The following is a 72,089-nucleotide window of genomic DNA, read 5'->3' as shown; positions in this document are numbered from 1 at the left end:
TATATATATATATATATATATATATAAACGACCCGACGTATAGGAATTCCATTCGCTCTACAGTATAACTGACTTGGGTCCGAACTGTAATCAATTAACCCGATATAGAACCAAATTTGACCTGATTCGAATCCAAAACCGACCTAATATGGTATTAACCCGATACAGACATGTAACTAAATCGATCCGAATCAAAGTGTTATATTACATAAAAAATTCGAACTTGTGGATATCTGAACCCAATAAAACCCGACGCAAAATGGGATTGTTAATCATATTTAGAGCCCTAGAATTCACTAATGTTTATTAGGAGTAATGTTGGTTATTGAGCCGGTGGATTACAAATAACTAATGGGATATTATCAATGGTACCCCTTTATTATAGCAATTTATCAATGGTACCCACGTTAATTCCAATGGTACCCCCCAACTATATGCTAATTACAACCGCGACACTATTGTACTTTTTTCCGTTAAATGCCCGTTAAATCTTGAATTTGACCTAAACATGGTTAGTTTCTTCTTCTTCCCTTTTCCCTTTCCTCTTCCTGCTCTCGTTCTATGGCTGCTTCATCTCAAGCCCGATAATGATCAACCCGAATATGCAGAAAAGAGCGAACAAACTTATTCCCAACAAACAAAAACGATGACCGCAAATTTAGTATTAATTTTGAGCACATCAGAATCTACTATTGAGTCCTCCATATTTGATCCAGAACATTATTCTTTTGCGAAAGGTTGTTAAATGTTGATTACTAACCTATAAATCCGTGCATTTCTTTCATCATCTGTGTAATTTTTGGTGAAAAGCGTAAAAATGTGTTGGATTTCAAAGATTGGATTTTTCTAGTAATGCCCATTACTGGGTTCATCTCAAAGAACCCCAATACCATATTATTTACTATTTCAAGTAAGTTGGTGAATTACTCTTTCTGTTCATCTTGGTGGGTATTTTCAATTCATCCAAGAAAATGGGTTCTTACCAATTGGTAAGAAAAATATTTTTAGAGAAGAAGATTTAATTTTAGTGTTTAAAGTTTATGGTAAAGAATTTTTTACATGAGAAAGCCATTGACTTGTTTAATCGAACGGATGATGAATTCAATTGTAAACCGACTATTCGATTGTTTAACTTGATTTTGAATGTTATTGTTCAAGTGGGTCAGTTTGAGAAGGCCTTGAACTTTTATGAAAGTGCTGTTGAATGTTGGAATATGATGCCTAATGTTCTTACTTTCAATTTGATGAACTGGATTTCGTTGTCGAGCAACAAATTGAGTGGAGTTATACCATCTTGGATTGGTAAATTGACTAATCTTACCATTCTCAAGCTCTCGAACAACTCGTTTTATGGTGAAATCTCACCTGAGATGAAGCAGCCATGGAAGGAGAGCAGGAAGAGGAGAGGGAAAAGGGAAGAAGAAGAAACTAACCATGGTTAGGTCAAATTCAAGATTTAACAGGCATTTAATGGAAAAAAGTACAATAGTTTCACGGTTGTAATTAGCATATAGTTCGGAAGTACCATTGGAATTAACGTGGGTACCATTGATAAATTGCTATAATACAGGGGTACCATTGATAATATCCCATAATTAATTAAGGAGCTTGTGCTTACTATTTTCATAATTGAAGCATATAGGAAACATATGCCATTTCCTAAAGGAAAAGGTGGAAAGTTGTGTTTTGGAGGTCAACAATTTACACCCAGTAGTAGTATTAGTGGGGCCCATAAATGTCAGATCTTCACATTAGATTCAGGAAAAATTGTCTTTTCTTCATACAGATCGAGCTATGAACCATATTTTGGTTGGTGCAAAGTATTACTCATTTTCTCAAAAAGAATTCTACATGAAGTATATATACTCATAGAAATTCAAATCTAAGTAATCAATAGAGGTGTTCTTTCGGGTAATCGGGTCGGTTTTCGTTCGGGTTATCGGGTCGGTTTTGGACGGGAGTCATTCGATTCAGTTTTATTTCGGATCGGTTATATTTCGGATATGTGTTGCGACGGGGCATACTCGGGTTGGCTCGGTTAGTCACGGTTCGGTTGAAGATCGGTTATTCGAGCTATCGAGTTAGCATCAGTTCGGTGTCGATTGAAGTTCGTGTCGAGTTTCAATCAGCCTCGGGTTGTCATCGATTAATAATTGGTTCGGTTAAACCGGATGCAAATCGGGTTCGGGTATTTTTCAAGTAGAATTCGGCTATGAATTGCGAATTACTAATTACGATTGATCGAGTCAGTATCAAATTGAGTTGTTAGTCATTTTTTAATTGATGATAAAGTTACTTTACTTAAAGCAAAATAGTGAAAATGCAAATCATTTAGTGATCATCATAACATTGTTACTTTTACTTGTTTGACCGGAAATTAAAAATATAAAGTTCTATCAATTTTCATATAATTCGATTAAAAGTAGTTAAATAAACATTGACCATTGATTGTTAACTCTAAAAATATGAAACCATGTATTTATAAAATTTATTTTATTAAACTATTTATGACTTTATTAGAATAACTAATACGATGATTGAATATGAGTTAATCATACTTCTATGTAAAAATTGGTTCAGATTTATAGTAGTTCGATCAAAACTTCGTTTGGGTTAAGTCGGTTTTAGCCGGATTGAGTTCGATTTTGAACGTGACTCGGGTCGATCACTATTAAGTTTGGGTAATCTCGGTTAATAGTTACGTGTCGGTTAGAAAATCGATTACAGCTCGGGTTCAGTTTTCTCATTTTCAGGTTGTCAACCGGTTGGGGTATAACTTTGGGTCCGGTAACATCAGTTCGATAAACCTAAAAAAAGAACACATTTTCGGGTCGATTTGCTTTCGGTTTCGAATTGGATTTTCGAGTCGGCTCACTTTTGAACAGCTCTAATAATCAACAACCTCTAGTCGTCTCGTCTACTCAATCCACTGAAATAGTGTTTGCAAGTTTGTTTTTAATCTTTTGTTTCATCCTGCTTATGGCCAGCCTTGATTTTCAGTTTGGGACCAAATAATAAAAAATTATAGGAGTTTGGAATGAAGTATACAAGAACAACAATGCGAGAACATTAATCTTAAAACACTATTAATCATCATCATCATCATTATCCTACCCAGTATATCCCGCTCATAGAAAACTAAGGCCACGGTCTGGGGAGAGAAAGATGGCGGCAACTAATACCCATAAAAAAAAAGCGCGGCCAAAGGAGTCCCCCGGCTCGAGGAAGATAAAGAGACGTAATAACACGTGAAAAATAACTTAAAGGCCTATAGAAAGAAGGACCACTACAAAAGAAAACAAAGAACTAATAGAAATGAAACGATAAAAGCAAGAGGTTAAAGACACTAAAAGGTAAACTAAGAGGACATCAGTAATCTAAGACATGGATATGGCGTCTCCAACTGCTCCTATCCCTAGTCAGGTTCGCAGAGAGGTTTAACTCATGCAAGTCAACTCTTATTTGCTCATCCCAAGTTCTCCTAGGTCTTCCTCAACTCCTCTTACCCTTTACCCTAATGCTTTCTACCCTCCTTACAGGGGCGTTGAAAATCTTTCTCTACACATGACCAAACCACCTCAATCTATTTTCGCACATTTTTTCAGATATAGGGGCTACCCCTATTTTATCCTAAACTTTTGGTTCTTAATTCGATCCATAAATGTGTGCCCACACATCCACCTCAACATACACATTTCTGTAACTTCCATCTTATGTTCGAAAATCTTCTTTACAGACCAATATTTGGTCCCATATAGCAGAGCAGGTCTGATTGCCGCCCGGTAGAATTTTCCTTGTAACTTGCTTGGGAATTTTCGATCACATAGCACTGTGGTGGCTGCTCGCCACTTAAGCCAACCCGCATGTATACGATGATTTACATCCCCGTCAATATCCCCATCCCTTTGAATGATCAATAGCCACTTGTACTTTGTTGTACTCTTAACAAATATTTCATCTATGAACACCTCTGGTTCACCTAGCGGTTGTGTCCCACTAAAGTCACAGCGCAAATACTTGAATTTTGTATGGCTAATGCGCAAACCTTTACTTTCTAGAGCTTCCCTCCACTCATCCAATTTGTTACTAACCTCCTACCAGCACTATGTCGTCCGCGAATATCATGCACCACTGTACCGTCTCCCAAATAGATTTAGAAATCTCTTCCATTATGACAGTAAAAATAAAAGGGCTTAAAGCCGATCCCTGATGCAATCTCACTTTAACCGGAAAGGGCTATGTTATTCCCACTGGTGTTTGAATGCTAGTCGAAACTTTTTCATACATATCCCGTATAGCCTCAATGTACACTGAAGAAATACCTCTAGCCTTGAGGCTATCCCAAATGACATGTCGTGATATATCATACGCTTTCTCCAAGTCAAAAAAAGACTATTAATCAATTAATTTAATTAATGAGCTATACACTGGGGAAAAGAGTATAGTCGGATAATTGTTACATATCAAAAAGTTATAATCAGATGATTGATACCATAAAAAAAATATATAGTTAGATGACTTACAAAGTTTAAGATTTTTTTTTTAATAAAAATTTTATAATATAACTTGTAAAGCTAAGAAGTTGTCGAAAGTGAGAGTATCAAGGTTCACAAATATTTATAAAAAAAATAGTTTTAAAACATTATTACAAGCATAAAAATTTGAAACATACCTCAAGTCTAAACTCCAATACCTTGACCATTGAATTTCACTTAATTTATCAATATTTAGTTTATCTATATATTAAATATTGTGAATTAGTAAGGGATCACGTTGAAAATATAATGAACTATGTGTTTGGATGAGGGGATCGGGCTTTCTCTAGCCCACCTTGGAGCATTGGAGCTACACTCTTGCTTACGCTTATATGTGGAACTGATGAATTATACTTAATTGTAATTATCAAGTAAAAATATTTTACTATTTTATTGCTTTTTAAGAATTTTAATGCTTTTTTAAAATAATTGTATATTATAACAGTGAAAAACAAATATGTACAAAACTTTTCTAATTTTAAACCCTAAACTATGAGGGACAAAAGTCAAAAAAATCTATAAAACTCGATAATAACTAATAGTCGAATAGCACGTGATAAAACCGTGAGAGTTGGAAATTGGCGTCCTAGTTTGATCGCTGGGAGATCACCACCCAGGAGAGAACAAACACAAATCGGGGGGTTGCATTTATTTATCATCAAATAGTAATACTTTTTATGCTGTACATTTATTAATTTATCTATTTATACTTTTTTAATTCTTTTTTCACGTGGTTATCTCATATAGCCCATATATGACTAGACTTCACGCTTCAGCACTAACAATTTACAAGTAACATAATTCCAATAAAAATAATTCACTTAAATATCATCATTCTTTACATAATATCGCTTTTTCTTTAAAAAAATTATGAAATGCTCCTTTGTCTCATCTTCCAGTAGAGCTCTTATTGTTTCGGTATGAAACTTAAATGTGCAAAATACTTTTATGATACCCGAAGATGAAGCGTTATAAAAGTCTATTGATCTGGATGTATGATATGATCCTACCACATGAGTTATTGCAATTCTTGACCCACAACACGTTAGCCTTGTCCGAGGGTGATGCCCCTCTGACGCTCAAGTCAGATTCGGAGAAAGAAATCAATGTATGATACAGTAACGAATGCGAGATTAACGTCTTTGTGGAGTGAATTCAGATTGAAGGAGTAACTGTTTGTATGTGGATTGGATGTATGATAACTGTAAATTTGGGTAAAATTTCGGTAGGTAATGTGTAAGCTTAGGGGTAAATGAATTATATGGGAGATATTTATAGTGGTTTATCTAGCGTTGTTCAAATGTGATCCGACCCGAAATCGAAAGTTTATCCGACCCGAAAATGCGTATCTTTTTCAAATTTATCGAACCGACATCACCTGAACCGGAGTTGCACCTGAACCGCTTGACAACCGAAAATGGGAAACCATACCCGAACTGCGACCGATTTTTATAACCGACATTTAACCGTTGAGTGAGATTAATCGAACCTAATAGTGATCGAATCGAGTCATATCTGACCCGTATCATGCTCGAAACAAAACTCAACCTGGCTATAACCAAGTTAACCCCAACCAATTTTTAATCGAACTACTGTAAACCTGAACCAATATCTAACATAGAAGTATGATCAACTCATATTCAATCATGTTATTAGTTACTCTAATAAAGCAATAGATATTTTCATAAATTAAATTTTAAAAATACATTGTTTTTTATATTTAGAGTTAATAATCAATTATTAATGCTAATAAACTATTTTTAATCAAATTGGATGAAAAATGATAGAACTTTAATTTTAATTTACAGTCAAACAAGTAAAAGTAACAAAGTAATAATTGCTAATTAATTTGCATTTTAACTTCCCTTAAGTAAAGAGAATATTGTCATGAATTAAAAAATGACTAGCAAATTAATGTGACATTGACTCGATCGATAGTAATTAGTAACTCGTAGCCGAATTTTACTTTAAAAAAAAACCCAAATTCGATCTGTACCCGATAAAAACCGAACCAATTGTTAACCGATAACAACCCGAGACCGATTGACACTCGACTCGAACTTCAATCGACACCAAACTGATGCAAACCCGATAGCTCGAATAACTTATCTTCAACCGAACCGTGACTAACCGACCCGACCCGAATGTGACCTACCGTAACACGCATCCGATCAATAACCGATCCAAAATTCAATCGAACCAAATGACACCCGTCCGAAACCGACCCGATTACCCGAATGAACACCTCTAGGTTTATCAAGGATCATGGTGGTGAAGAGTGGGATGACCAACAAATAGGGTTTATGAATGGAGTTACTTGATGGACAAGTAGGAAGGAAAAGTAATCTAACCCTCTTGACTATAAGTCAAGGTCAGCAGGAAATGAAAGTCAATAAGATATTTAAGTAATTTTACAATAATAATTATATAAAAAATAAATAAATAAATATTACCGAAATATTTAGCCTCATGCATGAAAGATGGTGTAAGAGAGGCGTCTAGTTGAATCAATACAATTTTCTTTATGCGGAAATAACACTCATTTAGAACTAAGTTAAGTAAGAAGCATCGATCTTGGAAGAGCTCACTCAGATGCTCATGGAGATCAACGCACCCACAATTTGGTGGATCTTCTAATGAAATATTAAAATTCGTTTCGTAAGCTTCGAATCGAGTATTCATATGTCGAATTCAAAGTTGTAACGATAAAGTTATTACATTTCCAAGATTGCTACGATCAAACAAAATGAAGCAGCACCACGTACAACAAAATTTTGCCACCAAGTCTCAACACGACGCCTCCTGAACGCGTGCATACAGAGCATTAGACCAACTGAGATAGTTGTTTCCTTGTGTAGCACTATGACGCACTCCGGTTTGATTGAATTTTCCAGGCCAAATTTCACAAACACTGACTCTATGACACGGAAATCCTTTATAACTTTAGAAAATTTATTGACATATGTTAATGTCATAATTGGGTCCGACTTTGTCATGATGCAGGTTTTTTTTCAATTTTTTTTCCTTTTTAATTTTTTTTAATTTTTTTTCTTTTTTTAGTTTTTTTCTTTTTTTAATTTTTTTCTTTAAATCTCGGATTTTTTCGTATCATATGCCACGAATTACAATAGAAATTATATGCCAAGGAGTACAATATATTGAACCCCCATACCCCTTAGACGACTTTGGAAAATAAATTATTTAGACCCCAAAAATGGATTTCGAATGACTTATAAATCGGACAGTTGATGACGCGACTTGAAATACTTGGTCAAATTAGCCCCACTTTTATTCTTGGGATAAAAAGGGGTTTGAATCCTCTCTTATTCTGAACCTTGGACATTACGGAATGTATCATAAACTTAGAATGTTTTTCTCCATTTTTCACTGAGGAATCCAAAAGGGAGTCCGACTTTTTGATGTCACGGAATTACCATGTATGTTACAGAAATTTCATGGTACTTATAATAATTTTCTTCTAACTTGATGAACCTTACGCGACTTCATAGAAGACCCGGACAATTATCCCATGACGCAGATGGAATGCAATTGGTTCGCAGCTTCAATAATACGGACAATTAGGACTAAATTTGGTAAGCTCCAACATGGAGTCCACATCTTCAATGTGACAGACTTCGCATGCCGCGGCATTCATATGTCTCGGATGTTACATCCCTACTTAAACAAATTAAGCTTTACTCTAATCATTAGCTTAGAGATAAGGTTTGACTTATTGATGAGGGAGACAAACTAAGATTCGAATTTTCTTTCATACCTAGAATGTTTTGCAAAATTATTGGAACCACTTGGAAGTCCGACACGGACATCTCCCACAATGATCATATGGCTCATGGCTAATATGAATTTTATGACAACACCAAGACAAGGGAATTTGGTTACTCAATGACATAGATCGCCTCATCGCATCCGAATCCTCCATGTCACGGCCACCAATTAACAGATAACTCGGCTCTTGTAAAATACTTAACTATATTTTTTGATATTCAAATTGGCCAACCCCATTTAAGGGTCCGACTTTTCGATGTCCCGTTTAAGAGATGACACGGCAAACCTAATACTTAGAATAATTTTTGAGATTTTCAAATTAAATCTTCAAAGAAGGGTCAAAATTTTCAATAGTGCGGACATGATGGTAACTCGGATGTTGCTCCATACTAAGAAAATATTTCATATATTTCATCTTCAATGCCAAAAATAGGGTTCGACTTTTGTAGGGCTTCAAATAGGATACACCATGACCAGAAAATAATCAACACTAAGAAAAAATTAGCCCTAAATTACATTCTAAGCTGAAAAAGAAGGTGCGACTTATATACATAAAACGGACAAACGATGTCATGGAAATTCGAAATCACTTAGAATTTTTTCCATCCCTATCACAGTAGACATTAAAAATGGGGCCTGACTTATCAATGCGGTAGACAAACTAAGATGTGGAGTTTCTTCTATACTTAGAAAAATGTAATCAACTTTGATTTGAACCCCCCTGAAGAGGGTTCGACTTTCATATGACCCGAACTTGATTTATTATGACACGAAATGCACACATCTCGACTTGAACATTTACTTAGAATAGTTACTCAATTTTTAATTTTGAACTACATAAGAGGGTCAGATTTTTTGATATAGCAGAATACCTATGTCTCACAAATCATCAAGTACTTAGAATAATTAATTTTAAATTGATCTAGACCCTATAAACTGGGTCCGACTTTTAGATGACCCAAATACAATGGGTGATGACTGAACATGTTATGAGTTTATTTTTTCCCATAACATTAGACCCACACATGAAGAATGATTGAAGAGGTCATTTAACATAGCAAGAGTATCAATCTTTGTGCGGGAAACAAACATACCTCTGTAGGCCCATACTTGGTGGTAACCCCATGAATTATAAATATTTTTCCTTTAAGCTACTTTTGATGATTCGGCCTTGGAGCCACACATGATGATCCAACATTTGAGCTTGAATGATGACTTGGCCTAGCAGTTAATCACTTAGGACTTCTTAATAAGGAATCATACTTGGTGAATCCTTCGAAAGAGTTAATAAATGTTTGGAGGGAACATAGGTTCGCTTTGCCCAATTGTCAATCACCAGGGACTTCTGATAAGGATTCCAATTTTCTTTGAAAATCGAATTTAGCAAGATTTGCAACCTAGAATGCAAAGTATCATGATGATATAGAAATCAAATCAAACCTCAATTGAAAATGGAAGTATCATGATGATACGGAAATCTGAGCAAACTTTAACGAAAAATGGAACTGAATGAAGCATAAACAATTCAAAAATTATAATGATCCCTGATAGCTGATGATTGAATGAACACGCGAAACTAGGTACTTCTAGTAATGATTTTGATGGTCCTGATGATCTTGATGATTACTTGTATGACCTCTTCTACGAGCATTGCAACTTCTTCACTTTTGAATCTTCCGAGATACTCTAGGAGCCCTGCCATGCTTTAATATTAATAAGGCATTGACAAGCTACTTTCTGATCTTTCTTCAGGATTCCCAGCTTTCCATCATCCTACTCAAATTATAGCAAGAGTTAATGTGGAGAGAATTTCCCCTTTAACTTGTTTATGAGAGAAAGTCCCATGATAGCATTATAGGAAAAATTAAGGTCGACCACGGTAAAGCAAATGGACATTGTTTTGCAACTACCCTTTCCCCAACACATACAGGTAGTATGATTGTTCCATGGGGTAAAACTCAATTGCCTCCAAAGCCAATGAGGTGTTTGTCACTAGTAAGTAGATGTTTTTCCTCAAACTTCATTTGTTTAAGAAAATCTATGTTATTGAGATCAGCTGTGCTTCCAGTATCAATGAGACCTCGCCTAACTTTCATTTGGCCTTTTTTGATTGTGACTACCAACTTACAGTATTAGGTAGTTGTAAGGGCCGGGAGATAGTGGCTTCAAACTTCATCATAGGGCCTCCTAAAGTTGATTTTGGTGGCCCCTTGAGCAAAGTATGGACACTATCTTTCGCAGCCCTGATAGTGGAGTATTCTTTAGAGAAACTTCCTACTATCATATTGATAACTCCATGGGTATCATTAGAAATATCTTTTTTTTTCATCTTTTCTGGGAGATTTATGCCTCAAACGGTATGGTCTTCTCTCATTGTTTACGAGAACCATACTCATTCCGATTCAGAACCTTCCTAGTTTGCCTTATTCAGTAAGTTGGTGTAGGATACGTTTGAGTTCCCTACATTGTGACAAAGTACGGGCACTTTCCTTGTGATAATCGCACCACAAGTTGTAGTTACGACGATCATAAAGAGTTGTAGTAGGCGGTATGGGGAGCTCATCTCTGATAACAAAGAAGATGTATCTTCTGTTTCTATTGAATCGGGGATCATTACCTTTATCCCGTAAGTTCCTCGTCTAGGGTTCTTCTTTCGTGATATAAACATGTCTTGATTTAGGAGGACTCATCTCGGAAAGAGGACCTTGATGACAAGGAGGATATTCTCGTTCTCTTCTTGATTAATACTCATAGTCTTTATGGGCTTTTGATGAACTTTTGCCCTTGATCCCGCTTATCATGCTTCCGTATCTTTGAATCATGTACTTGACATATATCAGAGGTAGTTACATAGCTTTGGCATTGTCTTATCGCCTCTGCATACATCTTCACTTGACTCTCAACTAGCTGGAACTTCAATTTGGGAGACCACATTCGTTTATCAACGCGTTTAGGGAGACTGACTCTTCCAAGTCTAGCACTTACTGAAATAGCCCTTAAATTAGCCACTTAATTAATATTAATTATTAAGTTAAATTGGGTATTAAATTTTAAGTATGTTATTTTTTTGGGACTCAGAACAATATTTTGTTATTTAAATATCAGCGTATTTAATTTGGGATTGAAGTAAGTAATACAAAGAACACTAAACGTAATTAAAAATAGATGAAAATAATGCATGAGTCTTTTAGAGTATGTTTAAATCTATTTACTAACCCACTAATAGCAGATTTCTAGCACATCGTTAAACACTAAGAACCAAGGCTATGCAAACAATACTTATAATCACCCTAATACTACTACAACGAGTGTAATGGTAAGTCGGGGGTCGAACCACAAGGACAAGGGATCCTAGACTCTAAGCTCGGTATAGGATAATTATATGGAAGGTTGGAAGGTGGGTGAACTATACTAATGATAAGAATAAAGAACGAAACTAAGCAATGAAAGAAAAGCGGGGGCTAGACTAGGTCCACTCTAAGATGGTCTATTAGAAATGGAGATAAGCTAGGTCAAGGTAGTTCGAACGATAATCAATAGAGACACTCTAGATATCGAGAGGAAGTTGGTGACCCTATAAGCCACATGAAGAACCTATAATCGCCCTATGTCTCTCTAGGAGTGGCAGGACAAGATTCGAAGCGAATATCTATCAACAATCATCATAAACCTCAACCCTAATCCTAAACATTGAACACAAGACCAAAGCTAGGGTTTCTCTATTCTAAAACCCCTAAAAAAAACTACTCAAACATACTAGAACCAAAAGTAATAAACATGGGAAACATTAAATCTATTCTAGAAAACATTAGAAGACTTGAAAGACAATAAAACAATAAATATACACTAAGAAAGCATTAAAGAAAGCATTAAAAGAAAGAAAGAAAGACATTAAAGCATTTAAGAAATAAACTTACATAAATGGAGAAGCTTGAATGTGACAAAGCATAAATGAAGAACACTAAATCTAATCTAGGGTTTAAAACTAAGAAAACAAATAAATGTTTGATGTTCTAAAGTGAGGCATAAGAGCTCTCATAATAGGCATCCCCCCCCTAGAATCCAGGGTTTTACAGAAATGAGGGGTATGTATAAGCTAATGAACAAAAGGGGTAAAATGCCCTAAAAGCCCTCGGAGTTTGGTTTGCGAAGAAAAGAAATCGCCGCAGTCTGGGGCCTCTATTCGGCCGAATAGGACCATGGTTTTCTCGAATGGTACCTCATTCGACCGGAATGGAGGTACATTCGAGCTTTCCTGTGCGTTTCAGCATCAAACTTGAGCATCACAAGACCATTCGCCTGAATCCTATGAGCATTCGCCCGAATCAACTCCATTCGTCCGAATGGTTCTTCAATTCGCCCAAAACAGTGACTTTCTAAGCCAAATCTATCATGTAGCAACTCCATTCGCCCATGCAGAACCCCATTCGACCGAATGGGAGGTCGAATAGCTTGAATTCCATCCCAAACCATGTCTTTGAAGGACCGGAAGGTCCTTGAACTTTGCAAGGTTCTTGGTTGTGACTTAGAGTTCTTGGAGAGGCGTCGATTCTAATCTTCGATCAAAGTGTGTAAAATCTCCGAAAATACCTGAAATTACCTCCAAACACCATGGAGACAAGAGCAAGGTAAATTCATGCGCAAAGTGTGTAAAAAGCAATCTACAACGCGAGACTCGACACTAGAATGAGGAGATAAATATGCTTTAAAAACGAGCACATCACCCACCTCTTCATAAACCTCAATACTCATCATCAGGAATCATCATCCTTTACTTCCTCTGCAGAAAACTAAAATTTCCCCTATTTTATAGAGATAGCATCACCATCTTATGGAATCACGATTTCTACTCCAAAACACACCAAAATTCAGAATTCAACTCCAATTGCTTTGATTATCAAAAGCCCTAAGTTATTAGAAGCAAATTGATTAAGTATCATCAAGTTCCAATCATAACTAACGTTAGGGTTCATATCAATTCAAGTGTTAAATTTGGGTTAATTGAAGAAACGAGAACTATGATTCATCTATCAAGATCAAATTGGGAATTTTGTGACTCAAATCAAAGTTCAAGATTGAAAGTTGGAAGGTTCTTCAATGGTGATTAAAGATTGTGTTGAAGTTAGCTAGTTCAGCCATGTCTTTTGAAGCTTACATGTGTGTTCTTCAATGGTGATTGAGGTAACCCACAAACTATTATATTTATGTATAAATTGAATGTTTTAAAGTAGTTTAGTATTTGTGGATTCAATTTGGGTCTTTGATTCAAATTTAAGTATCAACTTGAATTTAAGATGAGTATATGGATTCAATTAGTAATAGGGTTGTTGTTAGTGTAGATTAGTATTACTTATTTGGGTTATTTGGTTTCTAATATAAAATTTAGTATTTTGGATATTGAAAATTCAGTTTAGAAACTAAGCATTCTGTTTTGGCCATTTTCGGGGCAGTTCTGATTGTTTTTGAGTTCTTGTGTCTACAAAAGATTTGTTGACCTCCGAGCCGCGGTCGGGTGGGCACTTGAATCGCCCCAAAATGAGTTCATATGAGAGAGTTATGCCCAAAACACTAACAGTGTGTCCTGAATATCTGAAAATAGCATTTTGGATTTACTTTTTCATAATTAAAGTTGGGGTTCAAATTGTGTACTACTTTTATCAAGTGTTTAGGGTTATTATTTATTATTCGATTGGTATTATTCAGTTATGGGTCCTTATTTGATTAATATGGGTTCTTGGTTCAAGTATAAAATTTGGCAACATAAATATCAATTGGGTTTTTTGATTAGTTGATATTATTTAGGTATGATATAAGTTGCGTATTTGGGATTTAAGATTGGGGGAAAATTTGTTAAACTCCATCGATAGTAACTCAAGCTTTTACATGTTGATGGTTGATGATGAATTGATTGGTATTTTAATTATTGATTGTTATTCATGGCATAGAAAGGTAATCCACAAACACTACTATCTTTTAAATTTAATTTAAGTATTCAAAGTTTAAGTTATGGTTTATAAGGTGTGGTATTACTGCTATTGATATTTGAGCAAAATCGTATAATTTTTAGTGTTCCAAAATTTTGGATTTTGACTTTATTTGACCTTGCTTCTAGTTCTTGATCAAAATTGTGTTTTCATATATTCACTAATTTATATATATGAGCTTTTCAATATTGTACTATGAAAATGAGTTATGATTATTAATTTTAAAGAAAAATCAAGTGATTTATTGATTCGTTTTATGTTAAAATGTTCGAAAAAATGTTCGTTTTGGGGAATTGGCAATGGATATTTATATCCGGATTACTGTGAAATCCAATAGCTTGATAATAGGGAATGGTTCTTCGGATCGGTCTTGAGCTTTCGATCCCGTTTTGTACTTGCAAGAACCGTATTTTCGGTGATGGCGATCACCCATGTTCTCAAGATTTAGATCAAGCCTACTTCCTGACGGTACATACATTCAGACGTTTTTAAGTGTTGTTATATCATTGTTTTAATATGAGATTTGAATAAATACGTTTGCTATATATAGTTTTGTTTGTTTCGCAAATGAAATCATATGTTTCATTTGTCGTATTGTTTCGCTATTGACTTGTAAAGTAATAGTCCTATTTCGATTTTCGCTATAAACTTGTAAAGTTATAGCCGTGTTTTGATTCACTATGAACCAAAGGTTCTTTATCGTATTTATGTCGATACCAAACGGTTTTTTTAAAAGAGTTTAGGTTTTGATAAATTAATGTTCTATAAGGAGATACCAAATGAGCAAAAGATTAAGTTGGAGATGTTTGTTAATGACTTGTATATAAATGTAATAGTTTGTTGGATTACTCAACAATTCAATTGTTGACAGTCTTTGATAGGGCCTATCCCTTACGAGAGATAGATCCATTTATAGGTTAGCTAAGCTGTGGAGACATGCCTACATGTATTATGTGTTACGTGCGAGACGAGGACTTCTTTTTTAAATACATTTTGTAAATTAGATATTTGAAAATTAAATTGTAATAATTTCATAATGTTTTTGTAAATAGTATTTACTTAATTATGTAAAAAGTTTTAAACACTCTGATATTGATTTGCTTCGGCTATTGAGCCACAGGTCGAATTCAGCCCAGACTTCTATAAGTCTTCTACTGTGATTTGTAGACAGTATTATTATATCGTTTATGCTGGTTTGGGCTGTTTCACTTACAGAACAACCTCATAAAAATTTTTAAGGTAAGTGGAGATGGACTCCGTTCCTGTTGTGTGATACTCAACAAATGGAAGTTGGACTTCTCTTGTCTTTTCGATGCCACAAAATGTCTTTTGAACTTAGCTTCCAATTTGGCAAAGGTGTGAATGCTCCCGACTAAAGGCGAAGTGTACTAAATTAAAGCAATACCAGTAAGTGTAGTAGGTAAGAACTTACACAATAAGGCGGGATTTATAGAGTAAAACAACATCAAGTTCTAGTAAACTATAATATGTTTTTTCGGGCATTTCGTTCCTTCAAAGGCTATCATATTACTAACTTTGATCTTTGCAGATTGGATGCAGCTAGTATCTCGGCGGATAGCGGGAAAGTAAGCAACATAGGGGCCTCGCTTGGGCTTCCTCGCCTAATGTTAGTTTGTGGAGTTTTAATGGGGCTTACTAGACGGTTAGACCTGGTAAGCCGCGTCATCTTCCTCTCGTCCCGCTTTGTGTCCATGAATGATTTGACACTTTCTGATTGTTTCATTTTTTTGTCCTCTATATGTTTTTTTGCATCCTGAGTCTCGGACTTGGACTCACCATGTTCCTCCCATTTACTTTTGCCTTGGCCTTTTCGAAGTTTCGATCTTTCTCTTCTCCTCTAGTTCCTTTTGCTGGAACGGGAGATCTTATTTTCACCATCATTAGAGTTATGATGAGTAGAGACATCTTTACTAGGCTCTATCCTTTCCTTGAGATTCTTGATTTGGGTCGCCGTGTCGACCAATACCTACTGTTGAGGGACAGGGTTATTAGCACTTACAATGGCGAGGATTTTTTCAGTGAAGGTATTAGTGAGATGTTGTGCCAATATATCCAGCTCTTGGCCGAGTGTATCTGTATTTGTACTAGGCACGGTAGCGGTTTGTGTGGGATTCTTTTTGGGAGTTATGGACTTTTTGTTCGATTTAAATATTTATAACACTGTCCCTACAGACGGTGCCAAACTATTTCAGTATAAAAGTTGAATGTACAAAAGACTCTTATATAATTAAAGATAAAGCGTTATAAAAGTTAATTGTCAATGATCAGGATGTATGATATGATCCTACCACGTTAGTCACTACAATTCCTACACCACAACACGTTAGCCTTTCCCGGGGGGTGATCTCCCGGAAAGCCCCTCCGATAACGCTTAAGTCAAATGCGGAGAATGAAATCAATATATGATTCTATAACGAATGCGAGATTAACGTATTTGTGGAGTGAATTCAGATTGAAGGAGTAACTATTTGTATGTGGTTTGGAAGTATAATGAGTGTAAATTAGGGTAAAGTTTCGGTAGGTAATGTGTAGGCTTAGAGGTAAATGAATTCTGCAGGAGATATTTATTGTGGTTGATCAAGGATCATGGGTTAGTTTTATAGGGAGATCATGGGTGGTATAGAGCATAGTGGTGAAGAGTGGGATGACCAACAGTTAGGGTTTATGAAAGAAGTTACTTGATGGACAAGTAGAAAGAAAAAGTCATCTAAGCCCCTCAACTATAAATCAAGGTCAAACGGAAGTCAAGGTTAGCGGGAAATGAACTTCAACGCGATATTTAAGTAATTGTACAATAATAATTAAATAACTAAATGAATAAATAAATGTTACCGTAACACTTATAATACTCTTTTGTCTTTAAGAATCATTAAATTTATATTCAAACTTCCTTAAATTCGAAGCTTAAGAACAATGAATTTCACTATGCAAACGACACTTTAAAGTAATTTTTAACTAAACCTTTCGTATATTTTAATTTTATAGGCCAGTACTATATATGTAGTACCATAATAAATTATAGAAAACCCTACGTAAAGCCAACTAAGATTGTTGACTAGTCATAAGTCAAATAGTTGACCTCCCATCATCCACTTGCATGATCTAGATAACTCTCCATCTTCTACCATTTTTCCTATAATCTCTGAAAACTACCCACCTACTAACAACCTCCCACCTCCAGACAACTACCCACCTATAGGTGAAAGCCCACCTACAAGTAACCACCCATTGGTAGATCACTTTATAACTATCCACTAATCCCAAAAGAATAAAATATCTGATTACCTATTTTGCACAGGTATACTTTTTCTTCTCGCTTCCTTCTTGCACTTCATCTTTCTTCTCATCAACCATATCATTCTTCTTCTCCTTAACTTCTTCATCCTTCTTCTCACTCCCCTCTTCAACAGCATCCTCTTCTTCTCCCCTCTAAAAGTTATCACCACGCTCAACATTCACGTAAAGATCATTCCCCTTTGAAGAACCTTCCCCGAAATCATCCCTTAGAGCCACAACCGGAGCGGAGTACGAAGTCCTTGAACTGAGGAAGATCGCCTTGCAACTATGATGGTTAGGGTTAGAGTTGGGGGTGTTAGGTGATGGAGGTTGGGTGAATGGGTTGGGTTGAGGGTTGGATGGAAATGACAATAATGGAGGTGGGCGGGCTATCCAAGTAAGTTGAGACTCAAACATCTTCTGTTGGACTTGAAGTTGTTGCATTTGAGTCATCAAGATTTGATCGATTTAGGAGAGGGTTTGGTTTTCTTGAGCAAGAGAGCTCACTTGAGTGGAAAGATAATCATGGTTTGGAGAGGGGTTTGGTGGTGGTTGTGCAGGTGGATAGGGGAGGTTGGGGTTGGGTCTTGGTACTTGGAGGTATGGCCTCTTCCCATTAGGCCTAGGAAAACTCCAACTGACTTGGTTTCTATAAGGCACATGGTTGTTGGAGTTGTAACCTTGGTTGAAGCTTCCTTGGCTAGGATTGAGATTGAAGCGAGGTCTAGCGGGTTGGTTGTTCTATGAATCTTGATGAACATATGCTTCACCTTGACCACCATAATCCACGGCCACCACACATTCGGGAAGCCGTAACCATTGTATATCATGACTGGAGCCCCTTCTTGGTTGCACGCCCCTATAGTCAACAACTACCACATGCTCAATATTCAAACCCCCACAATATGATGCATTGTGACTAGTGCCCCCGTAATTCTACATGGATTTGCCTTATTTTCAGCAGATACATTGGAACTACCATGAGCTAGCTTGAACATTTACAGTTTCTTATCCATGATTGCTTTAATTTTTGCACCAATACAGTCCTAGTTACTTGGGTCGATCATCCCCCTAGGTAGTCCACCATTCCTCGCTCGACCCGAAGAGTTATTTTTGGCTACCTCTTCAATCTTGGCCTTCTTTTGGCCACCTCTTCAATCTTGGCCTTCACTTGATTGCATAGGACTTCGGAGAGTTTCCCACCGACCACCGAACCTAGAAGTGCCTTGGTGGAGTCATTGAGACCGTCGTAGAAAAAGGTGTTGAAATGGTTCTCCACATAGTCATGATGGAGGCAAGCTCTAATCATCCGTTTAAATCTACTACAAGTGGCACTGAGTTTCTCTTCATCCTCTTGAATTGATGCGATTTTCTTATGCTAATCGTGTATTCAAACGTAGGATAGAACCTTTCTAGAAAAGTCGTCTTCAACTGAGCTCATGTAGTCATGGAGTTGGGCTCTAAGCATTTATACCAGTCTTTGGCATTGCCGGCTAGGCTTAAGTGAAAGAGGTGCATCCGCACTTAGTCTGGATTGTTGGGGTATGGAGGAATGAGCCGAAAAATAAGAATACCTCCAAGTGTTGGAGAGGGCATTCATTCTTCAAACTACAAAACAGGGTCTCCTTTACCATTCAGGTCAACTGAGAGTGAATTTCGTACGGAGATGGGGCTATGGGTAGCACAACACCCCCTTGAAACTCTTCAGACCCAGATGTCCCCAACTAACCAAGCGTAAGCACTAACAATCAAGATTATTAAACAATAAACTAATATAAAGAGAAACAAACTACATCAAGCACAAAATCTAAAAACAACGCCTTGTGCCCGGAAACGGCGCTATTTTGATAACTAGCTCTTAACATCGTTAGCTTAGGCTAAGCTATGCAAACAATATTTATAACACCCTAAGCATTACACATATTATAGTGGTAGAAGGGGATCGAACCATGAAGACAAGTCTAGCAAGACTCTAAACTTGATGTTGGGAGATATATATGAAAGGTTGGGCTTTGAACTACACTAATTACTAGAAATTAAATCTTGACTAAAATGATAATAAGCAACAGAAGACAAACGGGGATGGAATGGATTCACCCTAGGAAGGTCTGTATGAACTCATGAAAAGTTAGGTCATGGAAAATCATACAACAATCAATCAAGACACTCTAAATGATGACAGGATGTTTGTGACCCTATAAATCACACGAACAATCTATGTCTCCTAAGGACTAATCATCAACAATCTCAAACCCTAACCTAATACATGAATAAAAAGACCAATCCTAGGGCTTTACCAAAATGAAATCCCTAAGAAAACTACTCACTCATACTAAAACTAACTAGGACAAAGCAAATTAACAAAAGCATGATTAAAAGCATAAATGAACTCAAGAGAAAGAAACAAGAAGCAATGAAGAAAGCAATAAATTATAACGAAGCAATATTGAAGAATATGGAAAGCTTAAAATCTACAATAGATATAAAATGAAATGAAAGCAAAGAAAGGTTGACGTTATAAGTTAAGATGGAGTCTCTCAAAGTAGGCATGGGGTTTATGTACAGAAAATGGGGTATTTATAGCCCTCAAACATATGGCAAAGAAAGCCCTAAAATAGCCAACGCAATAAAGCTTGCAAAGAGAAACAAAACGCGCAATCTAACAACAATTCACTTGAATGGTATGGGCCATTCACCCGAATGCAAACTTATTCACCCGAATGGGCTTGATTCGGGGTAAACAGGGAGTTGGAGCATCAACAATGGTCTTCAATTCTTCATTCGCCCGAGCCACCTTCAATTCTTTGCCAATATGTGTTATTGAAGTATCGAAAGGCCTTTGAACTTTGTGAGGCTCATGGAGATGACTTAGAATGCATGCCGAAGCTCCAATATGCACATCTAATCCTCAGTAATAGTGTTTAAGCCTCGAACTCACACTATTTGACCTTGAAATCTTCGAAAACACCTAAAAATGACCTTAAAACGCCTCGGAGACAAGTAAAAGGTAAAACCATGCATAATATGTATAAATCAATATAAAACTACGAGACTTGACAATATAATGGGGTAGTAAACGAACTCTAAAACGAGAACATCACTCATGCTTATTATTATTATTATTATTATTATTATTATTATTATTATTATTATTATTATTATTATTATTATTGTTATTATTATTCACCCATATGAGGAAAACCTTCTTTTTCGTGCACATTTTGTGGAACATTTTTTTTATAATCTCGCTCCTCATCATGCCAAACCCAAACATGATATTTAGGCCTAAATCTACGTCGAAGTAAGTGCTCCCTAAGGATGTCAACATTACTTACCTTTGATACATTGCCACACTTGATACATAGGCATTAAAAACCAACTCTCTCATCCTAACTTAATGTTCGACAACAATATTGCAAAATTTTAATGCCGTATCCATAAATTTTGACAATTTAATGCTACCATATATACATTCAAGAACAATCCTTTGTCAACCTAAGTGAGATTAAGATAAAAAGTTGCGCATTAAATTTCTTTATATCAAATAAAAGAAATACTTTCACCAACCAAGTAATATTAGACATCCAAAAAAACAATTTATGTTTCCACCAATGTAATAAATGTTTTCCACAAATACACAATCTTCTACATGGGATTCATTTTACTATTCCCAAAGCTACTTTGATGTATTATGATAATTTTAATGCTATATATTGTCCAACCTTCATATCCAACATCAAAGAACCAACTTTGAAAATGATATTCACTTCATTTACAAAAAAGTTGCTCATGATCAGGTTTGTGTACTTTACGTTCTATCTTGATATAAAACTACAGACATCTTCATACAAAATCTCCTCGTATTTTGTTTCAAGATTCGTGAGACTCAACGGTCGTGAGTCTTTTACTTACACTATGAGGCAATATCGAATAATAATAATAATAATAATAATAATAATAATAATAATAATAATAATAATAATAATAATAATAATAATAATAATAATAATAATAATTACAATAATAATAATAATACTAATAATAATAATAATAATAATAATAATAATAATAATAATAATAATAATAATAATAATAATAATAATAATAATAATAATAATATATTTTAGGAATATTATCAATGGTACCCCTGTACTATAGAAAAATAACAATGGTACCCTAGTGTATTTCAGTGGTACCCCCCAAGTATATGCTAATTACAACCGTGACACTAACAATGATTTTTCCGTTAAATGTCCGTTAATTTTTGAATTTAACCTAACCATGGTTAGTTTGTAATTGTTTAAATATCCAGCGTCAATTCAAACACACGATCTTTTTCTTCTCTTTTCCATCTCCTCTTCCTTCTCTGGTTCCATGGCTGCTTCCTCAAGTATCTCATCATTCTGCGGTAAGGTGTATTCGGGTAATACCAAAAGACGACATGGAAGCCCTAACGTTAATTCAATTAACAATCTGGGAAGAATCTACTACAAATGTATGTCGTGCCAAGCATTTGAATAGGGTTTTGATGCTGATTTGAAGGAAAACATTGATGAAGCTACACCTGCAAAGGTACAAGGTGCTGCTCCTGTAATGTTGAAGGGTTGTCCAAGAAGGTTGATAGCTTAATTAAGGTTCTGGTTTTCATGAAATTTGTTGTAATGTTCTACCAATTATTGGTTTTTCTTGTGATTGTAAAGTAAGATTGTAAGCGTTGTAATGGTTTCCATATATGTAAGCTTAGGTATTGTGTTGGTTCTTGCCTTGTAAAAGTAAGGTTGTACTGTTCATTACCAAAAAAATTGGAATTAGATCAATTTGCATACCAAGTTGCTACTGTTTACCCAACATCTTACATAATTAATACAATCTGGAATACAATCTTACATAATTTGCATCCATAATCATACATTAATTTTACAAAAGAGGTTTAATCTACTATTCATCCATTAGTTATACAAACGAGGATTAATCTACTGTTCATCAATTAGGTATACAAAAGAGGATTAATGTACTGTTCATCCATATGAAGTCAGAAGTTAAGTAATTACATTCACATAACACAAATACTAATCATTTTGCTTTGCTCTTTCCCTTGCACTTGGAAGTTGAAGCATCATCAGTGTTTGGTGCTGCTGCCTTCTGTTTTTTTGTTGCCCCTCCCTTGCAACTGGCCTTGTTGTGACCAAAATCCCCACACTTCCCACATTTTATTGTCTTGCTCCTCTTTGCCTTCCTCTCTTCATCATCACCTCTCTTTCGGTTCCTACAAGGCCTACTGAGCATAGGAGGTAATATAGTAGGGTGTTCAGTTGCTGGCCACTTATCCTGATCAGGGATAGGTTTAATGCTGTTATGATAGGCAAACTTATAGTTCTCTACTGAATACCAATCATCAACCAAGGATTGTGGATCAAGACCTTCATGAAGTATCGCTATCATTGCATGCCTACATGGTATGCTAGTGAGTTGCCAGATATTGCAAAGGCATGTGCATTGGTTCAAACTGACAGCCAAAGTTGATTTACCCTCCACCACCTCATACTCCCCTGGACTAGACATGAAAGCCCTGCAAGACCTACTCTCATTGCACAATACTTGAACTCTCATCGCAATGTTTAGACACAGCCTCTCCCATTCTTCACACTTCTGCCTCCTTGCTGCTAACCTAACCATTGTTATTCTCCTAATTCCCTCTAACAAACTTAACACTGGCTTGAACCTGTCAGTTCCTAGGGTTGCATTGAAGCTTTTCACAAAATTTGTCTTATTAACATCACACTTCAATTCAGAGTCAAATTTATGTTTTGTCCATCTCTCTTGTGGACCCAAATTAGCAAGCCATCTCCTTGCATCAGGGTTGTTTTTTTCAATCTCATTCATGGCCTTTGCAAATGTGAAGGTTGAGAAGGCCCCACATGCTAGCCAAAACAATTTCCATAACTTAGGCCCATGAAAAGACTTCTTCCAATTGGCACTAAGGTGTCTACAATAATACCTTCTTTGCACCTTAGGCCACAAATCAGTGAGAGCCTTCTCGATTCCCTGCATATGAAAACAACATATTAAGATTAGGTTTAGAAGATTATGCATAATCAATGAAATGCCAAGTAATAAGTGTTGTTACCTTCTACCTGTCAGATATTACCCTTTAAATGAGCCACATCTACTCCAATAACACTTCTACAACCAGAAAAAAGGCCCTCTAGAGATGCCTTGAATGATACAAAAATGCTCATAAATACTAGTGGTCTATCAGGATGTGTCAGGGGTTACCAAGCACAATTTGCATATGAACCCTCGTTTGTTGATTTGATAACATCACAGTAAGATGGAAATGCACTGTATGATGTATCATGCCCACCATGAATGATACTCAAGGCCATGTTCCTAACCCTATACAAGCTTGGTTGTGCCATCTCAACACCATATTTGGACCACAAAAGCTCATTTAAAGCCTTACCTGGGATGTCATTATTAGCCCTTATGTCCTCCAGTAAGGCATGGCATGCCCACTTCACTGTTACCATAGGGTTTTTGGTTTCTAACCCCAAGCATGTGTGTTCAGCATTTTGAATTTTCTTGATAGCCCAAGTGACACCATCAGGCAGCCTAGAAGCATGCAATCTCCACTCACATTTTGCTTCTCTACAACTAATTGTGTACCTAACTCTGTCTACTTTATCAACAATCACTGAAAAACCAGATTGTATGCAATAATCCCTAATCACATCCCTCAAATGTTGCTTATCTGTAAACAATTGCCACTCCTTAATCACAATGTTTCCTAAACCTTTGTCTTTGTACAACTCCCCATTCTTATACAACTTAGTCAAATAATTATCAAAGTCATCACATTCATCATCCCAAATTGGTCCTTCAAATGGATCAAAATAATCTGCATCAACATCTTCCATCCTCTAACTCAGCCTCTTTATCACTATCAACCAAGAACACAGTATCACTGTCACAACTATGGAATGACAGGATTGGATTGAAAGATTCATCATCACTCTCACTGACCAATGATTATGTTCTAGATGTAGCAGCAGCCTCCTTATTCTGTTGCATCAATCTTACAGACTTTCTAATAACTGTCTTCTTAATTTCCTTTCTTTTCATAGTGGTCTTTGGGATTTTTTTGTTTGGGGATTTGTTTAAAGTTTTCTTAGCACTGGTCTTTGGGGTTTTGTTCGGGGATTTGTTTATAGTTTTCTTTTGTGTTCTCTTTGGTGGTGTCTTCTTTTGTGTTCTCTTTGGTGTTGTCTTCTCCACATTAACTTCATCATTTGCTTCATCATGAACTTCATCAGCTTGGTTTATCTCATTCAATAACTCATCATTTTCAATGATAACATCATTGATGTTGCCAGGGGATGGTGGGTTTATCTCAACATGTCTTCTACTCCTTCTCAAAACAGGCAACTTGGGCCTAAACTCAGTCTTTGGTGGTTTCCAGCCCTTGGGCTTCAAAATCTGCAATGGGGTTGGAATGGGGTACACTTCTATATCAAAATCACTACCAAGATCCATATCATCCTCAACAGCATGTTCCTCAAATATTACAGGTTCCTCCTCACAGGGTACATCAACATCCACATCATCAGTAGGTTGTTTTTCAGGTGTAACAAGAGTTGAAATGGGGTCCATATCATCAACAGGTTTTTTCTCAGGTATAACAGGAGTTGGAATGGGGTCCATATCATCCTCAACACTCAACACAGGCGGCTCCTCATAGGGTTGACTAGGGGTTGGAACTATCAAAACAACATCATCATCATCTTCATCATCAAGTTCTGCAGGGGGGATTGGATCTCAAATCTTTCTTCTGTGCATTCTGCTTTAAGGTTTCCCTAAGCCTCCTAGCATTATCTAACAGGGCATTAGGTTTAGAGTCCCCTACATGGATGCAAATACTGTCCTTGCCCATATTTCTACTAAACATCTCCAACAATGCTTTATCATCAACTAGTTCAACATGCTTCTTTTTGTATACATAACTAAAACTAGGATGTTCAGGCGTCAAATGTTCCTCCCTCTCAGCCTTATCCCAATAATCAATAATCATGTCTAGCTAGTTAACTAGGTCGAAATCTTCAACAAAAACTTCTGTCTCTTTACCCTTGTACACAAATTTCAACACCACACTATCATCTATTTACAATCTGTTAACACAAAAAAAAAACAAAAACAAAAACAACATCAATCATCCAATGCCAAACACATTCAGAATTAAAAAAAGCCCTAAATTTTAGGGTTTTTCCATTACAAAAACGACTCATAACACCTTTAAACCACAAAATTCAAGAACAAACCCTAAAGATCGGAACATTTAGGACGACAAAATCAAAAAAAAATGCGACATTTTACTTGACATTTAGAGTAATAACTCAAACAACCGAACATCTTGCATGTACAGAAAAAAATGAGGAAAGAATAGGGAACTTACCAACGTCAACAAAAGCAACAATGAGAAAGATGAAGCTTCAACAATGGCGTGATCAACACAGGGAGATGATGATGAAGACAGAGTAAGCAAGTACGGGTTAGGAGGGAAAAGGAAGAGGGAAGCAAATGAATCACAAACAAACCATGGTTGGTTTTTAATGATATTTAACAAAAAAATAATTATTAGTGTCACGGTTGTAATTAGCATACACTTGGGGGGTACCACTGAAATACACTAGGGTACCATTGTTATTTTTCTATAGTACAGGGTTACCATTGATAATATCCCTTTTTTTAATAAATTATCATTAATAAAGATGAGATCTAGAACTTTAAATATATTAATGGATAAATAAGTGTGTACAATGAAAATTTCGTTTTATTTGATATTATTTTAGGTCTTGAACGCTACTATTTTATTTGATTATTTTATGGTTTGAATTAGGAAAATTTTGAGATTTGAATCGTTCTAACGATTTCTTTATTAAGTAATAGGAATATAATTAAAATAATTACCAAATAAAAATATTTAATTTCGTAAAATTTATTTTTGTGCAAACTTTCTACCTCGTTTTGCGTGTTGCGGTTTTATGGGTTCGTTACGTGATTTTTGGAATGTTTTAGCATTCGGTTGGATTAAAAATCACGTAGACACTTAAAATGATTAAAAATGTAAACTACCTTTAAAAATCATGAGATTTTGTACTCAAGTTAATTGGTACCTTCCAAACGCCAAGGTGAAGCCAATTTTTTGGATTTGTACATCAGAAACTGTCGAATCAGACCTGTTTCGTGGCTGTACGTTTTTGAACTATTAATTAATTGTCTTATGCTATAAAGATTTTATGTGTCAAAATGAAAGCTAAATGGTTGAGTCTGAAGTCACTTGCATGTTGTTTTGAATACGCTCTAATGCGTGTTTTCAATTGGATGTTGCTTGTTGATTGGACCTCAATTCGTGAGGGGTCATTAAGGTGTCTTCCTAATTTATGAGGTTGTGTTTGGGTGCAAATCTGATAAGGTACATACACGCTGAGTTTGATCATGCATATTTACTTTGAATATTACCTTTATGTGATTTATATATTGTTGGGTTATGCTGGTCACTACGTAATAAATTCACATACGGATTTAGACCCCCGAATAATGAATTCATAGTAATTGAGACTCCTTTTAAGGAGAAATTGGTTTGGATACCCAATAGTGTTATGGAAAGGATACTCCTAATAAGGAAAATTGAAAATAGGTACCCAATAGGGTAATTTGGTCTCCATCGGCGAGGCGCCAATAAGGGCCACCGTTGAGGGTATGCATACCCTTAACCTTGGCAACCCATTAAGATATTAGGCAACGTCTTGATCGGTAGTTGCCTTGGGATTAGCTCTCCCTTGTGTATTCTACCAAACTTATTACTGAAGCATGAGATTGGATAATTGGAGATGAATCATAATACTCAATGAATTAAATAGGGAATGATTAATTATGTTAAATCCTCCGTATGCTAGGTGGATTGTGATATAAATTGATATGTGTTTATTATGAATTTTGGTTATTACCTCTGAAGTGTACTGTGTTTTGAACACTTGTGATGATGTTGTCCTTGACGACTAGCAGATTGTTTGCAGGCTGAGACTGCATCTGAGACCTAGTTTATTTACTTTTGTAGGTTTGGAACGTCGAAAAATTTAATTTCCTAGAGACTATAATATGCTTTAATTTTCTTTTAGAGGCCCAAGGGGGTTCACGAGTTATACGAGGATTAAATTTAGATTTTCATTTATTTTTTCGCTGCTATAGTTTGTTGATTACCATAGTCTCTACCATCAGAACGTAACCCGTTCAGGGTTGGACGAATCCATGGATTTTTCTGTTGAAACTTTCGTTAATGGTTTAGATATCGCTTGGAGTCTACGACTTTATGTTACAAATCCTAATTGACTTTATCCGGGCCATTACATAAACATAACATAATTGTTCATTAGTTCAACAATACATAAACATTACATAATTTCTCATTGGTTCAAAAATACATAAACAAACTGATATGCTAATGAATAACATTATTAAAGGTAGATGCTTGAGTAGGTTGAGATACGGTTTCTGGGAAGGTCAGAGTGATTGAACTTGCTCATCCAACTTTGTGATAAGTGCAATTATTTGCACTTATTGCGTCTATTTTTAATATTTTATGCTCCTTTGATGAAGTTTAGTGGTGGTTTAGGATTGTTTTTAGTCCATTTACTCCAGTTTGTAATATTTTGATCCTTTGGGAGTAATTGGGTCGATTTTGATGATATTGGGACATCTTTGTGCAAGAATTGTGGCTCTTACAATTGCAGGGCACTTTGAGAAGGAGATCGATGCTCACGAGTCAAAGAATGTATGAAAGAGGCCGCAAAGCGATCCTACATGTGAAGTCCCAAGCCCCAAAGGAAAGCCTACTCGGCTTTGAGAAGCCTTAAAAGTAAAGCCTAGTCGTCTTTAGCATCTGGATACAAGGATTATGAGCAGAGAGTAAAGCTGACTCGGCTTCCTAAGAAGACCAAGCCACCGCCGAGTCGGCTTAATGTTCTGGAAAATTGACGATATTGGCAGTGACAAAAGCCGACGCGGCTTTTGTGGAAGAGAAGTGACCGTCGACTCGGCGGTAGGTTATGGAAAAAATCATTGTTTTTCTGCATTAAAAGTCGATTCGGCTTTCTGCTGAGGTCCTTGACCGCCGAGTCGGCGTTTTCCCCCTGTAGTGCCGGCAGTTACGTTTTTTTTTAGTAGATATTATAAATAGAGTTAGTTATTTTTGAGAAAAAAGGGGTTATTTTAGAGTAGTTTTCTGAATTTTTCATGATTGCTTTCAAGTTCTTCCATTAGCCCTTTGTGGGGTAAAACTCCATTGTTACATTTGATTTCTTGGTAATTTTCATTTATGTTATTCCCATTAGTAAGTTCTCTTTGTTAATAGCTTTATTATTTGCTTTTGTACATTGAATTTATCTATGATCTTTATGTTTATAGTTCTACTTGAGGATTTATTTATCATTTACTACATGTTCTTCATCGTTATGTCTAGAGAGTAGTTTTCCTCTCTAGGGTTAGGGCATAAATCCTAATTCGAAGCATGGGACGAAATATTATTGATTGATTGAGTGAATTTGAGTCTATAATTGAATCTATGCTTAATGAATTTTAGTTTAAATATCTTTATTAACCTTTTCAATAAAACGAAAGTCTGAGATTAGGATTAATTTAGGATTCTGATATATTTAAGTTAAATTTCTACTAGTTTAGTCAATAAAACGGAAGTTTGAGGATTAATACTAGTAAAGTCTTAAACCGATATTAATTAATAGAGCGGAAACTTGAGGTTAATTAGATCACATTTAATTATGCTAATGAAGTTTCATACAATCATGAGAGTGATCGACTCCCATGTTAGAATTAGGTGATACCCGACACCCTAGAGTTTTTGTTGCATCATTGTTATCTTCATACAAGTTATTATTTTCGTTTTAGTTCGTGCATCGTAGTATTAGTTTCCCCAACCATATTATTTTCTTGATCCGTGTCTTGTAGTCATAAAACAAACAATTTGATTAACTCGCCTCCTTGTTTTCGATCTGCAGCTACAAGCCAACCGTGCGCTTGCGGTTATTAAAATTTGCCCTATCACTTGGTCAAGCAACTGTAAGAACACAAAAGAAAGTGATAATACAACATTAAACTAGCATTGTGTATTAAATGAAGACAATTAAGATAACTTACATGAGTCCGAGATTATCGATTTCTCCGTTTACCACCTCCTAACCTTGCAGTTCGGATATTCTCCCTCTCGAACCAATACCACTATGAATTGACCTTGCTTTTCTCCCTATTCTTGTAGAATTTTTTGGGTTGAAGAAGTTGATTGTAGAATATTTGGGGTTCAAGAAGCTAATTTGCATGTTAGAGAATGAAATGATAATTTTCGAATTTACTTTTACAGTAATAATTATGTACTGGGTAGGAGCTTTCATCAAAGGGTTTTCCGGTTACCAGTAAAACAACCCTTTGTTTGCAAATAGGAGGTAAAGATTGGCCCTTTGTAGAATAAACTAAAGGTTAGCCCTTTATTTGCAGACCAGCTAAAGGTTAGCCTTTTAGAAGCAATTTTTCCAAAAATATGTTCGAAACATTTTCAAGAATTAAAAAATTTTTATGAGAGATTTTAACATGTATTAAAAGTAAAAAATAATAATGGATTCAAAAACCAGTTACTCAATCTATGTATTAGTTCTTTGGAGAAAGTTGTACTTTTACGATCCGTTTGGCTAGTGGTACTAAATGGTGGTAATGGTAATGATTTTTCAACAACTTTTACACTAGTTTTCATTTCAATTACCACCGTTTAATACCACATATCAAACAAGTCGTTAAGATAATAGCAAAATTTGGAGATTTACTTACTTGCTTAAGTTCTTTCACATCGAGTCTTATCAAATTTGGGTTACGTTGTGTTATCAAAGGTTTGAAATAGATGAGTTTGGTCATAGGTCAGTTTGGGTTATGCCTACCTCATGTCAATACATAGCTCGATTGGGTTTCCTAGTTGATTCAAATTCAAGTGAGGTTAATACATTTTAGGTTTAGACGATTATACTTTTAGTTCAGGTAACATGAAGGATTATGTGTTTTTGCTTTATTTTACAACTACTAAAAATAAATAAGAATTTAATTACAGAGATAATAACTATATTAATTTAGTAGATCTTAATTAATTACTTGCTAGTGAATATATACTAAAGTTGGTCCAACTAGATTGGATAAACAACTAAATTAACGTGTTCCTACAAGGTCACACTTGAATCCAACACAAAAGCGATTGGAGTATTACATAAACTATTTATGGAAGATACATAGGAGAAACTATGGTACATAAAGTTAAGATGTAACATTTTACGTTGCTCATCAAAACTTTTTACCTTCATTATGTAGTTCTATTCTTGAACCAATCGACCTGCTTGTTCATTCAACACATTTACATGCAATATATATCGAACCAAGAACTTCTTGTGTAGTGCATCTTGAGTGTCACAAGTATGCAGAATAGGTTGCTTCAAACTGAACGGATGCGTTACACGATTTGGCAGATGAAATACCACATTGTTAAAGCAAATAAGTGGACAACGGGATCTCCATATACCCTGGCCCGCTTTACACATGTCTGGCAAAGTCTCCATCTTAGCCACTGTATAAGGCTCTCATGTAATCTGTCAAAAAAATCAACAAACTCAGTAATTTGAAAATTTATTCAAAGCTAACAAAACTAATAAATAGTAATCACCTGATCGTCCCTCTTTCGATTGAGGAATTCTCAATAGTAGACTAGAGTATGTGGGGAGTGGAACCTCGTAAAGATGTACCCGAAGCTAGTTGCAGACAAATAAACACTGTGAGAGTACCACATGAAATTATATAATTTGAATTAAACTAAGAAATGATTATTATTACCTCACTGCTAAGGATTCATCCCACGCTGATTTTGTGAACCTAAGACCGACTTAAAGTCGTTTGCAACATCATCCTGAGCATGTTTCCCAAGCCGTCAAACCATCCGAATTACAAGCCTCTCTATGTCATTGGCTTCCTTATGGGATAAACATAACTGAATATAATCCTTCATTATACACCACATCATCTCCCTGTAACTAATTTCCCCAACCCATACACTACAACGAGATAATGATCTATGTTTAGCACACACAAGCAGCATGTTACTAATGTGATACCACATACACTTTATTGTGTACGAGCATTAATAAGTGAAGTATAAATATGTAATATTAATTGAGTAAATTGAAGTATTAACAACACTAATAAGAAGGGTCAATTCAAATATAATAATACTAATAAGTAATAATATGACTATATACCAAAGATATTAAACTAACCCAACAAATTGATGAATTTTCATTAAAACATTTCACCGAACACTTATATGCATAAAAAATAAATCATGTAATTCAACTATAAATGCGTAAAATGTAACCTTAAAACCTGAAATTAAGATGTTATTACAATCAATTAATCTATTATAAGCCAAAACAAGAACAATCATGATAAAAATCAAATTGCAAATTGAAAAAAAATTAAGGTTAGAATGTTACCTTCAATTGATGAGAATGGAGAAGTAATCAAGAAGCAAATTGCAACGTAGTTGATTTCATTTGAGTGCGTGATATTCTGAGTAAGATTCGTGATCAAGTGAATATTTTTTTAAGCCAGGTCGCAAGTCGGGAGAGGAGAGGATGAAAAGAATACTTGAACAAAATCATCATTTGAGATGGCAGTTTCCTTTTATTTTTAGATACCAAATAAATCAAAACGCTTTTTAAAATAGCATTTTTATTTTAATTTCAAAAGTATAACACTATTTCAGATAGCGATTTCAGAAAGAAAAAGAAGGAAAAAAATTTTTCTTTAGTTATCATACATGGACATTATTTATGGAATTAAGTTTCTGAAAGATGTAAAGTTAAAATTATTTTACAAATACCATTATCAGAGTTGTCTCCAACATTTTAAAGGCCTTGAGCAAAATATAAATTATGGGCCCCCTAAAAACTAAAATTATCTACTATATTTTGATTTTCGTAATGTGTTTATGTATATATTAAAAAATTTTAAATTTTTTATAATTACATGGAACCAATATCTCTTTCTAATATTCATTGCTTCATTTTTAATATGTCCATCGGTTAATAAGAAACAATAATCGTCAATATCCCATTAAATCAATTGTAATTGTTAGTTTTTCTATTCACAATCCGAATTTAATAATTATTTTCAACTTAATTTATTTTTTAACAATATTTTTATCATAAACTCCCTCCATATCAATGACATTATCCCATTTTATTTGAGCACGTTTGTTAAGACATATGTTGAATTCTTAATTGTCTATTAGGACCATATTAAAGCCTTCTGTAATTGAATTCAAGTTATAAGAAGCCAGTATTTGCGACGCTCTTTTCCAAACTTTAAATATCCATGTATAGTTGGCTTTGTGAGATACGTGTCCACATTAGAGAAATCAGATGTACGATTTTAAAAATTAGTTGGTATGTGAGATTCATTTAAGTGTAAGGAAAATAAGAGAAATAATACTTATTTTGAAAGACATGTAAGATACGCGCTTCATAAAAGTTAATTGTGTTTATTAAAGTTGTAATGTTAGATAAAAATGACGTTAAGTATCTTCTCATTTTCTCATAAAATACCTTCTCCATTTTCATGTTGAAAAGATATACAAATAATTCAACTTATTTCGAATTATTTTACAAATAGCATTATTAAGGAAAAAGATTCGCTTAAAATTTTTTTTTTAAGTTAAATAGGAATGTCATTCTTATAAAAAGATAACTAATCAAAAAATATCATAAAAATATCATATAAGATTTTAAAAAATACATAAAATTTAATAATTTATTTTTAATTTAATTTATTTTCTAACAATATGTTTATCATATACTCTCTCTATTGCAATAACTTTGTCCCATTTTATTTGACCATGTTTGCCAAAACATATATTGAATTCTTAATAATGTGTAAAACAATGTAAGTTCTTATATATTATATCGATTTGCATACTAAAATGTAGAAGAATTAAAAACCCATTTAACTGATTTAACAAGACATATGTATTTAATTAAGATAATTATAACGTCCTTTTTTAAAGAAAAATAATTACGATGGATAAAAGGATGCAAAATACGTGTTTTTTGATATATTTTAATAAATTTTAGAGTTCAAGTGATATAATCAATATGTTGAGATACTTTGAAAACTAGTAAAATTTTATTTGAAATGACTTCTAAGTTCTAATATTAAGATTACTCTAAACTTTGATATTGGACATGCCAAAACGGGTCGTTCGGGTCGGTTGTTGCTCAGGTCATTTTCAGTCAGGTAATTATCGGATAGGTCATGTTTCGAGTTAAGTTGCTTTCGGGTTGGTTGGGTTCGGGTTGATTGGGTTCGGGTTTTTTTGAGTCGGGTTTCTGGTTTATTTTCGGGTCGCATCAAATTCTGCCATGTCAATAAAATAAAAAATTAATATTAATTCTTGCATTGAATTGAGATGAATTAAATAAGATCTCAGTTATAATTTAACTATATTTTTACTTGTAGATTAAAAAATAAAATATAAACTAAAAATAAAATATAAATAGTTTAAAAAAATTAAATGAGACAAAGTCAATATTGAACTTTGAATCATCAGTGAACGGAGTATTTATATTTGTATACTTAAAGCATGTTGAAGGACAATTCTTAATTGGATTAACACAAAACGGTCCCCACAAATCTTTCGGACAAAGGAAAAGTATCGTAAGATGTAAGTTAAAAGAAATTACTACTGCACTACTATTGATTTCATAATTACTCTTTGATAATAATAATAACAACAATAATAATAATAATAATAATAATTACCCAAGTAACACCAAGTCTAAGAATATATTTTTCACCAACTAATTAACTTTTTGTATTTAAAAGGGTATAGACGCTCAACTTGTTGCTCGACTACCTACTAACTTTTTAAAAAGTTTTTCTCCATAAACTTGAATACAATTTTATAATTAAAACCTATATAATAATAATAATAATAATAATAATAATAATAATAATAATAATAACCGTATTTCACTACATAGAAAGAGAGTTTACAAAAAATGGGTAAGGAGTCGAAGTAACAAGCTGAGCATTCATGTCCTTTTAAATATAAAAAGCTAGCATGTGAAAAATATAGGCCCTAGATTTGAAACTACTAGAGCTATTAAAAAAAAGCCATACAACCCTTGATAACAATTCAAGCACGTCTTTATGCACCTAACTCTCCCAAAGTGGAGAAGGCGAAGAGAATAAATTTATACCTATTTTCCTCACACTTAGCAGAGTATTTTTTCCTGTTACGCTCTATCCATTATAAAATAATACTTATTAATCCTACAACATCTCTTGTATCAGACCGTCTCAAAATGAGAAGGGTTCATACAAAAATCCCGATTAATGTCTTTTTTTTTTAATAATTAATTAAATTAATGATAACTTTTTTTCAGTTTTTTTTAAAATTATATTTTGAGTTAACTCATATCACGATGGGTATATTAATTAATTAATTAATCCAATATAATCCTCACTAATCCTAATTTATATATTTTAACGTCCTCCCTTCAAAACCCAAATCAAAACCCAAATCAAAACCCGCAGTAAATCATCACTTTCTCTATATAATCCCCTTTAATCAATCTTTTAACCTCTCTATCTCTCTACTATTCTCTTTCTTTTCAACTCTTTCTAAATTCTCTGAAGCTTTTTTCTCGTTCAACAATAATGGCGGAAACCAATGGGCTTTCAAACGGGGCCGACGTTAAGGGCAAGGTCATCTCATTCGGTGAGATGCTTATAGACTTTGTGCCAACAGTTTCGGGCGTATCACTCGCTGAAGCTCCGGGATTCCTTAAAGCTCCCGGCGGTGCCCCAGCCAACGTTGCGATCGCTGTTTCAAGGCTGGGAGGAAACGCTTCTTTCGTTGGAAAACTCGGCGATGATGAATTTGGTCACATGCTTGCCGGAATTCTTAAAAAAAATGGAGTTTCAGGCGATGGTTTGACTTTCGATAAAGGTGCTAGAACTGCTTTGGCTTTCGTTACATTGAGATCTGATGGTGAACGTGAATTTATGTTCTACCGGAACCCTAGCGCTGACATGCTTCTCACTCCCGATGAACTCAATCTTGAACTCATCCGATCCGTAAGTATATCTTTATTCCTGTTTTAAGTTTTTATTTTTTCTTTTTATAGTTTGTGTAATGAAATCAATTGCACTTAATATAATGGATGTGAAATTTGTTTAAAAGTGGTAAATAAAATTGTGGTGGTTGTGATTGGTATCCGTCTAGATCATTTGACTTTTAATCTTCTTTGGCCTAAATATTTGATCATTTAAAGGATTTGTTTGCAAGAGTTTTAATAAAGTTGATTGATTGATTTTTTCGGAAAAAATACATGAGTAATTAAGAAAATTTCATGAGAATCACTCCTATCATAGTAGATCTTGAAATTTAATTTGCTAGTGATTTTTTTATAGTGTTCCGATTTGGTACTTGGATATATACTCTACTGAACCAATTTAGTTGTTCCATTTTTTATATGATAAAGTCTTTTTAGTTGTCTCAATTCTATTTTTATCAATCTTTTTTACCTAAATATCCTTAGTTCACACAAGTAATTACGAATATACCCCCATATATCTTACTTACCCAACTACCCTTCACTGCTTATCCTTTACTACTTACCCTTTTTAATAGACCTCACACCATTCTTAATAATCGTACCCAAGCAAATGAGACATTTAAATTGGTTCGGAGGGAGTATTATATATATATATATATATATATATATATGGGAGAGATCTATTGGTAAGAAAATTCTACACCCTTAATTTCACTAAAATAAAAAAAACTATGGTCACACGATTGAGCCAAAAAAACTTAAAATAATTATCTTACACAGAAAGTAACTATAAAATAATTTTTAAAATGTTCTTAATTTATAAAGTAGTATTTTTTTTATATATAGTAACAAAATAAAATAAAATAAAAATTCTTCTTATCCTTCTTATTTTAAAATTCTTATTTCATCCTTTATATATATATATATATTACATGCATGTGGTCACATCTTGATTTGGGGTATAAGTAACTCGTTAATTGATTATAATTAAAATAATTATAAAAATGGAGTTAGTAGTGAAGAGTTTTAGGATTGAAATTAAGAAATGAATGTGGTTTAATTAGAGTTGGTGGGCAAATGGTAATGGATTTTCCTATGAGTGTGGCAGATTCTTTGTCGTTTATGCGATTTGGGAGGATGAGTATGATTGAATCCGGACAATTCGTGGTAGTTTTAGGTGTGTAGATTTTCGGAGGTATAACAATAACGTATCACATACGCGCTTTATTTAAGTCCGAGCGTTTCTGATACTCGTCCAACTCTGGGACTCTTCTCTTTTGATTTGTATGAACTCTTTGTATATGTACCAATATTAAAAGTATTCCCTTCAACTTAAAGTTATTGTTTTATTTGTTTTTTTTTATTATTTAGTTTTATTTTTAGTTTGTATTTAAATTTTGATGTACATGTTTAATTTTTTATGATTTTTAATTATATAATTAGAGATATTATAAATGAATTTATATATTGATAAAGGTGTGAAAAATTAAATAAAACTTTAACTGTAAATTAGAAAAAGAATTAAGATAATAATATATTTACTTATTATAATTATAAAAATACTTATTATTATTAAATTAATTCATATTAAAATAGTATTGATCAAAGACTTTTACTTCGTTGCATAGAGAGGACGGAGGACTATATTGTATGGGCTCCACCTGCAATTCAATATGATATCTACATGGCATTTTTGATTCCTTTGTCTTTGATTATAAGCTCTAATTATTTTTATACTTTGTTTTTTTTGCGTCATAAATAAAATATGCTGCACCAGAAATCATTCCATGTATCAATGTATGTGCAAAGATTTGTTTTTTGGGTTTTTTCTTCTTATTTTTTTATTAATTTATCAGGTTTAGGTGAGACAGTGACGTATATAGGAGTATTGTTTTAGCCTTTTAAATTGTTTATATTACAGTTTTGATATTGATCAATTGAAATTGAATAAGATTATTATTTATATTAGATTAGATCCGTTTATATAATTCTTGGAAATATCAAGGCTACTTTCAACCAAAATAAGATAGTTAATTTTATATCATATTAACTTTAGGAAAAATTGAAATTAAAACTCTTAACCTTTAGTGTTTTAATTCTAAATATTCCAATTTTACAATATTATTTTTTAAAAATCTAACTTTTACAGCAATTTTATTCTATAATTTCAACTTTAAAATAATATTTAAAATTTCCGATCTGTTTTAAAAAATTTAAAAGAAAAAATACATAGTTCTAAAAAACTTTGCCATTTTAGCTCCTATGGTGGTCTTTACTCATTAGTTTATCAAGTGTTTTATAATAAATACTCCTAAAATTTAGATTTTTATATAAAATGCAAAGCTGAGATTTTTATTATTAGACCATCCAATGTTTGAGACTTTGAAAATAAAATTTTCCAATCTTAATTGCTAAAATACACTCTTAATATAAGCTTTATAACTTTTTAAATCTAAATAACTGATCAAATTTCAAATATTTGTAAATATATGCTGCAACTTGCAAAGTTGCAAGTAAATATAGGATGGAGATACTTGCTGCGCCGACTCTGCGTTAGTCGTACCCATTGTTTGATTAACTCGCTTAAAATTTGTGAAATTAATTTCGTAAATTATTTGGATTAGTAACAGTTTCCCGTGATTTGTTGGGAAAAGTAGCACGTTTAAGCTGATTGGGTTATCGTTAAAAACGATGACCATCCACCAGAAAAGAGGGCCCAACCATATATATTTTACTACCCACCTTCTCAGTTTCTGGTCCCACTTTCACCAATTGCTAAAGGGCTACTTGTTTAAGTGTGCACTACATCATTAATTAAAAGATATACAATTAATTAATTAATGTCGATGAGTTATGCTTTACGATTTTTATGCCTCTATGTACAGGGATGATCTACATGTTGGGTAGACAGTTTTTTCCCATGTGAATTGACTAGATCAAATTATTGAGGCGTTTTGTTATTTAAAATTAATTTTTGGATTTAAACTTTAGCTAATGAACCTTACTAATTTTAAATTGCTAATAATAGAGTAGTAGGTGCTTAATGTGACTAAATGATCATTTTAGGATAATTTGGCACTTTGTTTGCGTTCATTCATTGAAATTGAGCCAATTAATTTGTTGTGTCATAATGGCAATTGAATTCATTAACTCTGCTAGTTTTCAAATTACAGGCAAAGGTGTTCCACTATGGCTCAATTAGCTTGATTGTGGAGCCATGCAGATCGGCACACTTGAAAGCAATGGAGGAGGCCAAAAAGGCTGGAGCTCTGCTTTCATATGATCCTAACCTTCGATTGCCTTTGTGGCCATCCGCCCAGGAAGCTCGTGAGCAGATTTTGAGCATCTGGGACAAAGCAGAGGTTATCAAGGTCAGCGACAATGAGTTGGAATTCCTCACTGGAAGCAGCACTATCGATGATGCTACCGCCATGTCTTTGTGGCATGATAATTTGAAGCTTCTCTTGGTCACTCTTGGTGACCAGGGTTGTAGATATTACACCAAGGTAAATTTTCTTTTTATTAACTCGCACAGACCCCGTACATTTTTCTAAATTATTAAAAATTTTGAACTTATGTTAATACGGTTTAAATCAATCCTTACTTGGCGTTATTGTAAATCAAAGATGAACAACACCTTTATTCTTCTATATTATATTCCTCAAGTTGCAGAAAATTCTCTTTCTTATAATATTTACTTCCTCTAGAGGCATGATTAGTGATGTGAGGGTGACAACTTTAACTAATGATATTGGTAGTCCACCGTATATTAGTTTTTTAAATTAAATTTGCCAGACTTTATTGCAATGTGCTTTACCATGCTTTGTCGAATATAATACAAACCTATTTTTAATACTCCTAAAGTGCTTTTCATATAGCTTTCATTTGTGAGGACTTTTTTCCGAGGGAGGGTAGGAGCAATTAATGAGAAATTTATAAAATAATGATAGTGAGATACTACATAAAATAGACCTATTCGTCATCAAAAAAAAAAAAAAAAAAAAAAAAAACCCTATTTTTCATGTTGCATACTTCTTAAAAACCCTTATTTAGTTATTTTCTCTTGTTCGAAAAAGTTCCTATTATACACCAATGTTATAATTGTTATGAATATATAAGATCCGTTCGGATGGATGGGTCTTCACATGTACTTCCTCCATTCCAATTTATTTGCAAAGTTTGTTTTTTTACGCAATCTAATGCACTAATTTAATTCTTAATATCTTTAATTATGTATAATAAAAAATTATAAAAATTTGATATTAATAGTCTTTGCAATGAGACGAATCAAACAAGATCTAATTTGACCATATTTTAACTTATAGATTAAAAACTAATCACAATTAAAAGTAATGAATGAATAGTGTCATTTTTAATAATGTTGCAACTAATATGGAACGGAGGAACTAATAAAATAGGTCTCATTTAAAAAAATGCTTACTATATTATCACCAAAATTAGATAGATGGTTTTTGATGTTGGTATGAGTCTGTCCAGTTTAATTTATCAGAATATTTAGAAGGTGATAGGCCTTAGGAAGGTTGTTGAGATGTTGAGGAGGATCCTCTGTGGAACGGTTGTTGGGAAATCATTGCTGGGCCTCTCTAGTCTTCAGGATTACTCCTAGATCCTCCTCACTGTAACGGCAACAGGACAAGATGGAGATATCCACTTTGACATTATGTTTATACTCATGAATCATAATGCTATTTAATCTATATAAATCTTGCTAGGAGACATTAATTATGTGGTACAAGTAATCCTTTTTTTTTTTTTTTTATTTATTAAAAGGCCATATCATGTATGGTAGATGTTTATAGAAAATACTTCATTTGTGGTTGACTCTAAAAGTCTACCATATAAAATTGAGCCTACTCATATGAGAGACTTTGTATCTCGGTGAGATCAGCTGGAGTCTATATTCTCATCATATGTATGAGATAGGCATTTTAACCAATGTATAAGGTGCATTTTTTGGTAAGACTGTCTCACACAACAATTTGTGAATAAAATTTGTGTGTTTGAACTTTGATACTAACAAATCAATGTCAATGGTTGAGATTTCATATAACTTATATGAATACATGAGATTAAATAGTTGTTCTATTTGGGTGTAAAAGTAATTGATAAGAAACGATGGTTGGAGGTGAAGTAATGACAATTGTTATACCAAATGTAGAACTTCAAGGGAAGTGTGGAAGGGTTCAAGGTAGAAACAATAGACACAACTGGTGCTGGAGACTCTTTTGTTGGTGCTTTGCTAGGCAAGATCGTGGATGACCACTCAATTATTGAGGTATGTATAAACTCTTTCTATAAACTATGTTGCTTTTTCTTCACCAAAATGGCACAACCTTCATCAAAATCCATATTGTAGGATGAAGCAAGATTGAAGGAAGTATTGACGTTCGCCAATGCTTGCGGAGCCATCACAACAACCAAAAAGGGAGCAATCCCTGCACTCCCTACCGAGGCTGAAGCTCTGGAGCTTATTAAGAAGAGCTCCTCTTAGTCGTTTTCATAACCTCATTTTGTCCTATCTTGGCTTGTTGGCTTACTTTGTTTTGTTGGGTTTTGGTTGATTTTCCAAAATTTGAAGAGAATTAGGAGATGAATTGAACGAATCCTTTCTGTTGAAATGTGGTATCCCTATCTAAATTTTCATGTTATTAAATAAATATTTTATTTGCGTCTCTTTGCCAATCAAAGAGGCAATTATATAAAGTATATTGTCTATTGTTTGTAGTTAAGCTATGCATATTGGTTTAGTTTTATATTCTGAATTATTTGATGATTACTGTATCATTACACTTATCCTATGCCACTATCTTGAAATACAACTGATGACTGCTTTGCATATATACTACTCCCTCCGATCCTTTAATTTAGTCCTATTTTCTTGGGCACGCATATTAAGGATTGTGTGGGGTCCATGTAAAAGGTGGTAGTTGGGTATTTTTAAGTAAGGGTATTTAAGGGTTTACGGGGGTAAATTCGTAATTACGTGTGTGAACTAAGGGTATTTAAGTAAAAAAGGATTGCCAAAAATAGAATTGGGACTAATTCAAAGGTTTTGCCAAATAAGGAAATTGGACTAAATTAAAAGATCGGAGGGAGTATTTTTTTTCACTAGTTCAGAAAAAAACAAATACTCTTTTAGTTCATCTAGGATTGTACTTAAGAAAAATTGATAGTGTTTAAGGGAAGTAGAATATTTGTTAATAAATGAAGAGTAACAGAACAAATTATATGGATGTAATTAAAAGATAATTAAAGGGTGATGTGTAAATGGCTTTTGGACTGATTTTTTAATTGGTTAAAAAGCTTAAAAAAAAATTGCACAAATTCTTGGGAAACATCTCATTGTGAAAAATTATCCATAATAGTTTAACTTATATAAATATTAGCATATGAGCTATTGTTTTAAGATTGTCTCAACTCAAAAATTTGTTTGGTAAATGTCATATCCTTCAAGATATTCATTAACAATTCTTCATCTTGGACGAGGAGTTGTCACTCCTATTCAACATTTTCCTTCAACAAATATGATCATATGGTGGTGCATTCTTGACGATTGTTCTGTCTCCGAAAGAGTTCTCACAACACACAATACTGGGGTGTTTTTGAAAGTATATTAGGCAATTATTTTAACTATTATTTTAAGCAACATTTTAAAAACAATTACAATTATCTAATTAACTTTTAAAATTATATTTTATTAATTTTATTTTTGACGAACATTTTACTTTAAAATATTACAATATGATTGCTAACTTATAAGTTCTACTATAAATAACTGCTCTCACAACTACTCTCACATTTACATCTCAATTTGTTTGGAGTCACTTGGTGAGTTATATGGAATGGAATAGGTTAAATACTTTGATTTTGCTATACTTTTATTTTAGACCGTCTCTTTATTTTTGGTGTATTTCTATTTTTAGTAAGATCATATGATGTCTTTGCTAAACTTAATTACAAACTCAATTTTTTTTATAGAAAAATTCGTTATTTATCTTTACAACATTCACATATTTATTTCATTCATTTTTTTTATCTTATCATCTCACTACTCTAAGGCTGAACTTAAAAGATCAAAGCAATACATAGCACATCTTTATGTAAAAACTTGGGACTAAAGAATAGTTGGTGATGCAAAACCAGGGCTGATTAAGGCCTTGATTATGCAAGGGTTAATGTTTAACGGAAGCTTTGATTGATCACACACACACAAACAACAAATGATGATGAAACAAACAACTAACACACAGAAAGAGAACCAAGAAATCCTTTCTTGGTTCTCTGATGATGATGATCCGTGCCTGTATCAACATTCTTAAACCCACGATATATGTACAATGCCTTCCAGGAGTTGTACTTACGATTTCCTTGCAGATTCAATGATTGCTCCACAATTTTTGAGCCTACAAAGATCAAAGGATACTCCGTATACCTTTGATGAAGTCACCGCCAATTTCAAAGAAGGAAAACAGAAATAACTTTTTGAAATACCTCAACTTGTATTGAATCAAATGAAATCATATGCTAAGCTATTTATTACATGGGGTGAGGCTCTCCTTATATAGAGCACTCAACTACCTTAGCGGCTAAATCCTAATCACACGTCTAAATTTAAAGAACACGTGTTAATTACAAGGGCTTACAAGGCGCCCAAACAGAAACAGACATAAAAATACTTAGACAAATTTTGACTTAGCAAAACTGTCGAGCAGCCCTTCTTCCACTTAGTCTCTAGGATTCTTTGTGGACTGCTAGAGAGGTCCTGGACCCTTAATGGCTTGGTCCATGTGTAAGGATGACGTCCCAAGTTTGCTTAGGGTCTAGATGGTCGAGCTTGCACTCAAGAGACTCAGCAAGGTCAGCTGGTCGTCAGAAAGTCCTGTGGCCTGGATCCTGCTGGCTGTTCCCATTTCCAAGTGTATGCTGCTGTTCCTTGTTATTGTCTTGGTTTCCTTGTTCCCAACATAGTGTCTTGAGATCATGTTTAGTCTTTGGAAAGCATCCTTGACCTGGTTTCGCCCTTCATGTACAATTGGCGCAGATGACAAGTCAGAAACACTGTCTTGTACTTGTAGGTTGTTTGCAAGGTCTTGATCACTTGATACAGTTGGCACATTTGTATCAGTTGGTCTCATTGAGAAACTTATTGTATGAAACCACTATAATAAATTTAAAAAAATATAGATGTTTTAAAAATTCATTATTAATTTTTATATTTCCTTATTTTCTTTATTTATTTATTAGTATAAAAAATAAATGGCTAAGAATATCAAAAAGAATGGCATTTAGCTTAAATATGAAGTATAAAATAACCGGTAAGTTAGGTATACCATGTGGCCTTGTTGTCCTACTTTCAAAACAAAAAAGAGGGTAAAAAAGATGAAGAATGGTAACAGCTCTTGTTGTCTTAACTTAGGAACAAAAATAAAGAAGTCAAGATCACGTAGAGCCATGAAAATATGATTCTCATGAGTGACACTAACACGTGAAAAAGAGGAATCTAAATTCATGATAACATTTATGCTATTATCGGAGCACATAACAATATACAACTGATTGTTAACTTGTAATTATTATAAAAGAGTTAGAATGTACACAAAATCAATGAGATTTAATCTTAAAATTAATTAATAATCGAAGGAATAATTCATCAAACTTATATGTAAGACAATATCTTTCTAATTTTTCAATGTAGGAATACAAATGAGTTATTTTCCAACGAACTAAACTATTTTGATACTCGATATTACAATGCAATGGCTTGCGGATAGCATTCATCAACCTCCATATGAATCGATCTCCATACTTGTTTGCATTTTTCATGCTTTGCTTGCACTTCTACCCAAAATGCTCGTGCCCAGGATTCATTCCGACCTTTCATACTCAACTCATAAGGCACTGAAAAACTGTAACCGTCTTTATGTAAGATACTTGTATTCCATTACTTAAGATGCACTTTTAAGAAATTAAGGAAATAAATGATAAGATGGAAAAATCACAATTTTAAAACTTGAGCTCAGCCTCAGTCCATTAACATAGTAATATATTACTATACTATGTGTTCAAGTCATGACTAAAAAGGCACACATACACATTGTATGCAGAGAAAAGGTATTCCTTCGATCATCCAGTGGACTTTAAAAAGGTGTTTTGAGTCGATTTATTTAAAATCGGGTCTTGTGTTTAAATTAATTTTTATATAATTCCAAATTCATTTTAAAGTCGGATCAAGTGGGATTCGATTACAAGGTCGGATAAATATCAGATCGTCGAGTCTATTTTAAACACGTCTATGTAGGACCATCAATCTACTTAAAGAATTACCTAATGTAGATAGAACGTTTTAGAAGGAAAATTGTAGTTGCGAAATACGTCCACATACTAAAGAAATACATTAGCAAGGCTTAACTACTTAGTACTCAATACCTTTCTTTAACCATAAACTGACTAAATCAATCATTTAACCCTTTTATTCAAGGGACGTTTGATACTAATAGTTTGATTTTAAACTGATTAATTTTTAAAGGTCTGGACTTTATTTTCAACCTATAAAGATCCGACCTACAAGGAGGGAACTTATTTTGTTCCTTTCTTTCTCTTTATTATTTATTCTTCCTTTATTTATCTATTTGTTTAAAGTTTTTCAATAAAATTATACATGCAAAGTTCATACCTTTGTATTTTAAATGAAAGTCCGATTTAACTAGATACACCCTTGTATCTGGCAAGATAATCATTGACAAACTTGATCACGAACACATTTGGATAATAATTTGTAACACTCGAAGATTTGTTTAAGACGCTTAAGTCTAACAGAAACTAAATGCCGTCAATACTCAACAGGCGTGAGACACTTTTTTTTTGTGTTATTTCTCTCACATAAGTATGTAGGTAAATATTTAAAGACACAATGAGATACCACTCCATCCCAACAAAATTACACCTAAGTTTTACTAGAAAAGATTATCAAAACTTCACAAACATTTGAAGGTCTATATGGATTCAACCAGACTCAGCATCATATTGCGAACAGACATGCAAAACAAGTTTTCTCGAATGAGCAACAAGGATGCTCGACATGCTTGAACGAGCACCAAGGATGCTCAAAGGAGCACTTTGAACTTTCGACCTTCTATTTCGATTTTGTGGCTTTTTTCTCGGACAAGCCTTGGACAATCAGACGAGAACTTCAATACTTAGCTTTAGGAATATTCCTAACATACTCAAAATATCCTACATCAAGTTACGTATATCTAAGTGGGAGTCACTTAATTGGCATTGGCATTGAGATAATGTAATCTTCTAGTGCAAATTGCCACTACACATGAGAGTTTTCAACATTTTTCTTTCAGCCAATCTGAGTTTAACTAGAAGCAGCTTAAACAAACCAGCAAATCTAATTTCTCTGCTGATCATTATATTTAGTGTTCTCTAAGCTAGAGAGAATACTCTCATAGTCCGTTTGGTAGGTGGTAATAAACGGTAGTAATGGAAATTAAAATTGGTATAATTTTAGTTGGAAAGTCTCTTGGCTACCTTAATGGTCATGTTTGTCCAACTTCTATCATTTCATTTTCTTCATAAAATTCATTCCTAGGCATTACCATTGGAAGAGGTGGTAGTAGATAGTAATGGAAATTTGTAAAACAAAAAGAATTTTTTTGTGATCAAAGTTTCATTACCATGGGAATGATATGGAACTTTTGATAAAATTTTACACTATAAATCATTCCCATTACCACCATTTAGTACCACTAACCAAACGGGCCGTCAAAGTAATTCTCAGTGTTGCAATATTGATGATAATTCATATTTGTAAAATATGACAGAATAAAAAACCAACTAATGGCATAAGTTCTTAAGTAAGTCATGAACATTATATATTATGTATTAACTTTGCTTAACCAGATACACATCATACTTGGCATTGGGTAAGTTTTTGTGCATCTGCACACACTACTTACTGTTTGAAGAGCAATTGGCTTGTTTGTAATGTATTTGATCATTTTTCCAATATCAAAACCTCAAGAAAAAATTGTTGTAGGCATTAGGCAGATTCATGAGGATGTGGCTTAGTGTACTTTTATTAGTGGATATGGTGTGAGACAACATTTTCAAAACATAAACATACCTCATTAGCTCCTCCGGTGAAGATGTAGTGCTAGAAGAGACGTTTCTGCAGAATTAGGCATATATACTTCAGCATAAAAGCACATTCACAAACATCGATACACACTATAAAATGTGAAGAAAAGAAAACAGAAAAACAAGAAAGAAGGAACATATTCAAGGTTTGAAGACAACGTACCTATGGACTAAAACATGGTACAGATGGAGAGGCGTGGTTGAGAGATTATAAATAGCATCTGAGATGTGATCCTTTCCAAATAGATATACAACTGGATATCCAAGAAGCCATCTGATAGGATTGACAAACAATTATCACTAACTCAATTCCATGCTAAATAATTGCATAACCATAACAGTGACAGTAAAAGCATATTAGAGTTCCTCGTTCAGTGGTGCTCTTGCCACATGGTTACCAACTACCAATTTATCATTGATTTTTCATGGTAAGACACAGACATGAACTTTCTGCTCCAAGATCAATCCCAACTCACAAGCGTCGTGCAAAAATGCGGTAACAGTTACGGTTGCGGTAACGGACATGATGATGTGGTAACGCAGATGATGCGTTGCCGTATGGCTCATACCACCATATAGCGGCCTAAACCATGAAATATCACTTGAAACATCCTAAAATGCGGTTTTCGTTACATCTTTACCCATTCAGTAAATTTGAGAACCTTTATAATAAGGCCGATACGATACGATACGATTCAGCCTTGTTTTTGTACTACGATCCCAAAATGCAGGTTTCGTGCATAAATATAGTGAGGAGAAGGGAGTTACGCATTCTTCAAATCCTTCACCTCTTTGTTTCCAAAACCAGATTCTAGACCAAAGAAATGGTGGGAAATAAGAATTGGAAAAGGAAAGATATGTACTTTCATTGATGATCATATGAAAGAACAATGAATATTATTCAATGAACTTCAAGAGTGAAATCACCGAGAATAACAAATTTCTTTTTCCATATTTTCTGATAATGTGAGAGTTTAAAACATAACCTTTCAAAGCTACTAATAAAAAGTTGAGTTTAAACTCTAAGGTCCGTAGTTATACCCATTTAGAGTTGGTATTGAGATCTGATAGTCTTGCATGCAGCTGCTGCAATCAAGAACCTTTGAATATTGGCAAATCCTAGAAGAAGCCTTGGCATTTTGCTGATCATCATTCTTTCCTTGCAATGCATCTCTATTAACACCATCAGGAGTAAACACCGAAGAAAAAAACTTTTGAACAGACTCTAATTCCTTGATACAGGAGCTCCCCAGAGCTGCTGATACCATCTGAAACATAAAAGTTAATTAAATAAAAAAAAAGTAAATCTTAAGAGCATGCAAACAGCAGAAATATTGAATTATTACTTTACAGCTACCTCTAGAGGATCCTGTTCAAGGTCCACAAAACACTGATTAGCATCAGAGCTTAAGCTCCAGATGATATATTCAGAAAATTCCTTGGCATTTAGCAGGTAAATCATATCTTCAATGACCATCACTCGTAGCTGCTGGAATATAGTAGACTCCTGAAAAAGGGCATGAATGATTCACTGTTCAATCACAAATTGATGGAAATAGTAGAAGTATAAAATTATGAGCTGCAAGTTTTCAGAAATGGTGCAAAATATAATTGAGGTATATGTTTTACAGGAGATCTTGTAGGAAATCAGAATATATTGTAGGAAATCAGAATATTTTGTATTTTAGTAATCATATTATTTAGCATTTATTTTCCTTCGTACATTAGAATGGTGATTAGTGTATATAAACAATGCTTGTAATTCTTCAGAAAATAATAAAAACAGTATTCAGCCATAATCAAAACCCTAAACGTTTTTCCGCTTTTCATGGTATTAGGGCCGAAGGTTAGTTTCAGGACGGTACATTTCTTTCGGCAACATCATCTACCTTTTTAATCCTTACCTGCAATGGAAGACGAAACATAAAACAAAAACCAAAACAACCAACAGCTTATTTCAGTTGCACAAATGGAACAGATGTTCCAATACTTTCAACAGCTTACCAAACAGAATAATCCCACAAGTGAACCACAATCAACTGACCTACGGGTAGCCGAAAAATTGACATACCAAAATTACACCAAATGGTGTAAACTCATTCAAATCGCAATTGAAGGAAGGGGACGTCTCAATCACATCATCGGAACCCACAGCCTCAAATTACCTACAATGGAAACAACGGGACTCGGTTGTTTTATCATGGATTATAGCCAATATCGACTCAGATCTAGTGAATCAATTTCTTGATTACACTACGGCATGGAATCTCTGGAAAGGGATCGAGACTCTCTTGAGTAGTGGAAGGGACGAGTTACAAATATTTGACCTAAGCAGTAAAGCAGCAAGTCTCAAACAAAACAACGAATCAATTGAAGTGTATTATGGCAAACTCAATACACTATGGAAGGAAATCGATGGTCGAATGCCAAATCCGATGAAGTGTTCTGAGGACATTACAGAATTTAATTCATTTATCCAGAGACGGAGACTCTATCAGTTCTTGGCTGGCATAAACGAAAATCTGGACAAAGAAAGGCGTGATTTGCTAAATCAAGATCTTTTACCCACACTCGAAATAGCGTACGCCATGATCCATGGAGAACTAGCATGACGTGGAATCATGGGTACCACCGCATCACTAGGAACGAGTCCTTCAGAGATCGATAAAGGACTTGCCATCAAAAACCGGTCAGAAACTTCATTCCGGCGTGATGATGGGGATCGAACTCACCTTAAGTGTACTCACTGTGGAGGTACAAAGCACACAAAAGAAGGATGTTTCAAGCTCATAGGGTACCCCGAATGGTGGGAATAACACAAGCACCGGAGAGCCACCACCAAGGCCACGGTTTCCCGGACCGGCAGCAAGGCTCACCTTGCTACTGATTTTTCCGGCAACCGGCAAACACCTCAAGAGCCCACCATCGATCTCCACAGCCTAACAGGTAATACAAGTAGTAATGGAGTACACACCAGCAATCAGGGAGGCAAAGAAGAGTCTGGAAAAGACTCTAACAATGGCGAAACACAAGAGAAAAGAGAGAAGGTCGATCCAGGAGAGAGAGAGGGGGGATGCGGTATTTCCAAAATTAGCCCTTTTTATAGGGAAACTAATAACCCTAATCCCACCCAAATACCCGGATATCCCCACACCTCAACCCACCAAATAAATAAACCTATTCCACCCTTAAATAACCTTAAGGGATTACTATGTGCGCAAAAAAATTTGACATGGATTTTCGATTGTGGGGCAACCGACACGATGACATATGAACCAACTGATCTCCTTTTTTCACACATACCCCTCGCCATAAAATTCAAACTTCTAATGGTAATTTTGCTGATGTTACTAAGGCTGGACCTGTTGATATTTCCCTGTCTCTACACCTTAAAAATTGTCTTTTAATTCCTAAATCAACTCATAAACTTCCGTCTATTAGTCAGTTAACTAAGGAATTAAATTGTACTGTTCTCATGACGTCTAATGGTTGTATTGTGCAGGATGCTCAAATATGAGCGATCATTGGGCGTGGTACTGAGAGAGGAGGATTATACTATGTGGATGAGGCGGGTCACAAAAATTATACATTGCTTGCTCGAGGATCTCCTAATCACCAACTAAGGATATGGCATAAACGTCTTGGACATCCATCAGTGGGTTATTTGAAACGTCTTTTTCCATCCCTCCATAGTTGTAATAATTTTTTGGACTGTGAATCTTGTGTGTTAGCTAAAAGTCACAAACATTCGTATTCTCCTAGCTTATCCCGTACTCATAAACCTTTTGTGCTATTACATTCTGATGTGTGGGGCCCAATACCTGTTTTCAATTCTCATGGATTTTTATATTTTGTTCTCTTTGTTGATGATTGCACTCGTATGAGTTGGGTTTATTATCTAAATAAAAATCTGAAGTTTTTGATGTTTTTTTTTACCTTTTATAACATGATTGTTACCCAGTTTCACACTCAACCTCAAATTCTCAGATCTGATAATAGGGGGAATATGTCAATCTAAACATGAAACAACTCATTAATGATCATGGTCTTGTACACCAAACTACATGTCCTGATACCCCTCAGCAGAATGGTGCTACTGAGCGAAAAAATTGAACCCTTCTTGAAATTACTCGTTCCCTCGTGTTTGAATCTAGGGTTCCTGCATCATATTGGCCAGAAGCTCTTGCTACTGCTACTTACTTAACCAATCGCCTTCCTACCAAGGCCTTACACTTCCAGACCCCTTTAGACACTCTTAAAACCCATCTTGCAGTTCCCTCTTCACATTCCCTTCCCCCTCGGGTATTTGGTTGTGTTGTGTATGTTCATCTTCCCACACGGACACGTACCAAGCTTGAACCCCGTGCTGTCAAATGCGTGTTTTTGGGATATGGAACCACACAAAAAGGGTACAAATGCTTTGATCCCGTGTCCCATCGGATGTATGTGACTTTAGATTGTGAGTTCTTTGAGGACTCCTACTACTTTCCCCAGCTTCGATCTCGTGGGAGAACCACAGTGAGGATCTAAGCTGGCTCACATTTCCTAGTAGGATAGACCCAAATGAGCAAGTAGGTTACACCACTGGTACTGCCTCTAAAGCGATTGTTCATTCTTCTACTCCTCAGTTCACTCCAGCTCCTGAGCATCCTGAATCTCCTGAGGTAATCAATGATACTTCTCATAATGTAATGACTGATAATGTTACTATTGAAGATGGAGAATCTGATGTTGAAACTAATAATGAACAAAGTATTGAGTTGTCTAACAGGTACGAGTTACCCCCAAGAAGTACAAGGGGTATTCCCCCAAAAAGATATGATCCAGATTATGAGGCAAAAAGATCTCGATACCCTGTAGACCGGAACGATGTTGAATCCTTAACTCAGACAACATTGGCCTTAACACTTCTCTATACTCCAATAAAATACCGAGAAATGTTGAAAAGGCCCTTTAGGATCCTAAGTGGAAGAAAGCAATGGAGGAGGAAATATCGGCCCTTATGAAAAATGAGACTTGGAAAAAATGTGAGCTACCTAAAGGAAAGAAAAAAGTAGATGCAAATGGGTGTTCAATATCAAATATCATGCAGATGGAACCATTGAACGCTACAAAGCTCGGCTAGTAGTAAAGGGGTACACTCAAACATATGGTGTAGACTATTCTAAGACATTCTCACCAGTAGCCAAGATTGATACTATCCGGGTTCTTTTCTCGATAGCAGCAAATAAAGATTGGCCCTTACATCAATTCGACATGAAAAATGCATTCTTACATGGTGAACTCGAAGAAGAAGTGTACATGAAACCTCCTCTAGGGTTCTCAAAGGCATACAGTCCAAGAGAAGGGTGCAGACTCAAAAAGGCTCTATATGGCCTCAAGTATCTCCTCGTGCATGGTTTGGGAGGTTTACATCTACTATGAAGAAGTTCGGGTACAAACAGAGTAATTCAGATCACACATTTTTTCTCAAGAAAATAAAAGATTGGATTACATGCTTAATCATTTATGTGGATGATATGCTGATCACGGGTAATGATGCAGATGAGATACGGGAATTGAAGAAGAAACTGTCCGGTGAATTTGATATGAAAGACTTGGGAAATCTAAAATACTTTCTTGGTATTGAGGTTCTACGATCAAAGAGGGGAATTTTCATCAGTCAACAAAAGTGCATCCTAGATCTCTTGGCAGAGATTGGCATGCTTGACTGCAAGCCAGTAGACACACCCATCGCGGCAAACCATGGGTTACAAATAATTGAAGGAGAGAAACCGACAAACCAGGATCGTTATAGGAGATTAGTAGGGAAACTCATTTATCTTTCTCACATTAGACCTGATATCGCATATGCAGTTGGCGTAGATTCAAGCACAAGCCACAAGTTCAACACATGACTGTCGTAATGCGAATATTAAGGTATCTGAAGAGTACAAGTAGCAGAGGACTCCTGTTTGGTGAAAATGATAATTTGGATCTCCTAGCCTATACAGATGCAGAATGGGCTGGTGATAGAGATGACAGAAAGTCAACATCAGGGTATTTTATACTTGTCGGGGGGAATTTGGTGACTTGGAAAAGCAAGAAGCAGAAAGTAGTAGCACTGTCTAGTGGCAATGCAGAAGCAAAATTTCGGGGAATTGCAAAGGGAATCACCGAAGTACTGTGGATCAAGAAGCTTCTAGGAGAATTAAACTTTCCACAGAAAGAGCCTTGTAATCTTTTTTTGTGATAATAAAGCAGCTATCAGCATCTTCGGTAATCCAGTGTAACATGATCGCACAAGACATGTTGAAATTGATCGGCATTTCATCAAAGAGAAACTTGAGAAAAGGATCATCAATCTCCCTTTTGTTCGTTCAAAAGAACTTGCAGATATTCTCACCAAAGCAGTTTCCTCGGAATCATTTGACGATGCTATATGCAAGTTAGGTCTCGTTGAACCGTACGACCTAACTTGAGGGGGAGTGTAGGAAATCAGAATATATTGTAGGAAATCAGAATATTTTGTATTTTAGGAATTATATTATTTAGCATTTATTTTCCTGCCTAGATTAGAATGGTGATTAGTGTATATAAACAATGCTTGTAATTCTTCAGAAAATAATAAAAATAGTATTAACCATAATCAAAACCCTAATTGTTTATCCGCTTTTCAGATTTATGCATTTACACAAGTGCCTATTAATAGTTATAAGCTTATGATAGACTTCATGTGCACAAGCCATTCAACCCCTTATTGCAGATGAAAACTGTTAGCTTATAGACAGGAAACAACTTGGAGTAATAAATTTTAAGAGATAATTTCTAACATTTGAACTAAGAAATTTTCTTGACGTTAAAGACAAGTATACTTAACATCCCAAAGTCTAGTGGCATAAATGATAAAGCACAATATTATACTTCTATTAAACTAAAATAACTAACGGCCTGTATGGTAAGTGGTAATAAACGATGGTAATGGGAATGAGAACTAGTGTAATTTTGGTAGAAAAATCTCTTGGCTACCTTGATGGCCATGCTTATCCAACTTCAATCATCTCTTTTTTTTCATAAAATTCATTCCAGTGCCTTACCATTGGGAAAGATGGTATTAGGTGATAATGAAAAAATTTTAAACAAAAAAAAATTTTTTGTGATCAAAGTTTCATTACCATGGGAATGGCATGGAACTTTTGATGAAATATTACACTATAAATCATTCTCATTACCACCATTTAGTACCATTAACCAAACAGACCATAATTCCATACATTAAGTTACAGATTTATGGTGTTTTAGCTCTTGATTATAATGGATTGAAGTAAAATAACTCATTGAATTACGTGCACATATTTATGTAAAACTAATGATGATGTTTGAAAGCAAGGTTCAGTCGGAAAATGAAACAACCTCTTTGTTGGGATAATGAAGTGTTGTTACAAAGCTATTTTTCGTTGCACATGTTCTCAGCATGAAACAATACTCAATTGCCTAGAATTAACAACTGCAAGGTAGTTAACTACATAGAACCATACTAGGATTCATCAACAAGAGATGTACAAATAGAGCCATAACATTGTTACCTAGAACGACATTCGGTTTGGAACGGGGAACGAAAACGGGAACCGAAACGCAAAAAAGATTGACTCGGGAACGATTGGGTACGAGATATATTATGTATTAAATTTATAATTGAAAACAAAATTAAATTTAAATGATATTCTTTGCTATAAGAAATTATTTCAAGTGGAATTCTTTTTCATCTTAATTTTTATCCCTTCTTTTTTCTTTAAATTTGTAAATGAATGCCAAAATATCTTTAAAAAAAGACTTCTACACCGGAACATCCCTTGAGTGATTTGGGTCGCGTTTCGTGGTGATTGGGGACGTACATTCCCGGATCGCGGAACGTGGCTATGTTCCACATTCCATGTAACTATGACCCATAAAGAGAGTAGACTATAGATAGGAGATCAGAAAGAATTGCAACTTCAATGAGGCACAAAGTCAGATGTTTGACAGAGATATTAAAAGTATAAGATTTAAGAATTACAATATTTTGTGTGTTACTTACGGGAGTTTTTAAGAGTGTTTCTAGGATCACTCATATGATTCAAGGAACTACAAATAGCTTAAGCTCCCCCATGGCCACCAACTGGGACCAACAGGCCCTATTTATCAAAGACCATCATCCAATGTTGGAACTTGAAACCCTTTTACTTGCTGCACCTATGACTATTATGTCCAAGGACCAACAGGTCTCACCTTGTCTAAGAGATCTAACATCTAACCATTTTAGGCCCTACTTGCAACATATCAAAAAAAACAAGATTGAGTCCAATTGAATGGCTTAAAATCAGGAGAATGGTTTGGGCTTAATATCTAACCGTTTATGCCACCATTTTCAAGGGTGGCTTCCTTCTAGGATCCAAAACCACTCAGATTTTAATGATGATGGGCCTGATGTAGTTTGACGGAAACCAAACACATGGACCATCTTCTTAATGGTAACCTAAAAAATTGCACCAATTTCCCCAAGGTTTGGGATATGAGTTCATGTTTCCCATGCCAGCAGATAATAGCCCATTACATCAAATATTAAAGTATTAGGCATGTTTAGGAATATTTTTGTATACCTTTAGCTATGAAATGTACTTGTATAGATGGGGACAAAGATTTAGATTTCTTTGGTTTTAGATTATAACAGACTGTATTAAAATTATTCGTTAGATCATGTACAGTTTTTATTTCTGTGAAGTTGTAGATGATATTTGATACCAAGGGTCAATCGGAAACAACCTTATAATTACCAATAACAAGAGTAAGATTGTGTACATCTGACCCCTAAAACTACAGTTACTTGAGAGCCATTTTTATGGAAATGACGTAATAGGATGGTGTATACCTTTAGCTATAAAATTAGAATCGTATAACCCATGACACAAATATGTGTCCAAGTGTACAACTTCATTACGATTTGGATGAAAATTCCATAATCTTAGCCCTTAATGTTCAAGTGTCAAGGATCGCACTTGAGGCAAAAAACAATGTCCTAGAAACAGAACAATTTTATTATTTTTAATATCGAGCACCAACATTTAGTGCTTTGCAAAAGTTATCAAACTTATTGAATAATGTGTGCAGAATCTATCATATTGACTTTTATAATAATCCTTTAAAATCTATTGCACAACTCTAATCATTAACTTATAATTTAGGTGCAAACAAGTTTAAGAACAGCAAATAAGAACTAGTTTTGTCACACAAAGCATTGATATAATAGTATCTCATAAAGAGTATGATGAACATTGATAACACAAAAGCCAATTATGTCCTCAAACAAATTCTGTGAAGAAGGGTTATCCTAAGAATTAAGTTGAGGATAGTCTTTGTCCCCAAACTGGTGAACGATCCCTGTAGTCATCGTCAATCCCTAAATTGGATAAATGAGAAGAGCTACAATAGGTGACAAGCATAGCAAAATTGTCAAATCTATGACTTATGAGCATCCATAAGCTTATTGAAAAAAATGAAGAAAGGTTCAAGTGTCAAGCAACTACTCTCAAATGATCAAGGATCAAGCGTTCTTGTAATTTACAACATGACAAGATATTAGGTATCCTTTAGTAGTATAGCTCATCACACCAATTTCAGGTTGTCATATTTAGTCTAAGGAGAATCTTGAGTAAGCATAGTGGTTGAGGATTTTTCCTTTCATCCTTGTGAATTTGTGATAGGGGTACGATTCTCTGGCATACCCTCAAATAAAAAGTGGAATACCAGTATAAGTCATCCAAGTCTCAAAGAATTAGGAACAGGAAACAAATACAACAAATTTGAACAAAAACCTTGGAAATATGAGCAAGAAGGGAACACAGTTGGTCTTGCAGTTGAGGCATCTTTCCACCATAGTCTATCATCACAAGAGGCCTCATCCCAGAGCACAATGCCAAAATATCTACAACAGAAAAACCATCAAAGTCACAATATGAATTGGGAATCGACATTACCGTAAAACCCATAAAAATGCAAATAAATTAACCACTCCAAGTTTCAGAATAATGTGAAGACATAATGAAATTGGGAAATCGACTCAGAAATTTAAACCATATGAATTGAATAAAATTGACAAGAAAAGCATAAAATTAATCAGAAAGGTATCCTAAAGAAACCCTAAAGTGAAAACAAAGAAGAGATAGAGGGATAAAGTTGAGAGGAAATGAATAAGAGTTGAGGTGAAAAAGAGACCTGTTTCGAGACGAAGCTTTGATGAATGTTTAAGGCGCCATTTGAGTTGAAAAAGAGCGGAAGTCAACACCTGCATCGCTTCTTCAACATGAGAACTATCCATGATCATGGAATGTTCCGATCGATTGTTTGGTGTTTGTTACTCTTAAACTATGTTAGTTGCTGCCTCTCATGGATCGTTCAGCAAAGCAAATGGGATTGTATAGAAGTTCAACTTGAGACATCTGAATTTTCATTAACAAAAGTGTTTCTTTAATGAAACGAGGAAGTGGAAGATACTTGAGATACCGTAAGTGGAAGCGTTATCAGGAGCGACTATTTGTGGAAGGATGTGACCCGAATTCCTGCAACACAACACGTTAGCTTTGTCCGGGGGTGATCTCCCGGAAAATCCCTCCAACGCTCAAGTTAGAACAGTGATGTGAGATTATTGAATAGACAATTATAACTGAATGCAAGAATTAAGATATCGAGGTTGATATTGCTTATATTTTGGTAGGCTAATGAAGTGGAGTATGAGTAAGGATACTAGGAGGATTATTTTTTCAGATGGTCCCTTCCTTTCTGATGGTAACCTCTATTTATAGTGGTGAAGAAGAAACTTATTTCTGAGAAGAGGTGGATTATCATGGGGTAATGGGCAGTTTTTATCCTTGGAAGAAGGAGAATCAAGCAATGAGGTTGAAGTGGGAAGTTGGGTCAATCTGGAGGTTACTTTCCTGGAGGGAGTTAGGGTATTTTGTGGGTCACTCGCTTATGGGCCAACTAAGGAGATGGGAGAATTCAGAAAAAGCCCGTTGACGAAAAGTCAAAGTCAATCCAAAAGGTCAAAAGTTATTAAGGTAATATGTCATTAATGATTTAAATAAATAAATAAAGTAGATAAGGGATACCATGACAAAAAATTTCTTTTCTTAACATGTATTTTTTGTCCAAATAAAAGTTTTGTCCTCATTAATAGCACAAATTTAATTCTCATTGCTTTGTATGATTAATTTTAGTAATTTTAAACTAACACGAGAATTTGTAATTGATAAGGGTGCAATGGTGATTAAATTACTATAACTTGTACAAATTGGTTTTCCTTTAAATTTTACGTTTCTATGTTGATTGCAAATCAAATACAAATCATTTTGCATGATCTGAAAGAAACAGTAAGTTACATAAGTTATACCTCATATAATTGAGTTTTAAAAATTGAAAACTTTTCCTAGCACTCTAATTTTTCTAGGAGTACCTCATACGCTATTATATTCTTTCAAAAATGAGAAATTTATCCCCATCTTCTTATCCCTTCATCTCAACACTTTCTGACAACTTACATGTCCTCAACAAATCATCTTTTTTCTTCCAAATTCTCTTAACGAGTATCTCATATTTTTAGACAATAAAACTTAAGACATCCTAAGCTTTGTATTGATACCAAGTTCTATACACTCCTAATCTTTAAGAAAACATATCACAACTTATTAATCTGTCCTGGTCAGTTATATACTTGAACACTATTTAAAGGGTTTATCCATCTTCCGCTTCATACATGGATAAATAAACATTATGTTGGTGTTGTATACAAAATTTCTCACATTATAGACCCAAGAATTGGAGCATGAAAAATTATGTTTTACCCTCAAATATTTCGAACAGTTAAAAGTAAGTCAATTTCAAACACCTTCTATTTTGTATATTTTCGACCACGTTCTACTCTCTTTAACACTACGGTTTGTTCTTATAAAATATGGGTCTTAAAGTTTGAAAAAATGGGACATTGGAATCATTTGATTTGACGTTTAGAGCTATATAAGTTATAAGCATTTTAGTAAGACATTTCCAAAAAGTTAAGTATTCCCTTTTTCAATCCTTTTTCCTTTTTAGCAACTCTATATGTTTGATCATAAGATTAATTTACTCATTTTGGGATTAAGGTACTTATGATGGTGAAAGATTTAGAATTTAAATTGAATGTGGAATTAAGATTTGGAGTTAGATATGAACTTAGAGCATATGATTAATTGAGGTTTATGTGCTTAAGGTACTCACAACTACTTCTTTTTCTTACTGTTATATGTTTTATAGATGAAAAACTTGAAGAGAATACAAGCACTGTGACGAAATTTCAAGTCTTAATAATCTACTATAGAAATACTACGATTTTTTTCTTTGAAAGAAAATACTACGAATTGAAATTACAAATAAAATAAATAACTTGAATTAAATAAATAACGGTAAATCGAAGATAATTTAGACAATACATCTTCGGAAACAAAACCAAGGCATGATCTAGTTTTCCTAAAAGTGTTATTTTGCCTACTTGGTGCTTAAGCTTAAAAACTTGGAATACTCTTTTGAGATACAACGGTTTTGCATTCCATTATAAGCATTATATAATTAATCAATGTGAAGTATTAGAGATTATATTGCGCATGCTTAGAATTAAAATGAAAAGAACTAGCTAATTTATTTCATTCTTAAGAACTTGTAGAGAATAGAACTTGGGGAGGATGAGAGAGACAACAGAATTTCTAAATTTTTTGGGTACTTTAACCCTACTATGCCTATAACGTCCACTCCCTCAAGTCACTTAATGACTGATTAAGGGAAGTTACTTGAGGCTTAAATAATAATAACCATCAAAAAGTGAAGGAAAAATCGCTAAACTGCACTTCCAGGGAAGTACTTACCATGGGTTTATACTAATTATACTAAGTATAATTAGTATACTTACAATCTATGCTTTTATACCTTTGATACTCTAAATATCCAACACTTACCCTGTAAAATTCTTTCTTTACATGATGTATGGTTTATCTTGAATATTGTAAAATTTAAAATGGTTATATGATTTAGGATATAAAGAATGATTCATGTCTCATGAGTTTGATAATGCATAATGGATGATCTATGTCTTTGATATTTTAGACAATTCATTGTTTCAAGTAAAAGTGTTGGATTATGATTTAAACAAGGGCGAATCCAGAAAAAAAAAAATAATTTTGGGCTGATGTAATATTTTTTTTCTTTTAGTGACTACACTTTGAAAAAGTCTTAACTAAATAAAGGTGTTACCAATCACATTCCATCACCACTCAGTCACTCAGATTTTATTACAGTATCACCCAAAATATTCTCATATGTATAAATAAAAATATGGACTACACAACTCCTTTAAATCATTTTCAATTTAAAAATATCAATTTTAATACATATATTCCCAAAATGATATCTAACAAATAAAAGATGCATTTAAAATTTATGTCACTCAAAGTGATTTTTCTTAACTTAAAGAGCTAAAAAGTTATTCACTTAATCATTACTCCCTTTGTCATACATTAAGTGCAAAATATTAAAATACCAAAAGTTTTTTTTTAATGTAATCTCATAGTATATATACATTATTTGGGACCTCTTTAAAAGGAAAAAGTTACAAATAAAATGGGACTGGAGAAATATATTATTTTGCAATTATTTATCTATGTACAAATTAGCCATTAGAAAAAAAATATGTTTTATCTTGTTTCGTAGACTAGTTTTATCATTATAAAAAAGTAGAGTGATTGAAATTGGTAGAAAATATAAATGTATTAAACTAAAAGCTATTGAAATAATTGATTATTATCTTCGGAACAATGAAAGAAATGTTAAAGGTTTGGATTAACAAAAACAAATTTGCCCTTTGCAGTATTTGGACACGGAACGTCAACAAAATTAGGCCAAAGAACGAAACAGCTCCGCTACTTCAAGTTTGTTTGTAGCTCAATTTACAATATTATAATATATTTCTTCTCTTGAATGTTAACCTGGGCAAGGCCTAGTCCAGCCCAGGCTTGCAATCGCCCTTGGATTTAAAGAAAAAATAAAAAGGATAAGTTAATATATTAAAAAAAGCACCAAATAAGTCAAAATCTAACTCATTTCTAACAATAAGCGTGTAACTTTTAAACCTGAGGTTTGGGCTGTTCGCAGTTACTAACTGCGAACATACAAGTTGACTTGTTTGACCCTGTTGGCAGTAACTAACTGCGAACACCATCGAGCATAAACACAGTTGCAGGTTCCTTCTTCCCCATTTTCCCCAAATTCAAAACCCTAACCTACTAAAACTCGACATTCCCCTTTCAAAAACCAATCTTAGACTACCTTCAATCCATCAATTCTTACATTCCTCTTTCATTTTGGCACTTCAAATTTAGTCTGGGATGCTCTAGCTTGCGCAAAGGTAAACTTTTATGCATTTTTTTTTACTATATATATCTTTTATAAGGGTTTTAATGAAGTTTTTTTATTTACTCAAATGTAGGTCACTAATTCAAAAATCTACACTCTTCTTATTCATCCACAACTGATCAAGATGATGTTTAATTGTTTTAATAGCTTTATTTTGTTGTTTTTTGAAGTATTGTTGTTGATGAGCATATTGAATTAGTTGAATATTATGTACATTATATATTATTAGAAATTTTGATGTTGTTATTAGAAATATTACTTATGAACTTATTGATTGATTTATTATTTGAATTTTATGTCCATTATATATTATTAGAAATTTTGATGTTGTTATTAAATGATTTATTAGTTGAATTTTATGTACATTATATATGTATGAACTTAATTACATTATGTATGTTATTACTTTATACATCAAAAAGATTATAATCAAATGAATATAATGTAGTTGTATTGGAATGAAGTTGATGATGATGTTGATTTTGTTTGTATTCATGTAGAAATGGCATCATTTCGTGTCACTATAGTATGTTTTTGGAATGGTTCTATTCGAGAAAGTAGTGGCAAAGTTCATTATGTTGGGGGTAGACGTAGGTTGTTTGCATGCAACTTGAACATGGATTTGAATCACTTTAAACGTTTTATATGTTCTAAGATTGGATTTGACTCCACTAGAAGTACTGTAAATATAAGCTTTAAATATGACATGAGTGGAGAATTGCTCTCCTTTCTTGTTGAGGATGATAAGGCTATAGATGCTATGTGGGAGCATTCAATGTCTACTCATATACCCTCTTTGGAGTTGTACGTAGAAGAAGTACCCTTAGGGAATGTAGGTGCTTCTAATCCTTCTCCTACGCCTATGCCCATATCAACTCAAGAAACTCAAAATCCCTTTGTTCCTTCCCCATCATGTACTCCTTTTTGACCCCCTCTGAATCAAGTTTCAAGTGATGCATTGGTTAACTTAGGAGAAAGTGATGAGATGCGACCTTGGGATGATGGTAATGAGTGTATGATGTGGATGTCGATGAGGATGCCCTAGCAAATGATATGACCTTAGGCAACATTCCTACAATTGTTGCTCCTACACCCTATGCCCTGCGTCCACCCCTAGACGAGTATTAGGAGGATAACTCCTGGAGGACTTGGGCTTGTGTTACCACTTACACCGAAGAAGGGGAGTTGGAGAAAGGTATGATGTTCGATAGTAAGGAAGCTTTGTTGGAAGCTATAAGAGTGTATCATATTCGTAGAAACGTGGAGTATAGAACGGAGACTTCAAACCAAACCGTCCTTGCCTTGAAGTGTAAGCGGGGCTGTTCGTGGAGGCTTAAGGCTACGCTCGATTCATATTCATCTTCATGGCATATTGTTACGTACAATGGAAAGCATGGGTCTTGTGTTTTGGGTAATGACACTTTCTCTACTGGACACATGCACTTGACATCTTCTGTCATTAACAATGTGATTAGAAACGTTATTGCCAAAGACCCATCAATTAAGGTATCTGTCGTTAGGCAAATGGTTAAAGATCGTTTTGGTATAGAAGTGAATTATAAGCGAGCGTGGTGTGCTAAGCAGCAAGCCTTGTTGTCCATATATGGAATGTGGGAAGGTTCTTACTCTCTCCTTCCATGCATCTTGGGAGAGCGCCCTCCAGCGGATGTCATTAGGGGGAGCGGTTTGCGGTGTACATGGCTAGTTAAGACCTTCTCACATTTCTCCGAAGGTGCTGATGAGGGCACTATTTCGAGGTAAGCCTTGGCGCACCTCTTATATTTGATAGGAGCTGTCTTGTTTGCTGATAAAATAAACAACCAAGTTCAGCTCCTATATTTGACATTACTTGACGACCCCTAGGAGAGCATCGCCTAGTATAGCTGGAGCTTCGCGGCCCTAGGATACTTGTACAGGAGGCTCTGTGGTGTGCAAAGAAGAATGTCAAGGAGATTACAAGACCATTATCCATATTACAGGTAACAACAATAACATTTGATTCTAATTTATACTTGGTAAATTATATACTAATTACATTTGCTTTTGTTAGTTGTGGGTGTGGGAGCATATTCTGATCGGCTAACCTTACAGAAGTGTTGGTCGTGGTAAAGCTGCTCCTCCGCAACAACCTCCACCAGATGTTGTATATGGATCACGGTGGAATTGTGCGCGCCGAACACGCAAACACACAGAGATCGGTCTAGGATTCTACTGGGATCAGTTAGACCTGCTGCGACCCAACCAGGTAGGTCTTTCAGTACTCATTAACATTATTGCAATTTAATTAACACATCATTTACATTTTCATAACATATGTTATAGTTTTTGTAAGAACCGTACCCTGCCGAAGCCTACACAGCTGTGCCCGAGCACTCGGGGATTCAGTTAGGTGCGTGGATGGCTTCTGTGCCACTCTTATGCTTCGACATTGTCGAAGTACATCTACTGGAGCGCGTACTGCGCCAATATGGGTTGGTACAGGGCATTCCACCACCTTGCGACACTGAACCCGACTTGCACCTGATTTCATGTAAGAATTAGGGTACGGCGAATTGGACAAAGATCAACGGGCGTCACATTGTTCGTTGGGATAATAGACTGGAGCTGCTAGCCCAAGGTGCGCCAATCGATGCTGTTGGCGCGCCTACTACAGGTGACTACATCTCGTGGTTCCTCTCCATCACTCGCTGATGGATGACACCACGTGGCATCATTGCAGCGACCCATTATGCTCCTGTAGCGCCTACAATGACCTAATTTGTAAGTCTTCATTTGCATTTAAATGATTCAGTTGTCGATTACATAATATAATGTTACATTAACTAACTACTAATTGTAGGCACAAGGTGCGACGGTCGTTATCCGGTCTAGCCACGAGGAGCCAGTGAGGGAGATTGCGCAAGGCATGCTCCTCGGCACGCAGTTCCAACACTTCATATCGGAAGTCGTTGCGGAGTCATCACCGGCTACCGCCTATGTGCACGTTTCATCTCCTCCTTATAATGTTCATTTGGAGGAGATGGACTTGTCATACCCCGGTGACATTGCAGGTCCTCGCAGCCATCTCAGCCATCAAAATACCAGTCTCTTCCCCTACCAGAACGACACACGAACGCCTCTTATTATCGTAGGAGGCGTAGGAGACCAAATAAGTTGGATAGGGTAGATGAGGATGGTGATCGTTAGCTTTAGGTTTTTGTGTATTTTGATTGACTATGTATATATATGTTTATTTAGTTGTATATTTCAAACATTTGTATATATTTAGAAGCATTAACAAAATCAACAATAATTCAATTCAACAATAACAATAAAGAATTAATCTAAATTATAGAAAATTACCTTAACGTAAAATGATAAATTGGTGAATATAAATATATGAATTGAGTTATAGGTTTTGGTATTTATAGAAGATTGAACTGGCCAAAAAAAGTGAAAGAGTGCGAACAGAGGAACCAAGCTGTTCACTGCGAATAGGGGTTGACCCTTTTTGACTAGCTCTTTGACTTTTTTAGACCAGTTCTTCTGTTCGCAGTTATTAATTGCAAATAACACTAGAACTCAGATTTAAAAATTAGACGCTTATTTTTGAAAATAAGTTGAATTGTCACTTATTTGGTGCTTTTTTTTTTTTAATAAGTTAGCTTATTCATTTCTTTTTTCCGGATTTAAACTCATGCATGTTGGCTTTCATTTGATTTAATGTGATGGAGTGTTGTTCTTGATAAAAATTTAGATGATAAAAGTTTATTATTTTGCCCTATAAAATCAAAAAATCTCAATCATTTAACTATCTTTTATGAAGTATTATGATATACTGTTATGTAAGATCAATGTTTTAATTTAAAGGAATTTATACTATCTTTATAAAAATTTCTCTTACAGACATGTGTAATTTATATTTTTAAAGTTTGATTTCTTTCTTGAAAGATTCCAAAACAAACACGAGTTATTAAACTAAGATTTTATTGTACTTCATCCGTTCCTTAAAGAAGTTCTCATTTGCCATTTTAGGGTGTTTTATTTGTTAATCTTATAATGAATCTTTTCAATTATATCACAAATTTTGAACAAAAATAATCTTATTCATACTCAATTTAATATTGTTATCATGCTTATGGACCCTACATATCTTCCACAAATTTTAATTTAACATTTTTATATTCCTTATGGTCCCCACATGTTTCCCACTAACTTTATAAAACTATTTTTTATTAGTTGTGGTCTCATATTTTTTTCATTAACTTTTCTTTTAATATATTTTTAATGCTTATGGTCGCTACTTTTCTCTAATCAAATTTATTATTCAATTAAACAATATATTTGGAATTTATAACAGGAATAATCAAGCATCCTTGTTTGATAGCATTGTTTGACAAGTACATTACATCCTCATTTCCATATTTGTAAGGTGTGTAGAAATCATTTTATTAAACATTTAAAAATTGTTATTACTACAATTATTCTGTTGTGCATTTAACACATCAGAAGCAGTTATGTCTAAATGCATCCCATCTAGTTACATGTCCATTGTTTCTGTTCTCTTCCTACTGAATTATTTCAGTGACACTTTGTCCTGCACACTCTGGAGTAGGACGCTGACCTCCATTACACATTGTCACATTGTGCGGACACTTAAGGCAATTGTGAGCTAAGCTACCCGTAATTTTCAGATTCTGAATGCCGAATTCTGGTGGTACGCCGCCCACCAAAAAATTATGATTCAAGAATATATGCTTCCAAGGAGCACCAAGTCTTACCCCAAAACTCCTTGGTATGGGTCCAGAAAGCTGGTTGTGACTCAAATAAATCGCTGTTAGCTTCTCCATTGTCGCTAAATTTCCCGGCAAGTGTCCTGTTAGTCGGTTTTCTTGCACATCGAGCACTTCAAGATGCGTAGATTCACCTGCAAATTTCGGTACCTGCAGTTCTGTGAACCAATTGACTGACAGATTGAGAGTAATAACCTGAGGTAAGCTGACTATTCCTCGGATTCTGCCACTAAACCTGTTATCACTAAGATCTAACATTCTAAGGTTTTGGAACTCTGACACTGAATGAATACTACCCGAAAGCACATTGCGACTAAGCGACAATATTCGTAAGCTTGTAGGGAGCTGAGGAAGAATTCCGAATAGTTGGTTGTTGCTGAGATCTAATGTGTGAAGTTGCCATAACCCCGCTAAATTTGGAATTCGCCCTGAAAATCCATTGCTCGCCATTCTTAAAGATTGTAGGCTTCGAAAGTTTGTGATCCAGTTGGGTATAAGGCCGGTAAGTTTATTACGCGAGATGTCAAGTTCTTGTATCCTTTTTAGTCTCTTTAGTCCTTCGGGTAAGCTGCCAGTAAAGAAATTTTCGGAGATTACAAGTGCAGTTAATTTACTTAGCTTAGTTACACTATCGGGGATTGGTCCTCTAAACTTGTTTTTGCTCAAGTTTAGAATGGTTAATTCGGTCAGGTTGCCTATATCACTTGTGAGAAATCCATCATATCCTACCCCGTCTAGATCAAGTATTGTGATTCGGCTGCTTGAGTTGTCATTAGGAATGGAGCACAAGATCCCAAGAAAATGGGCTCCTGTGCTCTCACATGGGTCTAATGAGAAATCCCAGGTGCTTATGAACGAGTTACCTGGGATTGAGTTGGGATCGATTCCTTCCTTCAAGGCACGAAGGACATCGATTTCTGAACTTAGAGTGACCGAGTAAACTGATGTTGGTTGATAAAGGGCAAGAATGGCTATGGTAATGAAGAAAAATGACATTGTGTGATGCTCTTTGTTTTTTATTGGTGATAGAAAAATTTATGTTATTGTGTGTGTTGGAGTTTAAGAGTAAAGGTCTTAAATATAAAGGGAAAGTGTGGAAATTGAAAGGTAGAAAACAAAGAAGCAAAGATGTGTGTGATATAAAGAATTTATTAATAAAATCAAGTAGTTAAAGTTCAATCTTTAAGTGTTTTGTAAATGGAGTAGATCTTTTTAAGTTTGGGAGGATGGTGAATCATTTATCTTGGAAGTTCAACGTAATCAATATTGAAAATTTTGCTATCCTACTCTATTTTTCACACATTATTATTTTCTATTTCTTCCCCATTATTTTTTTTTACAATTTTTATGTTTTCCATCAATTTTTTCCAACATCAGGCAATATTTTTTGTATCACTTTATTAGAAAATTACTACTTTTATTTAATTTTTAAAAGATGAACATTTTTTGTCCAATTTATTTCATTAATTTATTAAATTTCAATTATCAATCTTATAATATATCGATTATTAACAAAAAAATCATAATATTATCATTAATAAAAATTAATCGATACATTAATTAAATAAAATGACAGTACACAAAAAACTTAAAAGAAAAACAAAGTACATTGATATTTAAAATATCAAAAAGAAAGAACAATTAATTATTCATATTACAAGCTTTTAGATTTAAACATAACCAAGATTTTCTTATAAGACATGAAAATGTTTACCACGAATCTCTTTACTTGTAGCTAAGAGCATTGTGAAATTTAGTCCCCATATTGTCCAGTTCGGATGGAAAATTGTTGAAGCATTTTTGTTTGATGTTTTTGTGTGAACTCGTGTGAATCTTTATAATTTACATAAGTATCCCTCGTCTTCCACAATCATGTTGTAGATAAAGATATATACTAGAGTGTTCAAAATCGAATATCGGATGGATCCAGAATCAAAAATTTGGATATTCGATTTTCAGATAGTGAAAATGATGATCCGTTTTTGATCCAAAAAAATGGATATTTTAAATTTGGATATCCGGTTCAATTCGGATCGGGTATCGGATATTCGACCTTTAAAATTTGTTTTTTAAAATTACTTTTTTACATGTTTAAGCTTATTTCGCTTTCTTTCGTTGATCCAGCTAATTTTTAAACTTTGAATACAAATTATTTTGAGAAGATTTAAAAAGTCTAATTAATTAAAAATAAATTAGTTATGCAACTTAGTTATAGTTGAGAATTATATATTATAGTATATATTAGTAAATTCAACAACTTAAACAAAAATTTTCTAAAAAATATATATATATATTTTTGAAATAAAAATTAATAAATAATAAAAAAATTAGAAAACGAGATATCCGATTTTGCCAATAATCCAATCCGGATCCGGTATCCGACTCAAAAATCGGATTGCTCTCAATTATCTGATTTCCAAAAAACAGGTAAAGTATCCGATTTTTAAAACCAAATACCGGATATTTCGGATCATATATTTTTGAACACGCATAATACATTCCATCATGATATTCCACAACATCGACAGATTCCATGCCGAAGCAAGTTTTCGATTTGACGCAAATCGAGCTCGTAATACTCCAAATGAGTGTCCTACTTCCTCTCGAGCATTCTCTTGGCATTGAGTGAATAACCTTTATTTATAAATTTAAAGAGCGGTTAAAAGTAAGGATGGAGATGAATTTGAAAGGATAGATGACCTCTTATTTAGATTACAAAAAGAGAGAAGATATTTGGACAAGAGTAGTTAGGAAGGAAACATGAAAATTTTTTGTTAAAAACACAATAACTTCTAAAGTGTAGATATTTAGAGGAAAAATATTAATTTTCTTTTATTTTTCCTTTTCTTTTCTTTCCCTCCCTTCTTTTACGTTTTTGATGTTTATACGCACATAACTTAAAAAAAAAAAAAAAAAAAAAAGTATAGAGTTGATGAGAGGACAATGGGTTTTAGATTTTTCAAACTACTTAAATGATGATATATCCCTTTTTTTCATCGAGTAAGAAACCTAATTTCACAAAATTCATGTATATTATTACTCTCTTTTGAGAAGCAACATGTACATTGCCCAAAACAAACTTCATGTCAAAAACACAACTGTACTAAGCAACTCAATCGAGCATATTAGATGTTCAATTTAGCACATAATTTTAGAAAGAAAACAGAGAATGCACCGCCGCATGCTCAACCGAGCTATGGCTGCTCATTCAAGCATACTCATACTCAATTGAGCACAAACCAGCTTGCTTTGCTTTTCTTCTCGTTTTATTCGTCAATTCTCAAATGTCCAACATATACCATAATAATAACCTACTCAAGACAAAGCTCTCTTAACAAGCTTAGCTCTGTATTTGCAGAAACAAGAAGTCTCCCATGCATGATTTAGATATTAGTGTCAGATAAGTCCTAGTACACAATGGAAGAAGTTCAATACCTATAAGTCTTTCTGTACCACAAAATACTACAGACTTATAATAATTTACAAGCATCCTAATGACCTCGTCCCATATTTTGCAACATTCAACAGCCATTTCCATACATGCATAAAACTAGAGACTGTTTTGTTAGCAGTAATAGTTGAGATCAACCAAGATCAGGGACGATGGAGTACTCGTCATCATCATAGCGAGGAAACTCGATCCGCGGCTTTTTATTGGGCATGCTGTTCTTTGTAGGTCTGTATTGGATTGTATGGTTGGTTGGTAGTGAGATCGGAAGTTGAGGGACTTCAGCTACTGTCAAGGCTTCATGACCAATTTGCTCACCAAATAGATTCATATCTGACCACCAGTCAAATTCTCCTAGCTCTAGCTGCCCTTTCTGCACCACATCAGGGAAAATAAAAGGAAATGTTATTTCAAGTTTTCAACTGCAAGGTAAGCAATGATAAAAATTAAGTACATTGATCAAATATACCCTAACAAAAATCTTTAAGGTTAGACCAACTAATAATGGGTTGTAATTTGTATACACAAGTGCAATTATATTCTTGCGAATTGATGTATATAGTGGCTACAGTTGTTCAAATTTAACCCGATTAATTGAAAGCGAGTAGGACGCGATTCGACCTGAAATATCAGGTATTCAAAATCAAATCAAATAGTTAAAATATTTACGCACAAATAAGAACTGATACTTAACCGATCGAAATATTATGAGAGGTTTTGAACATACTCAACATGTTCGATTGCAGTGGGCCCCAAAAAATTAAGGGCCTCGATATTGAATTACGTAGTATATGTAAAGTGTTTAAAGATACAAAATTGTTAAAAAATATCATAATTTTTGAAATTGCACAAGACCTTCAAAGAATTTTTCCATATTTTCTCCGCCCCTGCGAAATATCATACCCAAAATCAGCCCGAACACTCGAGTGTACAAGCAAGAAACAATGTAACTCTTAAATGATCAAACCGATGTAATGTTTATTGCATAAAATAAATTTACACATGTTCCGACAGACAAAGATCCTCACCTTACTGGAAGAATCAAATTCAGAGAACTCCAACAAATCATCAACAGCCCAAGATGTAGGAGAGAAGTTGGGAGGCTGTTGAACAGTTGGTTTTAAGGAAACTTGTTGTGTATTCTGGTTGGAGGGTTCTTTGCAGTTCTTTTCGGTTTCATTCCTGCACTGGGAGAGACAGCCTAAGGCCACACGAATTCCAGTGGCAAGGTACCTCTGGTGATTTGCGGCAAGAGTACTGACTGAATGAATAGATTCATCGCAGTGCTGACAGAAAAGGGCTCTGTCTTCCACACAGAAAATAAAAGCAGCTTTCTCCTGTAAATAGGTTTTGCAAGTCATCAGCAAAATTATGTTTTGTTTGTGATGTTAAAGCACGGTGAAGGAACAAGTATCATCTATTTAGAGTAATGTAAGCATTAGAGTACAAGTTTGCTACGCACATAAATCATCATAAACAAACAAAATTATAGTCAGGAGTTGTCTCAATGAGCGAGGCAATCTAAATAGTAGGCATGAAAACAAATACCCCTAAATCATTTGAAGTCGAAACTCAAATACACGACATAAAATGTTTTGAAGCTTTAACCTCTAGCCTAGAGCACAGAAACAATACAGTAGGTAAATTAATCCAGTTCGATTCAAATTAAGAGAGACAACATCACCAAGAAGTTGGCCTATTTAGCCTAAAATTGACACAAGAAATAGAAAAGGGTGATAATCATAATGTTGAGGTTTGGATAGGCATACAAACCAAACCAAAATTTCCACATACATTTTCTGGTGAACCAACACCAATTTCTAACTTCAGCTTCTTTCTATTGCTAAAGATTGGGTGCGTTTGGCAGATGATTATTTGATTGACTATTGACTTTTTGGCTTTTCAGTTGGTCAAATAGCAAAATGTGTTTCATAAATGACTCTTTAAGTCGATGTCAAGGAACCAGCTCAACCATTAAGCCGATAATTAACGCCCCAAAGATATGTTATACTCTAACAGTCTAAATTAAAAAACCATAAGTAGCTTTTTCATTGTCATGTGTCTTTTTACCCTGGGCTTTTCTCTAATAAAATAAAACAGTAACAATCAAATACTAATTTATACCAAACATCTCCGTATAACCATACTTTTAGCTACAACACCAACAACCATTTTCCAAGTATCGCCAAACGGGCCCATAAAGGCAATACAAGCAACTAACCGTACTCTTGATTTTTTTTTAGTACATCCTCTAATTATGTGATACAATATAGATCGACTTACTACGTTATTAAGTTTGATTAAACAATCTTGCACAAATCACCAGATGGTACTAATCGACAGCCATGTAGGTCCATATATGATTTTTTTTTTTCCAAATATCTGTCATTACAATCTTCAAAATAAATATAACTCTTAGATTGTAAATCTTTTAG

General features: G+C 34.4%; 5 protein-coding genes across 5 annotated transcripts in view; 1 reads left to right on the top strand and 4 right to left on the bottom strand.

Moving 5' to 3' along the window:
- Window positions 1-22,675: 22,675 nt before the first annotated feature.
- LOC130807433 (uncharacterized) lies at window positions 22,676-23,841 on the bottom strand. The gene is made up of 2 exons (XM_057672642.1): window positions 23,767-23,841; window positions 22,676-23,647 (listed from the first exon to the last, which is right to left on the bottom strand). Exons 1-2 carry the CDS (start codon window positions 23,839-23,841, stop codon window positions 22,676-22,678), a joined length of 1,047 nt encoding a protein of 348 aa, XP_057528625.1.
- Window positions 23,842-35,237: 11,396 nt separating this feature from the next.
- LOC130810737 (probable fructokinase-4) lies at window positions 35,238-41,671 on the top strand. The gene is made up of 4 exons (XM_057676889.1): window positions 35,238-35,836; window positions 38,991-39,323; window positions 40,997-41,113; window positions 41,195-41,671. Exons 1-4 carry the CDS (start codon window positions 35,417-35,419, stop codon window positions 41,327-41,329), a joined length of 1,005 nt encoding a protein of 334 aa, XP_057532872.1. The 5' UTR covers window positions 35,238-35,416; the 3' UTR covers window positions 41,330-41,671.
- Window positions 41,672-44,385: 2,714 nt separating this feature from the next.
- On the bottom strand, window positions 44,386-57,453 carry LOC130810681 (uncharacterized). Its single transcript, XM_057676836.1, has 7 exons — window positions 57,214-57,453; window positions 56,814-56,923; window positions 48,341-48,490; window positions 48,025-48,251; window positions 47,147-47,257; window positions 46,970-47,014; window positions 44,386-44,744 (listed from the first exon to the last, which is right to left on the bottom strand). Exons 1-7 carry the CDS (start codon window positions 57,320-57,322, stop codon window positions 44,585-44,587), a joined length of 912 nt encoding a protein of 303 aa, XP_057532819.1. The 5' UTR covers window positions 57,323-57,453; the 3' UTR covers window positions 44,386-44,584.
- Window positions 57,454-65,981: 8,528 nt separating this feature from the next.
- Window positions 65,982-67,202, bottom strand: LOC130807423 (LRR receptor-like serine/threonine-protein kinase RGI1). The gene has a single exon (XM_057672631.1). It carries the CDS (start codon window positions 67,200-67,202, stop codon window positions 65,982-65,984), a length of 1,221 nt encoding a protein of 406 aa, XP_057528614.1.
- A 2,355-nt stretch (window positions 67,203-69,557) lies between these two features.
- LOC130810623 (B-box zinc finger protein 24-like) overlaps window positions 69,558-72,089 on the bottom strand; it is a 3,479-nt gene continuing 947 nt past the window's right edge. The window contains exons 2-3 of the mRNA XM_057676790.1: window positions 70,683-70,991; window positions 69,558-70,027 (exon numbers count right to left, since the gene is read on the bottom strand). Coding sequence (XP_057532773.1) covers window positions 69,791-70,027; window positions 70,683-70,991 — 546 coding nt within the window. The 3' untranslated portion in view covers window positions 69,558-69,790. The remainder of the gene's footprint in view (window positions 70,028-70,682; window positions 70,992-72,089) is intronic.

Source organism: Amaranthus tricolor, chromosome 1, assembly GCF_026212465.1.
Source record: "Amaranthus tricolor cultivar Red isolate AtriRed21 chromosome 1, ASM2621246v1, whole genome shotgun sequence".
Lineage (NCBI taxonomy): Eukaryota > Viridiplantae > Streptophyta > Magnoliopsida > Caryophyllales > Amaranthaceae > Amaranthus > Amaranthus tricolor.
The sequence above is the reverse complement of the archived record's forward strand: the minus strand, read 5'-3'. Positions and strand labels throughout refer to the sequence as shown.

Coding starts and splice junctions, on each gene's coding strand:
- LOC130807433 (XM_057672642.1), bottom strand. CDS start 23,841: ATGAGCATTTTTGTATCATTCAAGGCATCTCTAGAGGGCCTTTTTTCT. Junction 23,648..23,766: donor GAAGTGTTATTGGAGTAGAT/GTGGCTCATTTA, acceptor TTTCATATGCAG/GGAATCGAGAAGGCTCTCAC.
- LOC130810737 (XM_057676889.1), top strand. CDS start 35,417: ATGGCGGAAACCAATGGGCTTTCAAACGGGGCCGACGTTAAGGGCAAG. Junction 35,837..38,990: donor ATCTTGAACTCATCCGATCC/GTAAGTATATCT, acceptor TTCAAATTACAG/GCAAAGGTGTTCCACTATGG. Junction 41,114..41,194: donor ATGACCACTCAATTATTGAG/GTATGTATAAAC, acceptor TCCATATTGTAG/GATGAAGCAAGATTGAAGGA.
- LOC130810681 (XM_057676836.1), bottom strand. CDS start 57,322: ATGATCATGGATAGTTCTCATGTTGAAGAAGCGATGCAGGTGTTGACT. Junction 48,491..56,813: donor TTCTTGCTCATATTTCCAAG/GTTTTTGTTCAA, acceptor GCCCTTTTTCAG/GAGTCTACTATATTCCAGCA. Junction 47,258..48,024: donor TCAATACCAACTCTAAATGG/GTATAACTACGG, acceptor CAATCCTATCAG/ATGGCTTCTTGGATATCCAG.
- LOC130807423 (XM_057672631.1), bottom strand. CDS start 67,202: ATGTCATTTTTCTTCATTACCATAGCCATTCTTGCCCTTTATCAACCA.